Source organism: Nicotiana tabacum, chromosome 9 (genome assembly GCF_000715075.1).
Source record: "Nicotiana tabacum cultivar K326 chromosome 9, ASM71507v2, whole genome shotgun sequence".
NCBI classification, from domain to species: Eukaryota; Viridiplantae; Streptophyta; class Magnoliopsida; order Solanales; family Solanaceae; genus Nicotiana; species Nicotiana tabacum.
The window spans coordinates 10,218,030-10,290,118 of record NC_134088.1 but is presented as its reverse complement, the minus strand read 5'-3'; the positions used below and the strand labels follow the sequence as shown (position 1 = coordinate 10,290,118).

General features: G+C 38.2%; 1 pseudogene; it reads left to right on the top strand.

The window, feature by feature from the left end:
• Positions 1–20,985: 20,985 nt before the first annotated feature.
• Positions 20,986–56,893, top strand: LOC107775570 (class V chitinase-like; annotated as a pseudogene).
• Positions 56,894–72,089: the final 15,196 nt, after the last annotated feature.

Genomic DNA, 72,089 nt, shown 5'->3' with positions numbered 1-72,089 from the left:
TAGGAATTAATTAAACAATATTTGAATTTATAAGAATGAAAATCACAAAAAGAATGTACTTTGCATTTTTAATTTAATCTCTAATTGTGTGATTTTATTTTGGTTGGTATTTGATTGTGCATGATAATTGTTATTAGAAGATAATTAGTATTTTTTAATTTTGGTTGGTAATTTAATCTAAATTTTAGATAGGAAATAAGAAGAAAAAGAAGAAACAAATAAGAAAGATGGGAAATTCGGACCAGGCCCATACCAAAAATCAGCCCAATACCCGCCCCAATCCAGTCCGTCTCAGAGACAAACCAAACAACGTCGTTTAGTAACGCTCAATCTGGGCCGTTGATCTCAGCTGATCAACGGTCCAGATCAACTCCTCTGTCACCCGACCCATTCCCATCCAAGACCGATCCAGTCTCAAGGGTAAACGAAGCAATGTCGTTTTCGTTTATGAATGGATCCAAGCCATTGATCTCATCAGATCGAACGGCCTGGATTCATCCCACCCTTTCATATATATACTTCAAACCATACCCCACCCCCCAAACCAACCCCCCTCGCCCCATCGTCTCTCTCAGACCCTTCAGAGACGACCCCCTAAACCCTAGCCGCCCTCGTTCCCTTCGCCTGAAAACCCAGCGGCGCCAGCTCCGATGGCCGTGAAAATAACACCCCCGAACTACCCTTCCCCCCCTCTCCGATTCCACACTCCATTAACCTCGAATCATACTACAACTTCTCGAATCTTCGATTGAAGATCCCCGTCCCAAACCCTAGCCTGTCCACTTAACCCCAAAATCACACCCCAACTCCACCTGACCTCCCTCGTTCCCAAACCACCCCTACTTTGGCTCGAATCTTGCTAGAACTGGTCGAATTTTATATCAATTGAAGAACCCTAGAAGGACCAAACATGGAGTCGATCTGAGGGGAAAAAGAAATTGGGGTTTCAATCGACTTTAGTCAAGTGTTCTCAGTCGGAAACACTCGATTGAAGTTCGATTTTACCTCAAAATGTTCAAGTCGAAGGTCAAACTGATTGGAGTTCGGTCTATAGATTTTGAGGTATTTCCTTTCCATTTCTTTTTCATTTTTTTGTTGTTGTTGTTTGTTGTTTGTCTATTTAAAGTTTCATTGTAGTCCGATTTTGTCAATGATTTTCCTCCTCCTCTCTTCGGACCTTTTTCTTAGTTCAAATTTCTGTTGTTGATTATATGTTATAAATTGTTTAATCAATTGAATAAGTTTCGCCGATTAGTCCGGTAGGTTTGAGTGTTAGTTTAACACGATAGTAGTTTAATTTTGGTTTTGATTTCATAGTTCATTCCAATATGTTTCCCCTCATGCTTCGTTTATGTTCTAAATTTTGTGTTGAAATGAGCCTGTTGGTATATTTGAACTTAGAACTGAGCCTGTTGGTATATTCAGTTCATCACATTGAACTGAATTTATTGGTCATTTGTTATCCTGAATCTGTCAATCCCCTTAAAGCTCTTCTGGTTGTTTCTTCTTTTGTGTTCCAATCTAACTAAGTGTATGCTCGTCTAGTTGATTTCAGTTCATTTGATTCTGAGCTAAATATGATTGGTTCCCCAATATAGTTAGTTCAATATGTGATGCCCTGAACCCTTAGTCTTCATTTTTGATGCCATTTGATTTGATATGAGTTTCTATCTTGAATTACTGACTGATTTGACAAGTTGAATTGGTTATAACTATTGTAGTTTGTTGGTTAATTAGGATTCAGCTTAGTTAGTTAGTAGGTTTGAATAGGTTAGAGCTGAAAGGTTTAATACAGATTAAAAGGGATTGGGTAGGACAGTAATTTCAGGGACTTTAAGAGGGTATTTTGGGATTTAAAAGGTTTGAAAATGGTTTAAGTTGAATGGTCTGACAGTAGGGTACTAAAGTATCATTAAACTAATGAATTGTTTAGTAATAGTGGGGAACAAGGCTTAATGGCATGGGAAGTTGATTAAACAAGTTAAGCCACCCATAACCTTTGATTAAAACAAAAGAACAAGACATATTATGGTAGTGGGGGTTCAGGGAGTGTGGGCAGAATGTTTTCTGATTAGTTTAAGTGTTTCAAGGCAGATAAGGGCTGTAGTTTTGGTATAAATAGGGGTCTGGACAGAGTTAAAGGGGGGCTTTTGAAATTAGACTCAAAGGTGACACAAAAAGAATATCAGGAAATATAGAAAAAAAGAAAAGCAATTAGTCCGCTTAGGTTCTGCATTTGATCCTTCTTTAATCAGTAAAAAATAGCATTGCAAGCTTGAAGTAAAGTACCTGATTTTCAATTGTTGGGGTGCAGTTTCCAATTTCAAGTCTGTTTACTGGAGTGTTTGAGGTTCATTGGTTGGTTTTCTTGTTGAGTTTGAGGTCCAATTAGTTGCCCGGAGTTATTTGTTGTTGCTGTTTGGTTTCACAACTGATTATGAGATGTGGTCAAGTGTTTTTCTTATTTGAAACTGGGTTTGGAGCTATTTCTGAATTCCAATTTGTTGTCTGCTGGTGTTATTTGCTGTTGTTGTTGTTTGCTGTGTTGTACTGCTGCTGACTTCCTCTTTATTCTTCTGTTCATTCCAATCCAGGTACACAACTAAGCTCAATTTGATGTAGCCTTGAGATGTAAACATGAAATGGAAGTGCTCGGGCCCTTAATTATTTGATGTTGTATCTGTAGCTCAGTAGATATAGATGATAAGTAGTTGTATAGTCCAATTTGAGCTATAACTCAATGAAATGTAGACTGTGAAGTTTGTACCTAATTAGGACTGTTTAAACTGTTAATTCGTGTTCATTAGTTGTAGACTTAGTATAGTTTAGTATTGATTTCAGTTAACATTGAGTTAAAAATAGAATATCAGTATTGTTTGGACCTACAATTAATTCAGAAGTCAATATGTGGTGCTTATTCCGATTTCAGGTTAAACGCGCTTTTAAAACAGCCCAACATGTTAGTTATTGATGTCCTCTCCTTTGTTCGTTAAGCTCACTACTTCGACGTAGGAACAAGTAATTGCATGTTAATGGTTAATATCAATAGTCTACTTGAATTTGAATCAGTTAACTTATTCATGAATGTTAGCAGAATCAAATAACCAAGCCGTGTAGTTCAAAACTTGATCAAGCATATGGATTGGGTTCTTTGGACCTAAAGTTGAAATAGCATTTGGTCTACTAATTTTCAATTGATAGACTATAGGATTTGCTAATAATAACTAATTAGGGCCCCCTTTTTATTTATTTAGAGACAAATAAATAGAAGAATAATAGTCATTTTAGGATTAGCCTTTAAATAATAAATGAGACGAGCCTCGCCAAATAAAACGCATAAGTTGCGGGGCCCTCAGTAAATATTATGTTAAAATACTTTAGATTTCGGTACGGACCGTCTAATGAATTTCATGGCTTTCCTCAAAATAATAACGCGCTAGTCACTTTAGGCGCGCTTTTAATAAATTACTTTGTTAAACTCGGGTTCACATTTATGTGACCCAAATCCAAATCTCAACGGAGCCGAAATGTGTCAATAACCACGGGTGCATTGATGTGACATGGTTCGAGACGTGTTTTCACGACGTTGCAATTCTCTCTTAAAATAACAATAATAAAAGCGGGAAAGAGTTAAAATTTGCACACAGGTCCAACATGTATAAAGTCAGATAAATGAGCCGAATATGACAGTTGAGCGACCGTGCTAGAACCACAGAACTCAGGAATGCGTAACACCTTTTCCCGGGTTAACAGAATTCCTTATCCGGATTTCTAGTTCGCGGACTATAATACAGAGTCATTTCTTTTCCTCGATTCGGGATTCAACCGGTGACTTGGGACACCATAAATATCCCAAGTGGTGACTCTGAATTAAATAAATAAATCATGTTTCGATTGTCCTTTAAATGGAAAAACTCCTTTACGCCCTTACTGGTGTAGGTAAAAAAGAAGGTGTGACACCATGAATTATTTAGTGAGGGCTTTGCAGGCCATGAAATGATGTTCTCGGGACATGACAAATGGTGCCTCCTAACCATGACACCTTCGAATAATAATACGCAAATTTAAGGGATCCTCAGGCCATGGCATGATGTCTTTCGACTATGAGGATGATGCCTTTTGGACTATGATGCCTTTGGATAGATTGGCGATATTTCAGCCCATGATATGCGATAATATGATGGTAAAAAGACAAGGCTTAGTCTTGCAAAATGGAGGACAGAGCTTAGCCCCGACTAAATAGCAAATAAATAGTACTAGAAATAGAGCAATATTTGTGCGAAAAGGGACAGTGCTTAGTCCCATGCAGATAGGGAGGTAATGATTAGCCTCATGCAAATAGGGAGGCAGGGATTAGCCTCATGCAAATATGGAGGCAGGGATTAGCCTCGTGCAAATATAGAGGCAAGGATTAGCCTCATGAAAATAGGGAGGCAAGGATGAGCCTCATGCAAATGGGGAGGCAAGGATTAGCCTTATGCAAATATAGAGGCAGGGATTAGCCTCATGCAGATAGGGAGGCAGGTATTAGCCTCATGCAGATAGGGAGGCAGGGATTAGCCTCATGCCGATATGGAAGCAGGGATTAGGCTCATACAAATAAGGAAGCAAGGATTAGCCTCATGCAGATATGGAGGCAAGGATTAGCCTCATTCAGATAGGGAGGCAGGGATTAGCCTCATACAAATAGGGAGGCAAGGATTAGCCTCATGCAAATAGGGAGGCAGGGATTAGCCTCATGAAGATATGGAGGCAAGTATTAGCCTCATGCAGATATGAAGGCAAGGATTAGCCTCATGCAAATATGGAGGCAAGGATTAGCCTCATGCAAATACGGAGGCCAAGATTAACCTCATGCAAGTATGGAGGCAAGGATTAGCCTCATGCAAATACGGAGGCCAAGATTAACCTCATGCAAGTATGGAGGCAAGGATTAGCCTCCTGTAAGTAGGGAGGCAGGGATTAGCCTCATGCAGATATGGAGGCAAGGATTAGCCTCGTGCAAGTAGGGAGGCAGGGATTAGCCTCATGCAGATATAGAGGCAAGGATTAGCCTCGTGCAAATGGGGAGGAACGGATTAGCCTCATGCAAATATGGAGGCAAGGATTAGCCTCATGCAAGTATGAAGGCAAGGATTAACCTCATGCAAGTAGGGAGGCAGGGATTAGCCTCATGCAGATATGGAGGCAAGGATTAGCCTCATGCAAATATGGAGGCAAGGATTAGCCTCATGCAAGTAGGGAGGCAGGGATTAGCCTCATGCAGATACGGAGTCAAGGATTAGCCTCATGCAAAGAGCGAGTAGCAAATAGGAGTAGTGTATGTCTTAGCTGGAGATATATTCAGTGTCTAATGTCCAGATTGATAGTGAATTCTGCTTTGTGTATACATATCTGCGAATGCTATCGCTACGTCAAATATGCCTACGTTCAAAGAAAAATTGTAAGTTTGTGGGGGAAGGTTGGTTCGTGCCTCTATCGGCTGGCTTTGCTTTGCTCCGTTCTAAAAACCTTTTTTAGTTCTCCTGGGTGACGCTTGACTATTATGGAAATAGCGTTTTCAAAAATATGCAATTATTGATAAAAATAGAGTTATTTTTTGAAACGTATTGATATATCAATTAATTTTTGATGAACCAGTGACTGTAACACATCTCAAAGGCATTGCAACTCTCTTATGTCAGAATTTTGAGGGTCCTCCTCAAAATTCTGCCCCAGTTTAGTAGATGATCCTTCGGTTGTTTGCGGATAATAGGCCTTACTGAAACCTCTTCGGAATTTTGAGAATCCTTCTCAAAATTCTGCCCCAGTTTCTTAAGTGATTATTAACCGCCTGACACATGTTGGCGTTGGCTGGACTTGCTCTAGAATTTTGAGGACCCTCCTCAAAATTCTTGCCCAGTTTCTGATCTTGGGGGAAATGAAAATTTTATTATGATATGACCGAACCCAAAGGCTGCCTACGTATCCCCTCTTAAATGGGAATCAAGTCAAGCGTAGTTCAATTACATCAAATATAAATAATCTAGGCATAATATCTCTTGACTGCGTCTAAATTGATTGGTTTTGGCAAGCTTTCTCCATCCATTTATGCAAGTATGAGTGCTCCTCCTGTCAGCACCATGTGAACCATGTACGGACCTTTCCAGTTGGGAGAGAATTTCCCTTTGGCTTCATCTTGATGTGGGAAAATCCTCTTCAGCACCAGCTATCCTGGTGCAAAATTGTCTTGGTTTGACCCTTTTGTTGAAAGCTCTGGACATTCTGTTATGATAAAGTTGGCCATGACACACTACGTTCATCCTTTTTCCATCGATTAGGGCCAATTGTTCATAACAACTTCTTATCCACTCTACATCGCTGAGTTCAGCTTCCTGTATGACTCTCAAAGAAGGAATCTCTATTTCGGCTGGGACGACAACTTCAGTACCATAAACCAGCATGTAGGGAGCTACCCCGGTTGATGTGCGAACCGTAGTACGGTATCCCAATAAAGCAAAAGGTAGCTTCTCATTCTATTGTTTGTGGTTTTCTACCATCTTCCTTATTATCTTCTTGATGTTTTTATTGCCATCTTCTATGGCTCCATTCATCTAAGGTCTGCATGCTGTGGAGTTCTTGTGCTTGATTTTGAAAGTTTCACACATGGGTTTCATCAGATCACCGTTGAGGTTGGCAGCATTATCAATAACAATGGACTCGGGAACTTCGAATCGACAGATAATACGATCTTTAACAAAATTTGCGACGACTTTCTTGGTTACAGCTTTGTAAGATGCAGCCTCTACCCATTTTGTGAAGTAATCAATGGCTACCAGAATAAACCTATGTCCATTTGAAGCGGTGTGCTCAATCGGACCAATAATATCCATTCCCTAGGCTGTGACTGGCCAAGGTGAACTTGTTGCATTGAGCTCGTTTGGCAACACTTTTATCATATCAGCATGCACCTGTCATTGAAAGCACTTGCGGACATACTGGATGCAATCTGTCACCATGATCATCCAAAAGTAACCAGCCCTAAGTATCTTCTTAGCCAAGAGAAAACCATTCATGTGCGGGCCACATGTCTCTATATGTACATCCTCAAGTAGCTTAGAAGCTTCCCTTGCATCGACACATCTTTGTAAACCCAAATCGGGAGTTCTCCTGTACAAGTTTCCTCCGTTGTGGAAGATGTGATTGGACAATCTCCGGAGTGTGCGTTTCTGAGTGTGATTTGCATGCTCCGGATATTCTCCCTTTGACAAATACTCCTTGATGTCATGGAACCAAGACTTTCCATCTATTTCTTCCTCAACATGAGCATAATATGCCGACTGATTATGGGATTTCACCGGAATGGGATCAATATAATTCTTATCTGGATGTTGTATCATAGATGACAAGGTGGCCAATGCATCAACAAACTCATTCTGAATTCTGGGCACATATCAGAATTTTATCTTCGTGAACCTCTTTCTCAATTCCTGCACATGGTGCATACATGGAAATATCTTGGAATTCTTGGTGGCCCAATCTTCTTGTACCTGGTATACAAGCAAATCTGAATCACCGATTACCAACAGCTCCTGAATGTTCATGTCGATTGCCATGTGGAGCCCTAGTATTCAGGCTTCATACTTTGCCATGTTGTTGGTGCAGGTAAGTCTAAATTTAGCAGATACCGGATAATGTTGACCTATTTCTGATACCAATACTGTTCCAATGCCCACTCCTTTGAAATTTGCATCTCCATAAAAGAACATCTTCCAACCGTTGTATGCTTCGGTAATGTCTTCCCTTGCGAACAACACTTCTTTATCTGGAAAATATATTTTCAAAGGTTCGTATGCTCCTCCCACTGGATTTTCAGCTAGGTGATCTGCCAATGCTTGTCCTTTGACCGCGTTTTAGGTTACATAGACGATATCGAACTCATTTAATAGTATCTGCCATTTGGCCAACTTTCCAGCCGACATGGGTTTCTAGAATATGTACTTCAGGGCGTCCATCCTGGATATGAGGTATGTAGTGTAGGCACAAAAGTAATACCTCAATTTCTGATCCGTCCATGACAAAACACAGCAAGTGCGTTCCAACAGAGAGTACCGTGCTTCATAATGTGTGAACTTCTTACTCAAGTAATATATGGCTTACTCCTTTCTTCCTGTCTAGTTATGTTGTCTCAAAACACATCTGAAGGCTCCATCCAACACAGATACATAGAGTAACAATGGTCGTCCTGGTTCTAGCGGGACCAGAACTGGTGGTGTGGACAGGTATTCCTTGATCTTGTCAAAAGCTTTCTGACAATCCTCGGTCCAGCTTGTTTCGGCATCTTTCCTTAGCATTTTGAAGATGGATTCATATATGACTGTGGACTGTGCTATGAAGCAACTGATATAGTTGAGACGTTCTAGGAAGCTTATCACGTCCTTTTTGCTCTTAGATGGTGGTAACTCCTGAATAGCTTTGACTTTAGACGGATCCAGCTCGATCCCTCGACGACTGACGATGAATCCCAATAATTTTTCTGCGGGAACCCCGAATGCACATTTTCCTGGGTTTAGTTTCAAATTGTACCTCCTTAGACTGTTAAAGAACTTTCTCAAGTCCTCTATTTGATCTGCAGCCCTTTTGGATTTGATAATGATGTCGTCCATGTCGCGCCCTCTTTTTCTCGCGAAATCGGGATTTGACATTTGGGAAGACAACTCGTTCCCTTTTTGGGAATTAGGTTTGAATTGAAGAGTCGTCACCTAATGATTAAAGTGCATTAGGACACTAGGAAGGAATTGATATAGAAAACCAAAGATTGGGTAAGGGTTAGAAATTATCCCGAGGAGAAGGTGTTAGGCACCCCTCAGGATCTACTAGTGTGGTTCCCGACCATGCTACAATTGTGACTTTAAGTACAAGTAACAAGTAAGCAAATAAAGGTTTCAAATATGAGGGGTTGTCATATTATGGCTGCAAATAAATTAAAATTTGAAGAAACAAAGAAAGCTGAAATTTTGAGGAAATAGTTTGAAAATTTTGAAAAGTAATAAAATACACAAGTAAAGGGAAGGGAGTCCTAGGTTTACAAATAATATGGATCACATCAATGCAATGCCCGGTAATCACTCCTCAGAAGAGGGGTTACACGTGGTATTAGCGCACCGGTCATCATATCCATATCTACCCTTTCCCACCGCGTTAAGGTATTAAAATGCAGAATTGTTTCGTTACTTATTGCATGCTCTTACCCGTTCCAATCCTATCAGTCCCGGAGGCATTTGGGACTACTAGTCCTAAAGAGAAAGGAGATTGGGCTTTTACGGTTTAAAGAACAAAATCTAGGGTGACAAACAAAACACATAGAGCAGATATAGGAAAACACATAACATTTAAAGGCTCAAACAAGCCTCCTCAACTTAAAGACAGATTGTTTAGCATGTCTTGCATGTACTGGTATGGTCTGAATTAAACTTAAAAAATGTTAAAGCAGGATGATTTATCACATATTTTCAGATAAGAAGTCCAAATTAGGCCTACCCGCTGGTTGTAATTATCAAAGACTGGTATAGTTATAACCTTTACCCTAAAGCTTGCCTAGGTGAAACCTATAGGCATGATATCTATGCATAACAGAAATATACTGATTTTAGAGAAAAGGACTTATTAATTGTAGGAACATAAGTTCTGCAAATATTAAGCAACGTTACTACTTTTTTTTAGACTTATAAGCGAGATAGATGACTCAGATTCGGTTGATTACTCCTATAGGCATGCTTTCTAAGCGTTATTGATTTAAAAAAACGTTTATAGTCGAAATAAAAATGCAGGAGTCTTATAGCGCATGGTATATAAAATATTGTTTGTTATTAAAACTTGTGAACACGTTTGCCTAGTGATAAATGCATATGCAGAATTCAAGAAGTCCTATAGACAGGTTATCTATATGATATGCAGCGTTATGAAATGTAGAACCTATAGACATGTTTTCTAGATAATACAGAAATACAGAAAGTTATAGACATGGTTTCAATATGAAAATCCAGGACATGTAAACATGATTTCTATATGAAAATGCAGAACCTATAAACAGGATTTATATATGAAAATGCAGAACCTATAAACAGGATTTCTATATGAAAATACATAACCTATAAACATGATTTCTATATGAAAATGCAGAATTGAAAGCAAGACATGATTGCAGGAGTATAATAAATACCTATGAACATGATATCTACCCCTTTTGCATGCATGATTTACCCTCCCCTTTTGACTAAAACCCCATAAGTTATTACAAATTATTATAGCCCAGAATGAATAAGAAAGGCAAATTACATCAGAAATTAAAGTACAACCAAGGGGAGCCTAATTCAGACTCCAGGTTTGAAATATGAAATGAGCCAACTCCAAAGATCAAATATCCAAAGTCTTTCTCTTACTTGGGATGTGTCAGAGCTCCCTAAGAGTCTCAAATGGACTCCGGGCAGTGCTCAAACCCAAGTATATTGCAGAATATGAGTCATAGTGCAGTGTGGAAGGGTCAGCCCTCAAATGTCCAAGTTCAAAGGGAACTCAATGTCCCAAAGCAAGGCTCATAGGAGGGGGCAGAACTTAGAATCTAAGAGAGAGTGTAAGTGCATAGAGGGGATTTTGGGGAAAACCAAGACAAGCTAGTGGTCATACCTAGCAATTGGAGTGACGACACACCCCAACCAGCCTGTTAGCCACATTGTTTGGGAGTTAGGATCCCCTAAGGGATCAAGTCCATACATGAGCAACAACTTGGATGTTGCCATATTCTGAACTTCAACTCAAACACATAGAAGGGGATAAGGGTGCAGGGATTCACAGTAGAAACATATGCTAATTAACATTAAACATAGGCAGTAAAGCAGACAGGGGTGTAGAAGCTGTAAAATAGACACATTGGGATGAGGCTGAAAATCAAACTAGAACATACCAGTTTCAGGAAAACAAGAAAAGAAAGCAGTAGTCTTGTGAATCCAAAGTGCAAGCAAATAGTTAGAATGCTATAATTAGAGAAATATGATACTTGAGTAGTATAAAAGTGTTAAATTGAGAGTGTGTTAAAGTGCAGAAGGGTCATGCCCTTTTATAGTGTAGAAGGCAAGCAGAATAAGGTAGGAGAATGATTTGAAAATCAATTACAAAAATTTCCCTTTGATTAAGGGATTCTAATTTCAAATGTAAAAATAATTAAGGAAAGAGATTGATCAAAACCTTTTCCAAAGTAGTACAAAAAGGGTAAATACACAGAGATTTATTTAAGAAAAAAGTCTGATAGCACATGATTTGTGCAAGTAAGGAAAGGAAATCAGTTAACAGCCAAGAAATCAAAATTGAAGGCTTTGTACGAATGAACCAAGTCAGGAAAAGTGAGGAAAAGTTTAACTTAAGGAAAATCAGTAACAATCAATCAATCCTAAAAAAATATTTTGAATCAATCATAAGTTGGAAAGCCTTTTTGAAGAAAGATTCATCACATATAAAAGCATACAGACACGTTAAACATGAAAGAAACTTGTCATGCCTTTGTAAAATCAGTAGAAAGAAAAGGTTCAACATTGTATGAAAATAAATATATCCAAACTCATTCAGAGGTTTAAAACCAGTCTGAAAGAGCTAAGGGGTCTTTGAAATAAAGCCCTAGTTCGAACAAACCAGAAAACATAAAGGAGAGGGCAAACAAGTTAAGTCGAGACATGTGAAGAGGTTTCAGAAGAGAATTGAAGCTTCTAACATGCTTCTTTCAGAACTCATGAGAGAACAAGATAGTAAAGTAACATGCAAACATTAGCAGGATTCAGAGGATAGAATGGAAAATACTGATAAGAATAGCAAAGGAAACATGCTTAAGAGGCTCTTTTAGAAGAATTCAAACAAAGTTCAGTAGAAGAAAAGTAGTAAGCACACTTAAGAATGCGGTAGAAAAATACAGTAGAGAGATTAACAGAATATAATGGAAATACTGGTAGGAATAGTAGAAGAAACATGCTTAAGGAGTTTTCTAAAAGGAACTTAAACAGGGCTCAGTAGAAGGCAATCAAAGCACTTTAAGAACTTAGTAGGAAAATACAGTAGAAGAACACAAAAACATCAGAAAATTATAGCAGAAAAGCACATATAGAAGAACACAGTAAGATAGTCATACAAGAGCATGGTAAAAGGAAGAATACAAGAACACAGTAGGAGCCAACACACATAAAGGAAAAGGAAAGTCAGAAATCAATTAAACATTTCAGAAAAACCCTAGATCAGAAAAGAAAGACCTTAAAAAATAACTTTTGAAAGAAGAAATTGGGGAAATGGTTTGAAAACTCAAGTAGAGCATAGATATATAACAGATCTAAGCAAAATCGGAGAAAACCTCGAAGGGTTAGGGTTTCAGAAGAACTCTAGAATGAGAAAGGCTTTGAAAAGATGTCCGATCTGAGTCGGAGAAGTCAGAAACAAGCTCATAAGACCAGGATACGCTGGAGAAAAGCCGGAGATGGCCGTGAAACCTCGACCCGGCAAAGATTGAGTGAGAACCTTTGAGGTCAGACCCCGAATCTTCAAGTACCAAGTGTACAAGAGCAAAGGGAGGTGAGTTTAAGACTCCCATGGCCTGAGAAGCCATGGATTCCGGTGAGTTTAAGGTGGAAGACGGTGAGAGGGGGCTAGGGTTAGGGAAGGTTCGAGAGTGTTTGAGAGTTCAGAGGCGGCGGTTGGTGAGAAATAAAGTAGGGTTGGGGGGTATTTATGAATTAAAAAGGAAAAGGGAAATCGTGGCCGTTGATCAAAATGATCAACCGCCTGTATCAAAAGGGAAGGTCGGGCGGGTTAAATTAGTTGGGTCAGGGGTAGGTTAAATTGAAATTGGGCCGGTAAATTGGGGATTCGAAATTGGGTTAATTGGGGGGGGTTGATTTGGGCTATAATTGGAAATGAAATAGGGCTAGTGTTTAAATAGCCGATTTTCCTCTTTTTATTTTATAAAAATAAGTAAAATGATTTCTGGAACAAATTAAAGGTACTAAATTAATTAATAATGTATAAATATTAAAGTAAAATATGGAAATCAATTTTTGTAATTATAAACGCAATCAAATCTTAAAGTAGGCTAAAATTGCAAGTATATGCAATTTAGCTTTAAAATGCTAAATAAATTTATAAAAATGTGCAAAAATTTATCTTAGCTATATTTTGGTATAAGTGTGAGAATAAGATTAATTATTCACCAAAATGATGATTTCGGGAATAATTATTAGTTTTTGTACTGCTAAAATGGGCAATAAATTAATTTAAAAAATCTTTTAAAAATTAGGAAAAAATACTAAAACACTTGGGCATACTTATATATGCATATTTATGCTATTTTGAAAGTATTTGCATGTAAAAATACATAGGAAAAAATTGGGTATCAACAGTCCACATACACCTCTATCTTCTTGTGTATCATATCATGGTAGATGGTTGTCATGGCTCTCATGTAAGTAGCCCCAGCATTCTTCAGACCAAATGGCGTCATCTTGTAGCAATATATCCCCCAAGGTGTGATAAAAGTTATTTTCTTTGCATCTTCTTCATCCATCTAGATCTGGTGATAACCTGCGAAGCAATCCACAAAGGATTGGAGTTCATGCTTGGCGCAATTGTGAATCAAAATGTGTATGTTTGGTAGTGGGAACTCGTCCTTGGAACTTGATCTATTTAAATCCTGATAGTCAACACATACTCTGATCTTCCCATCCTTCTTCGGAACTGGCACAATGTTAGCTAACCAAGTTGGGTATTCAACCACCCTAAGAACTTTGGCTTTGATCTACTTGGTAACTTCCTCCTTGATTTTATAACTCATGTCTGGTTTGAACTTTCTGAGTTTCAGCTTCACTGGCGGACACTTGGGATTAGTAGGCAACTTGTAAGCCACTATGGACGTGCTCAAACCGGTCATATCATACGACCATGTGAAAATATCATCATACTCTTTTAGGAAATGAATGTGCTCTTCCTTCTCAGTTGGTGACAAGTGAATGCTAATGCGATTCTCCTTGACGGTCTCGGCGTCTCCCAAATTTACTGCTTCGGTTTCGTCCAGATTGGACTTAGACTTATTCTCAAAATTTTCAACCTCCTTGACAATTTCCTTGGGTATCTCATCTTCTTCATCTGAATCACTATTCTCATGTTGCGTTGCCTCATTACATGTCACAGTCACTAATTCATCGGAAAAAGTAATAATGATGCTGTAGAAAGAAAAAGTGTAAAAATAGTAATGAATAATAAAGAGAAAATGCATTTGATTAAGACTGAAAAATCATCCAGACAAGTACGACTCAATGAATCGGGCATTTATTTTGAAACAAGTAAATCTTAAAACAAAATTACTGGAAATCTTAAATACCTAGAATGGCTATAGAAGTAAATTCTGCCAAGCTACCCAGCGACTCGGCAGGCTCGGGATGGTGTAGCGGTCCAATTCCTGAGAACAACTCCCTTTTTACAGTCTAAATGGTGAGGCCTTCTTCCTCCTCCTCCACAATTATGGCACCGCACTCCTTGTCCTCATCCTCCAAGAACAAATTCTTCAACCCAGCTAGTGTTTCCTCTTCTGCAGTCCCCCATATCGTATCAGCTTGGTGGAAAGCTTGTTCCAAGCGTGGAACTGGTTGCTCGCAGAGAGTAGTACGGTCCACGCCGTGAAGGCGACCAATTTCTATACTCTTGCCATATGTACGGGTATCCTAGCTCAAAGGGGGTACCATAATTTTTCAGCTGTACCGGTTTAGAGATACCTTGGAGGTTCTTTCCCAACCCTTTGCCGGGTTCATATCTAGACCAGGACAATATGCTTTCTATTTTACTGCTCTACCATTTATCCTTCTTGACGGCATTGACCCGTTTAATGTGATGATAGGTTTCCCCTCCTAGCCTTCTTCTATATCTAATAGCTGGGATGGTTTGACTAGTGTAAATGGGGTTACTCCCATCATTGTGAATGATCACCTCCTGACAATTCCATTTGAACTTCACGGCTTGATATAGTGTGAAAGGCATGGCTCTAGCGGCATGGATCCATGGTCAGCCCAACAGAAGATTATATGAAGATGGTATGTCAAGCACCTGAAACTCGACGTCGAACCAAGTTGTCCCCATCTACAAGCAAAGGTTGATTTCCCCAATTGTGGCCCTTTGGGACACATTGAAAGCTTTCACGTTCATGCTTCCTACCCGTATTTCATAAAAACCTTTGTCCAACCTTTTCAGAGTGTCCAACAGACAAATATTGAGGCTTGAACCTCCATTAACCAAGACCCTGGCAATGAATTTGTCTTCAAATTGCACTGTAATATGCAATGCTCAGTTGTGATTTAACCCCTCAGGTGGTAGCTCATCTTCGTGGAAGATAATCTTATGACTTTCTAATACTTGCCCTACCATATTGGCCATTTCTCCACCTGTGATGTTATTGGGTACATAAGCTTTGCTCAGCACTTTCATTAAAGCATTCTTATGCGCCTCTGAATTGTTCAACAATGACAGGATAGATATCTGAGTTGGCATTTTGTTCAGATGGTCACCATTCGGTGGTGCTTGGTATGTGGGTGGAGGCGTTTGATAGATAAGTAGAGATTTTGGGCCCTGGGCCACCATTACTACCCCCAACATCTCTCTTCTTTGATATGCCACCTAATTGTATTGCCTTATTTGTGGCCTGTAGTGCCTCAAAATTCGTTACCATCACGCTCTTGATTACTTCTTTGATTCTTTCTCCAAGTTTGATGATATCAGAGAATTTATGATTTTCAATAACTATGAACCTTTCATCATATTGCGGATCATGTGCTCTGACAAAGAACTTGTTCATTTTTTCCTCATCCAAAGATGGCCTGACCTTGGCCGTTTTCGACCTCCAACGAGTAGCATATCCATGGGAAGTCTCAGTAGGTTTCTTCTTAAGATTCTAAATGTAGAAAACATCCGGTGTGTTCTCTATACTGAACCTGAACCGGTCCATCAAATTCGACACCATACTTACCCAATTGGACCATTTCTTGGGATCATGGTTGATGTACTAGGACAAAGCATCCCCAGTAAGACTCCTCATAAAGAGTTTCATTTGGATCTTTTCGTCTTTCCCGACCCCGACGAGTTTGTCGCAATAGGTCCTCAGATGGACTCTGGGATCACCTGTGCCGTCAAACATCTCAAATTTGGGAGGTTTGTATCCCTCTGGCAGTTCTACGTCTGGCTGTATGCATAGGTATTCTTAGTTCAACCCTTCTATTCCTTTACCGCCTTGAACGCAGCTTGTCAATTTCTTGAGTTCCTCAGCCATGTTTTGAATGAGTAAGTCCTTCTCGTAGGATTCTGGTGTATAGGAGATTGGTTGGATAGATTGAGGTACAGTTTCCACATATATAGGGTTGCTTTGATGGGTGCCAGGGACTTGGGTGTAATGATGGTCATTGTTGGAGTTTTGGGGATCGGGAATGGGTTGTGGTGTGTTTTGGGGAGTGTGGTAAGCGGTGGCTGGTGGGTACTAAATTGGTTGATGAGCATGTTATGGCGGAGTTGGTATTGGCAGTGGATTGAGATTTTGGGGTGGAGTTGCGTATTCATTCGGCGCGGGAGGATTTTGTGGATGTTGGTTTTGTGTGTTTTGGGGAGATGCTAGGTTCTTTGTGTTTTGTTGGTGGATGTCGGGGACATTTAGGGCGAGTGACAAGTTTGCCAAGTTGCGAACCTGCTCAAGTTCTCCTTGCAGTTCCAGTATTTTTTGTTCCAGTCACATGACTAGATCATTTGGGGCCGGAGTACTACGACCATCTGAGGTTTCTGTGTTCTCAATATTCTCCTTTTGGATACCACTTAAGTCGTCCATTTTTTCTTTTCCTCTACCTTTTGTGTTGCTTGGAGGAGGAGGAGGTGGAGGGCCTCAAGATATGGTATGATACACTGATGAGGCCAGTATGAGTGCACCAACCTAAAGGGATGGGAATAATCAAAATAAGGAAAAACAAAAAAAGTAACAAGCTAGTGAGGATTCTGAAATGTTTGCAGTATTTAAACACATATTGCAGAAATGTAAATTCGTGTCCTAATTTGGGAGCCTCATTGTGCCCGAGGTAGGCCTAGTGACAAATAGATTTGGAGAACTTTAGATGCCAATAAATGCTTCATTTCATAATGTAAAAATAGACGAATGCTAAACGACACTGAGATAATAGAAAAATAAGTCACTACTGGCACTTGGCCTTATTACATTTTAGGAAAGCAAATAAATCTAATCTATTTGGTCTCGGAAGGACCTTCCTCGGGCTGAATGCTCTTGTCGATCAAATTCTCTAGTTCGCGTAGGTTCATCAGTAAGAACGCCTTTGCCAAATGTCCTCCTTCGTTTCCCTCAGCGTTCTTGCAGTCGGTGACTCTTTTCCTCACTTTTTCTTCCAATTCCAGCAGAATGTATTCCAGATATTCCAGCTTTTCGCTAGATTTGACGGCCTTCTCTTTCCATTCATTGATTTGGTCACTTGATGGAAGATTCCTCCACCAGTCTAACAAGAGTGAGGGTGTTCTAACCATACCGAAGCTGGGGACCTCATTCCTTATTTTTTGTAAAACAAAGAGAGTTAGGCCCTTCTCCCTACCAGACTCGACTATTTATACATTTATGATTAGCATATTGACATTTAGTTCTCCAAATTATTTCATAGAATGTGGTTGTATCCGTTGGGATTATGGAAACCCTGGTGGACTTTGGATAAGGCTCATCTTAAAGAATCATTATGTGGACAACATAATTGATCCGACTAGGTTTGACCATGATACATACACAATTTTGATCATAGTAAGGTTACTATGAGGGTTTAGACTGGTACCCTCAAGCGGACAACTTGAGGGGGAAAGGCACGGAACCGTCGACTGCATCGCTGATCGACTGGTTTTACCGCAAATAAGCCTTTCCAAATTTAAGGGTAACAAATAGGAAGAGCGCAACCACTCATCAAGCATTGTTATAGGATTTAATACGCACGAGTGGAATATGATGTGGAACATGATTTATGCAGCAATAAATAGCATGTAGTCAAGTATTTGCACGTAGGAAAAAATAAATACAGTATTTAAATAACTGAAAGACAGTTACGGAAAAAGAAAACAAAGAGACAAGTCAGTTTCAGGAATAAAAGAGTCATAAATGCTTAAAAGAAAATAGACAGTTAGATCCAAATAAGGGGAAAAGGTATGGGATAAAACATGCTTGGACTAATTCACAAAAGATAAGTTCATTATGGTAAGAGCCTAAAGGTATCCCCAGTAGAGTCGCCATGCTGTCGCGCCCCCTTTTTTCCTCCGCGGAGAAAGTCCGGGTTCCGACGTTCATGGGGGTAATAACTCATTTCCTTTTGGGATTTGGATATTTGAAGAGTCGCGACCTAACGGATTATGGTAAGTTAGGGCACCTAGAGTGATTAATTCTTAGACTAGTTTGCATTACCAGAGATATAGGGTAAGGGCTCAAAATAACCTTGAGGGGAAGGTTTTAGGCACCCCTCTCGGTCCACAACGGTGGGTCCTGGCCGAACTTATACTTATGAAGTAGTCCTTTAACAAATAAGTAGTTGAAACACATAACTGCAAATAAAAGCATGTTGGACATTGTATGACTCAAAGAATTTGAACAAGTTGCATATAAAGAGTAAGGTTTAAACATCGGGAATCGGGAAAGAGGGGTCCTAGGTTGGTTAGCCCATAGGATCACCCCATACAATGCCTGGTAAACACTCCTCAATGAGGGGCTACACGTGACATTAGCACATAGTCATCATATCCTTTTCTACCCAATTCCCTCCCATTGGTCATAGCCTAAAGCGTTCTAGCAACCTTGAAAATGTCCTATGCGTGCAGTACCCGTCCCTTTCTTATGGTCCTGGAGGTATTTTAGGGCCTATACTTTTGGAAAGTTCTAGACCTTTCTAAGGTTTTAAAGGATAAAAGTCTAGGCGTCAATCAAGAACAAGTAGGATTGCATTTAAAGATAATAGATTATAGGCTCACAGTCACCTCTACAAATAGAACAAGTAAATGCACGTCTTCAAACAACAGTCAGGTATTTAGGAGAAAAATCCTAGAACATGATATCTAGGTGAGCAAGGATTATGCAGTATTGACTTAGGACAAAGTGTAAAAGATACTATTTTGCTTGCCTACTGATTTACACCTATTGAATCTGGACAGTTTTAAATAACCAAAGCATAGTTTCAGAGTTGCAGAATTTAAATCGCCCTATAGGCTTGCCTAAACACAGAATAGTGAGGTCCTAAGAGCATGATATCTACATTGATGCAATAAAATAGTGTAGAATTTTAAACGTGCACTTGAGATACGATAGGCATGCTTTCTAGTGGTAGTAAATTAAGGCAGTATTTGAAAACTTATTTAAAGAAGCGGACAGTTGATTAAACCAGTTCAAAAGGAACTAACATGGATTAAACAGATTTGTTTAACTAAATTGATTTTAAGCTCTATAGGCAGGATTTCTAATTTTAATTCCTATAGGCATGGTATCTAATTGTTAAGAGCTGGTTTGCAAACTTATAGGCATGATTTCTAGTGAGACGAATGTAAATACATGCAGTAGCAGAAATTGAACTAAATCCTTTTACACTCTATAGGCATGATATCTAATTATAAAGCCATTTAGATCCTATAGGCATGATTTCTAATTATAAAGCCATTTAAATCCTATAGGTATGATTTCTAATTATAAAGTCATTTAAATCCTATAGACATGATTTCTAATATTGTGAAAACATAGAAAGTGCATTAACACAATCCTATAGGCATGTATTCTACCTGAATTACCCAACAGATATAACTACCCACCCCTTTTCACTAATCACCCTAATGTTGTTTGCAAATAATTATTACAGTCCGGCTAAATAAATTACATAAACAAGTAAAGGAAAAGAAGAAGTTAACTATAAGGAGCCTGAAGCAGTCCCAAATGATTTCCCAAGCCTCCAATAGCCTCAAATGCCAAAGTTCCATAGACAATGTCATGTCTAGATATGTCAGAGTTCCCTAAGGACCTCAAGGATCCTGGGCAGTGCTCACACCTAGACCTTTTCTCAACAATAACTAATTTAAGTACAGTGTGGAAGGGCCAGCTCTGACATGCCAGAGTTCAGAGAGATCTCAAGGATCTCAAGGCAGTACACATGCCACAGGGGCAGAACCTAATACTCTAGGAGTAATGTGAGAGTACTTGACCTACTTTTGAAATGGTTTTGATATGAAATGAAAGTGTTGAAAAGGGCTTAATTAAGTAAAGAAGTTTTATAAAAATAGGAATTGATTAGTAATAAGACAGTTTTGAAAGAAACAGTGAACTTATGAGAAATCAGCAAACGATTTAAACAACACCATTCAGACACAAATTTCACTCAGGGAGTATGGGAATTGGGGACACATAGAACATATTAATGTAACAGCAAGAGCTCATAAGTTTCCTTTTCAGAGTTCTTTATAAGATTTAGGAGTCAATTACACAGTCATAGAACAAACAGTGAGAACATAGTTATACTATGCAGAATTAAACATAGTGTCAGAAATACTTAGGGAGTAGTAAGTAACCTAGCAAAGTAGATTACTATCAGGAATTGGGTAAACCAACAGACAGACAATCATACATAGAGTAGAGTCAAATTGAGACATGCTAGAGAAAGCAATAGACAAGTCATCAGACATGTTAATCATAAGTTGAATAGGTAGTACTTATATATGCTAATTGTAACCAGGATTTAAGCATGCTAGTTACATGTCAAAAAGCCAAGTGATAGACATGAATTAGTAAACTAATGCAGTACGAGGGCACATAGAGTTTTGAACTTGTAATTAAATCAGAACATACCAGTTAAGGAGAGAAGACACAAAGTATAGAGCAGTGTAGTGCAATAACTAGCTTTGGCTTACAGCCGGCTAGTTCAATAGAAGCAAATGGAAAGTAATTAAGAGAAGTAGTTTAATGAATCTTATACATAATCTAAATATATCTTAGACAAATATAATCTCTCTCTTTTTATATATATATATATATATATATATATATATATATATATATATATATATATATATATATATATATATATATATATATATATATATATATATATAAAACTGTTGAAGAGTACACTTTTATTTACTTAATTATATCTCAATCAAACAGGTACTCTCTTAAACGAGTGGCGCACCGCTATCAACATGGAGGCGAGAAATTCCGGCAAGGCGACACTACTTCTCACGGCGACGGTTTCCTACTCACCTCGAATGATTGAACTACCCAGTTGAATCAGTGGCTAGAAACTTAGACTGGATTAACGTTATGGCCTATGATTTATATGGACCAAATTGGTCACCATCACAAATCAATTCACATGCATAATTATATGATCCTGTGAACCATGTTAGTGGAAGTGATGGAATTGTTAGTAAACTATATTTATAAAATAATTCTGGAGAAAATAAAATAACATAAACAGAAATATAAATGAAACAAAAGTTAATCCGAGCCAACTGAATTCACAGTGTTTCCTTAAAGAATTTAATCCCCTCCTAGTACCCAAGGTTATGCATCATTTCCTCCAAGGATAGAATGAATTACACACTGGTGTAGTGGTACTTCAAACCCCAGTGTTTCAGCGAACATAAAGTTCGGTAGCAAATCACACTTACTGTTATTTTCTTTGAAGTTAAAACAATGCAGAAGAAGGATGAGAAACTCAGAAAATCGTATGGAAAATCTGAGAGAATGGACTTGTATTTATAGTCAATGTTGGGATGAAATCTGAAGAGGTGCAACTCTTCAGAATGGTTGTTTATGCAAAACGGACACAACATAAATGTCATAACATAAATGACTATTTATTTAACAATAAAGAGGGAAAATAAATAGAGAAAATTGAAAAGGGTAGTTAATTTTCTGTTACCAAAACAGAAAACGAAAAAATGGAACAGTTGGATTTTAATATTAATATTCTTGGATTTAATATTAATATTAATATTAATATTTTTTCATTAAAACGGATATTTAATAATATTTCTGTTAATATTTACTATTAGCAAACAAACTTGGTCCAAACAATTAATCAATTAATCGATCATTTGACCGAATCCGAAGCCGAAGCCGAGCGAGCGAGCGGGCGACGACGGTGCGAGGCTTTCCTTCTTCTCGACTCTTTAAGAGCTAGAAGAAGAGCAATTATTTATATACCCATTAAAAACCTCTTCGTCTTCCAATATGGGACAATGTTCCTTTATCAAGGAAGGAATCTCAAATGAAACTCCAATATTTCATTTTTCCTCCAATTCCCATTCATCCTCTTTTAAGCATTAATATACTTAAAACCCCAACAATCCCCCACATGAATGGGGAATGGCTATATCACAGAAATATGCATGAAAAATTGTGTGATTCGCAAGCAAGGATTAATTGCATCTGGATAAGTAGGTCTCCCTTTGAACTTTTTGTAGTGAACTTATGTCGGATATACTCGGTCAATCAGTAGATTTGATATCTTTGAACCATCGAACTTTGGTGTATACCTAGACAACCATAAGTCACACAACCAACCCTTAACCATATTTGGTTCTTATTTTGTGTTTGTTTCAGCCATGAACACCACCTGGTGTCATAAGTACATAGAGAACTGGCCTTACAAATTCTCCTTGAAGCGGCTAATACTCCACACTTATATAGATGATTCTTAAATGTGTTATCCAGTAGATACACTATTTGATATACCCCGTATCAAATTTAGAAATTATTAAAAAACCTTAATGCTTTATCCTTGGTAATGAACATTGTCTCATCACGAGAATGGATCAAAATTTTAGTTGATAATGTTAAACCGTCATTTATGACTTTATTTGATCTCCTTGAACCTAGATCTTGGGATCCCCAGTGTTTTAGATAGAGCTACCGCCACAATGACGTGTTCTCGGCCATAATCTTATTCCCCTTGATAATTTCTCAACTACCTCTCTAGTTAGGCCTTTTGTAAGTGGATCGGACACATTATCATTTGACTTTACATAGTCAATCGTGATAATTCCTCTAGAAAGCAATTACCTAACGGTTTTATGTCTTCGTCGTATATGACGAGATTTACCGTTATACATAATGCTCCCAACCCTTCCAATTGCTGCTTGACTATCACAATGTATGCATATTGGTGCCAACGGTTTGGGCCAAAATGAAATGTCTTCCAAGAAATTCCGGAGCCATTCAGCTTCTTCACCGGCTTTATCTAAGGCTATGAATTCAGCCTCCATTGTAGAGTGGGCAATACTAGTTTGTTTGGACGACTTCCAGGATACCGTTCCTCCACCAATAGTGAATACTTATCCACTTGTGGACTTAGAATCAGTTGAACCGGTGATTCGATTTACATCACAGTATCCCTCAATCACCGCAAGATATTTACTGTAGTGCAAAGCAAAGCCCTGAGTATGTTCTAAATATCCCAAAACTCGTTTAATTGACATCCAATGAGATTGACCTGGATTGCTCGTGTATCGACTCAATTTACTTATAGCACAAGCTATATCTGGTCTTGTATAATTCATGATGTACATTAAGCATCCCAACACACGAGCATAATCCAATTGTGATATGCTTTGGCCTTTGTTTGTTAATGCAAGATTCATGTCAATTGGAATCTTTGCAACTTTAAACCCTAAGTGCTTGAATTTTTTAAGTACTGCCTTAATATAATGAGATTATGACAATGCCAGACCTTGAAGAGTCTTATAGATCTTAATCCCCAGCATTAAATCAGCAACTCCCAAGTCCTTCATATCAAGCTTGCTAGTTAACATACGCTTAGTAGCATTTATGTTGGCAATGTCATTACTCATTATCAGCATATCGTCCACATATAAGCAAACAATGATTATGTGATTTGGAACATTTTCAATGTACACATATTTATCACATTCATTTATCTTAAAACCATTTGACAATATTGTTTGGTCAAGTTTCATATGCCATTGTTTAGGTGCTTATTTTAGTCCGTAAAGGGACTTAACAAGTCTGCAGACCTTCTTTTATTTACCTGGAACCACAAACCCTTCAGGTTGTTCCATGTAGATTTCTTCCTCCAAATCTCCATTCAAGAAGGTCGTCTTAACGTCCATTTGATGAATTTCAAGACCATACACTGCAACTAATGCTACTAACATCCGTATGGACGTAATTCTTTTAACTGGAGAATATGTATCAAAACAGTCGAGTGTCACGACCCCAATTCGCCCTCTGTGAACCATCATGATGGCACCTAGTCCTATACGACTAGGTAAGCCTAAATTGCGGAAGATAACCAAAATGCGGAATAAAACAAATTAAAGTAGAATGAAGAGTGATAAAATAGTGTTTAAAAGTGGCGCTCGACATATACAACACAACATTCTTAGAACACTATCCCCAAAACCCGGAAACTCACGGAACCACAAGCCTTTGGATATCTACAATGCCTAACTCCAGGATATCTAACAAGGGAAAGAAATACAGAAGGGCAAATGTTTAAAAGCTAGAATAGAAAGGGACTCCTCGGTCTGCGGATGCGGCAGATGCACCTCAAAGTCTCTAGAGCAGTCGCCTCGCCTCGCCTCAGGGGTGACAGGACTGAGTTGCAGTACCTGGATCTGCACATGAAAAACATGTGCAAAAGGGACATGAGTACACCACAGTGGTACTCAGTAAGTACCAAGCCTAACATCGGTCGGGTAGTGACGAGGAAGGTCAAGGCCCTACTGAGGTTAAATAAAATATAAAGATCAATAGTATAGAACAGAACAATATAAATAAGTACAACAGTAAAATAATACAGGATGTACAAGACATCAACAACTATACAGAAGCAAGGTAAACACGGAAAGAAAATACAGCTCAGCACAAATAATAATAATCGGGGATCTCCCAGGATATCGTCCTATAGTCCCATATGTACATATCCAATGGATCTCTCGGGATCCCGTCCCATAATCCAACTTATAGTGCGCGGCAATCTACTGGAATATCGTTCTATAGTCCCAAATGTAAATACTCAGTATTGGGGGAATCTACCGGGTGCATTCCCGTAGTTCCATATAACTGTGTAGGGGGATCTACCGAAATCCCACATCCTTAGTCCCAAAATAAACAAATAAGGGGGAGCTACCGGAATCCCACATCCGTAGTCCCAAAATAAATACACAACAGCAACAGGAAAATATACAGAAATGGAAAAAGTTCATATTAAGGCAACAAGTGATTCTAGTCTAGCATGCTACATAGATTTCAGGCAAGGCAGGTTGAGCAAATAAAGCAATTAAGTCACTTAGACATGCTTTCCTACGCTAACAATAGGCTTAATAGTGCAAGTAATAGAAACAAGAAAGGAAACAAACTAGTAATTACTTAAAGAAAACCAGATTTCTAACAATTAGCACAAGTACGCACTTGTCACCTCACGTACTAGGTATTTCAATTACCAAATATACCAATCCTAAGGGGAAGGTCCCCCACACAAGGTACAAGCCACTTACCTCAAACCGGCTCAAAATCAACCTGAAACCACGCTCTTGCCGCGAGTACTCGACTCCAAATGACCCAAATCTATTCAACTCAATTGCATAATGTAAATAACACTTCAAGTAATTAATTATACAAAGAAATTCTAAGCTAATACACGAAATTAGGTAAAATGACCAAAACGCCCCTCGGGCCCACGTCTCGGAATCGGGTAAAAATTATATTTTCTGAATCCTCACATCTCCTGAGTTCATGCATACCAAACTTATCCAAATCTAAGGTCAAATTCCTAATCAAAAGTCGAATGCTAGCCTAAGAACTTTCTTCCAACGTTTCCCCAATTTTCATCTCCAATCCGAAATTAAATGATGAATTCATATTTGGATTAATGGGTTACAAGTAAAAAGGAGTTAAGAATTGTTACCCAATCGATATCTCTGGAAATTCCTCAAAGTCTCGCTCAAATCCGAGTTTCCAAGCTTAAGTTTTGATAAAAATGGCTAAACCCTCGATTTTGAACTTAAACATTCTGCCTAAGAATTCCAAAAACTCTAAAAATACGCTTTCGATCAAAAAGTCTATCAAAACTTGTCCGAATGACCTGAAATTTTGCACACACGTCACTTTCAACACTACGGAGCTACTCCAACTTCCAGAATTCCATTCCGACCCTCGGATCAAAATTTTTCTATTGGATCAGAAACTTCAAAAATTCAACTTTCGGCATTTCAAGCCTAAATTAGCTACGAACCTCCAAAACACAATTCGAACACGCCCCTAAACCCAAAATTACCCAACGGAGCTAACGAAACCATCAGATTTCCATTCCGAGACTGTCTTAATACTGTTCCGACTATGGTCAACTTTCCAACACTTAAGCTCTCATTTAGGGACTAAGTGTCCCAAAACTCTCCGAAACTCAAAACCGAACATCCTGGCAAACCAAAATAGCAGAAATAAACTTGGGGAAAGCAGTTAATAGGGGATCGGGGCATAAATTCTTATGACAACCAGCCGGGTCGTCACATCCTCCTACACTTCAACATTCATTCGTCCTCGAACGAGCATAAAGATATACATGAAGTAGTGAAAAGATAAGGGTAATGACTGCGTATATCCTACTCGATCTCCCAGGTCGCCTCCTCAACCGGCTAGTCTCGCCACTGAACCTTTACTGATGCAATATTCTTTGACATCAGCTTCCTAATCTGCCTGTCCAATATTGCCACTAGCTCCTCAACATAGGATAGATCCTTGTCCAACTAGACTGAACTAAAATCCAACACGTGCGAAGGATCACCGTGATACCTCCAGAGCATCGAAACATGAAATACCGGATGAACTCCGGCCAAGCTAGGAGGTAAGGCAAGCTCATAAGCAACCTCCCCAACACGCCTCAATATCTCAAAAGGGACAATAAATCTCGGACTCAACTTTCCTTTCTTCCTGAATCTCATAACGCCCTTCATAGGTGAAACCCAAAGCAAAACCTGCTCTCCAACCATATAGGAAACATCATGAAACTTCCGTGTTGAATCACCTTAACCTTCTCCAAAGCATCCTGAACCAGGTCTGTGCCCAACAATCTAGCCTCACCCAGCTCAAACCAACCCACTGGGGATCTACACCGTCTCCCATACTCATACGGTGCCATCTAAATGCTGGACTGATAGCTGTTGTTGTAAGTAAACTCTGCCAATGGCAAAAACTGATCCCAAGATCCTCCAAACTCAATCACACACGAACGGAGCATATCCTCAAGAATCTGAATAGTGTGCTTGGACTGTCCATCCTTCTGAGGGTGAAATGCTATACTAACTCCACTCGAGTACCCAACTCATGCTGAACGGCTCTCCAGAACTGTGATGTGAACTGAGTACCTCTATCTGAAATGATGGAAACCGGAATACCATGCAGTCGAACAATCTCCCGGATATAGATCTCCGCCAACCGCTCCGAGGAATAAGTAGTACACACAGGAATGAAATGAGCGGACTTGGTCAGCCGATCCACAATCACCCAAATAGCATCGAACTTTCTCAAAGTCCGTGGGAGCCTAAATACAAAGTCCATGGTGATCCTCTCTCACTTTCACTCCGGAATCTCTATCTGCTGAAGTAACCCACCCGGTTTCTGGTGCTCATACTTCACCTGCTGACAGTTGAGACACCGAGCTACGAATCCAACTATATCTTTCTTCATCCATCTCTACCAGTGGTGTTGCCTCAAATCCTGATACATCTTCGCGTCACTCGGATGAATGGAATACCGCAATCTATGGGACTCCTCTAGAATCAATTCGCGAAGTCCATCAACATTGGGTACATAAATCCGACCCTGCATCCTCAATACCCCATCATCACCAATAGTCACATCTCTGGCATCACCATAATGAACCTTGTCATTGAGGACAAGCAAATGAGGGTCATCATACTGCCGCTACCTGATACGATCAAATAAGGAAGACCGAGAAACCACGCAAGCTAGAACCCGACTAGGCTCCGAAAGATCCAATCTCAAAAACTGGCTGGCTAATGCCTGAATATCCATCGCCATAAGCCTCTCCGATGCTGGTAAATAAGCCAAACTCCCCAAACTCTCTACCCGGTGACTCAAACCATTGGCCACCACATTGGCCTTGCCTGGGTGATACGAAACAGTGATGTCATAGTCCTTCAACAACTCTAACCACCTCCTCTGGCGCAAATTTAGATATTTTTGCTTGAACAAGTACTGCAAGCTCCGATGGTCAGTATAAATCTCACAGGGAACCCCGTATAAATAATGGCGCCAAATCTTCAGGGTGTGAACAATGGCAGCTAACTCAAGGTCGTGAACATGGTAGTTCTTCTCATATATATTCAACTGTCTGGACGCGTAGGCAATCGCCCTACCGTCCTGCATCAACATCGCTCTGAGGCCAATCCTCAAAGCATCACAATAGACCATATAAGACCCCGAACCTGTAGGAAATATCAAAATTGGGGCTGTAGTCAAAGTTGTCTTGAGCTTCTAAAAGCTCGCCTCACACTCCTCCGTCCACTAAAACGGAGCACCCTTCTAGGTTAACCTGGTCATAGGGGTTGCAATCGATGAAAACCCCTCCACAAAACGACGATAGTAACCCACCAAGCCAAGGAAACTGCAGATCTCGGTAGCTGAGGATGGTCTGGGCCAACTCTGCACGGCCTTTATCTTCTTCGGATCCACCTAAATACCCTCACTCGATACCACGTGGCCAAAGAATGCCACTAAATCCAACCAAAACTCACATTTCGAGAACTTAGCATATAACTTCTTTTCTCTAAAGGTCTGAAGCACCGTCCTCAGGTGTTGCTCATGATCTTCACGACTCTGGGAATACACCAGAATATCATCAATAAAGATAATGACGAATGAGTCGAGATATGGCCGAAATACACTATGCATCAAATGCATAAAGGCTGTCGGGTCATTGGTCAGCCCAAATGACATGACAAGGAACTCGTAATGACCATACCGAGTCCTAAAAGCAGTCTTCGGGATATCTGGCTCCCGAATCTTCAACTCATGGTAACCTGAGCGCAAAGCAATCTTAGAAAACACCCGTGCGCCCTGAAGCTGGTCAAATAGATCATCAAGATGAGGCAAAGGATAACGGTTCTTAACTGTCACTTTGTTCAACTAGCAATAATCAATACACATACGCATAGAGCCATCCTCATTCTTCACAAACAAGACTGGAGCACCCCAAGGTAATACACTAGACCGAACAAAACCCTTGTCAAGCAATTCCTGTAACTGATCCTTCAACTCCTTCAACTCAGAAGGAGTCATACAATACGGAGGAATAGAAATAGGTTGAGTGCCCGACAACGCATCAATGGAAAAATCAATATCTCTATCAGAAGGCTTGCTTGGAAGATCAGCTGGAAACACATCGGGAAAATCCCATACTACTGGAACTGAATCAACTGAAGGGGTATCAATATTAACATCTCTCACATAAGCTAAATATGCGCCATACCCCTTCTCAACCATACGCTGAGCTTTAAGAAAAGAAATAACTCTACTAAGAGTATGGCCTAAAGTACCCCTCCACTCAACACGCGGTACACCTGGCATAGCCAGCGTCATGGTTTTTGGCGTGACAATCAAGAATAGCATAATGGGGCGATAACCAGTCCATGCCCAAGATCATATCAAAATCTACCATGCTGAGCAACAATAAATTGGCTCTGGTCTCAAAACCACTAAGAGTAACCAAACACGACTGATAGATACGGTCTACAACAAGAGAATCTCCCACAGGAGTAGAAACATAAATATTAGAACTCAAAGAATCCCAAGATATACCCAAATGTGGAGCAAAATAAGAAGACACATAAGAGTAAGTGGAGCTTAGATCGAATAGAACTGATGCATCTCTGTGACAAACTAATATAATACTTGTGATGATAGAATCAGAGGCAACAACCTCGGTACAGGCAGGAAGGGCATAGTATCTGGCCTGGCCTCCCCCTCTAGGGCAACCTATACCTCCCCGACCTCCACCTCTAGCTGGCTGAGCAGGTGGGGTAGCAACTGGAGCCGTAACCATAGCGTGAGAACTTTGCGGGGCACGATGTGGCTGAGAAGTCTATGGAGGTGCACCCCTCCCAAGTCTAGGGCAATCCCTCACCATATGACATGTGTCACCACACTCAAAACAAGCTCTGGGAGGACGTGGTGGCTGTGGCTGGCTCGGGCCAGGTCTGCTGGACTGACCTATGAAAGCACCCCGCACAGGAGGCGCGCTAGATACCAGTGGTGCATAATAAGGCTCCTGAGGCCTAGAAGAAGCTGGGATACCACTGGCTGCTAGAAGAGCTGAATGAATAGGGCGACTTATATAATCTCTACCATGACAACCTGCTGCTGGGGCACGGGCACCAGAGAAATGGCTCGACTCTCGAGACATCTTGGCCTCCCTCTCCTCTCTCTCCCTAGAATGCATACCCTCAATCCTCCTAGCAATGCTCACCACCTGCTGATAAGAAATATCCATCTCCAACTCACGAGCCATGCTAGACCCGATGCTGGGAATAAGGCCCTCAATAAACCGGTGAACCCTCTCGCGAACAGTGAAAACCAAGGCTGGTGCATGCTTAGCCAAACTAGTATAACAGACAGCATACTCTGAGACAGTCATAGCACCCTGGCGCAAATGCTCAAACTCTGCGCGTCATGCGTCCTTGAGGCTTTGAGGAATATACTCTCTTAGGAACAGATCTGAAAACTGAGTCCAAGTCAGTGAAGCAGCCTCATTCAGACTATCTAACTCATAGGTGCGCCACCACTCAAAGGCGGCTCCTCGAAGCTGGAAAGTAGTGAAGGAAACTGTGCTCGATCCTAATATACCCATGGTCAGAGAATGCGGTAACTCTCATCTAGAAATCGCAGAGCATCCTCCAATGCTAGACCGTTGAATATAGGAGGCTTGTACCTCTTGAACCTCTTAAGCCTCAGTTGCTCCTCCTCGGAAGCTGTTGCCCTGTCCTCGGACTGAATTGGCACTGTATGCGGTACAAGAATAATCTCAGGGACCTGCTCAACAAGCAATCACTACTCAGGAGTGCGGGCGGAGGGAGTCTATGCTCCTCCCCTAGCCTAAGATGTAGCTTCAACAAGGGGAAGCAACCCTGCCTGAGCCAGAGTGGTGTACATGCTCACGAACTGTGCCAAAGTCTCCTGAAGAGCTGGAGTAGTGGTAGCAGTAGGCATGTCAGGTGACTGAACTCCGGCTGAAACTGCTGGTGGTACCTTGGCGACAGCTCGCGTAGGTGCTCTGGCTGCACCACGTGTGCGTCCTCGGCCTCTACCTAGGCCCCAACCTCTAACGGCAGCAGTAGAGGGCGCGGGTGCCTGATCATCTCGGGTAGCACGTGTCCTCACCATCTGTGAGAGAATAGAAGACAGAAGTTTAGAATTGTGATGTCAAAATATTGCACGACAAGGAAATCAAATAAAGTGGAATTTTCCTAATAGTTACATAGCCTCTCGTAGATAAGTACAGATGTCTCCATACCGATCAACGAGACTCTAATAAACCGGCTTGTGATCCGTGACTCTTATGAACCTAAAGCTCTAATACCAACTTGTCATGACCCCGGTATGCCTTCCGTGAACCATCGTGATGGTACCTAGTACTCTACGACTAGGTAAGCCTAAATTGCGGAAGATAACCAAAATGCAGAATAAAATAAATTAAAGCAGAATGAAGAGTGATAAAATAATATTTAAAAGTGCCACTCGGCATATACAACACAACATTCTCAGAATCAAGTACACTATCCCAAAACCCGGAAACTCACGGAACCACAAGCCTTTGGATATCGACAATGTCTAACTCCAGGATATCTAACAAGGGAAAGAAATACAGAAGGGCAAATGTTTAAAAGCTAGAATAGAAAGGGACTCCTCGATCTGTGGATGCGGCAGATATACCTCGAAATCTCTAGAGCAGTCGCCTCGCCTCACGGGTGATAGGACTGAGTCGTAGTACCTGGATCTGCACATGAAAAATATGCGCAGAAGAGGCATGCGTACACCACAACGGTACTCAGTAAGTGCCAAGTCTAACCTCGGTCGGGTAGTGACGAGGAAGGTCAGGGCCCTACTGAGGTTAAATAAAATATATAGATCAACAGTATAGAACAAAACAGTATAAATAAGTATAGCAGTAAAATAACACAGGATGTACAGGACAACAACAACTATACAGAAGCAAGGTAAACACAGAAAGGAAATACAGCTCAGCACAAATAATAACAATCGGGGATCTCCCAGGATACCATCCTGTAGTCTCATATGTACATATCCAATGGATCTCCCGGGATCCTGTCCCGTAGTCCAACTCATAGTGCGTGGGGATCTACCGAAATCCCATTCTATAGTCCCAATGTAAATACCAGTACTGGGGTAATCTATCAGGTGCATTCCCGTAGTCCTATATAACTGTGCAGGGGGATCTACTGGAATCCCACATCCGTAGTCCCAAAATAAACAAACAAGGGGGAGATACCGGAATCCCACATCTGTAGTCCCAAAATAAATATACAACAACAACAGGAAAATATACAGAAATGGCAAAAAGTCATATTAAGGCAACAAGTGATTCTAGCCTAGCATGCTGCACAGAATTCAGGTAAGGTAAGTTGAGCAAATAAAGCAATTAAGTTACTTAGACATGGTTTCATGCGCTAACAACAAGCTTAATAGTGCAAGTAATAGAAACAGGAAAGGAAACATACTAGTAATTAGTTAAAGAAAACCGGATTTCCAACAATTAGCACAAGTACGCATTCGTCACCTTACGTACAAGGCATTTCAATTAGCAAATATACCAATCCTAAGGGGAAGGTCCCCCACACAAGGTTAGACAAGCCATTTATACCTCGAACCGGCTCAAAATCAGCCCGAAACCACCCTCTTGCCACAATTACTCAACTCCAAATGGCTCAAATCTATTCAATTCAATTGCATAATGTAAATAACACTTCAAGTAACTTATTCTATAAAGAAATTCGAAGCTAATACGCGAAATTAGGTAAAATGAACGCCCCTCGGGCTCACGTCTCGAAATCGGGTAAAATTTATATTTTCAGAATCCTCACATGCTCCCGAGTTCATGCATACCAAAATTATCCAAATCTAAGGTCAAATGCTTAATCAAAAGTCGAACTCTAGGCCTAAGAACTTTCTTCCAACCTTTCCCCAATTTTCATCTCCATCGGAAATTAAATGATGAATTCATGTTTGGATTAATTTATTACAAGCAAAAAGGAGTTAATAATCGTTACCCAATCGATATCTCTGAAAATCCCTCAAAATCTCGCTCAAATTCGAGCTCCCAAGCTTAAGTTTTGATAAAAATGGCTAAGCCCTCGATTTTGAACTTAAACATTCTGCCCAGGCACGTTCTTCTTTGTGAATGCGAGGCTAAGGTCGCGAACGCAATGCACTAAAGTTCCACTAGCCAGTCTCCCTCTTCGCGAACGCGACGCCTGAGCTGCAAACGCGATGATCATTTCTCTTCTCCTACGCGAACGCGAGACTGCCTTCGCGAACGCGTAGGCACAAAGTCCCACAGCCTCGCGAACATGTAAGCTCCTTGATGAATGTGAAGCGATAATTCCTCACCATCCCCAGCTACTCTTAGCGAACGCGAAGAAGAAAACCAGAACTGACTGCTGCACCATTTTTTTGCAATTCTCTAAGTCCAAAAATGACTCGTTGAGCATCCGAAACACACTCGAGGCCCCCAGGACATCAGCCAAACATGCCAACCAATCCTAAAACATCATTCAAACTTGTTCCAATCTTCAGAACAGTCAAAACAACATCAAAACACCTATTTTTCATCGGATTCAAGCCTAAGAATTCCAAAAACTCTAAAAATATGCTTTTGATCAAAAAGTCTATCAAACCTCGTCCGAATGACCTGAAATTTTGCAAACATGTCACATTCAACACTATGGAGCTACTCTAACTTCCGGAATTCCATTCCGACCCTCGCATCAAAATCTCACTATCAGATCGGAAACTTCAAAAATTCAACTTTCGGCATTTTAAGCCTAAATTAGCTATGGACCTCTAAAACACAATTCGAACACGCCCCTAAGCCCAAAATCACCCAACGGAGCTAACAGAACCATCGAATTTCCATTCCAAGGATGTCTTCACACTGTTCCGACTAGGGTCAATTTTCCAAAACTTAAGCTCTCATTTAGGGACTAAATGTCCCAAAACTCTCTGAAACTCAAAACCGAACATCCCAGCAAACCAAAATAGCAGAAATAAACTTGGGGAAAGCAGTTAATGGGGGATTGGGGTGTAAATTCTTAAGACGACCAGCTGGGTCGTCATATCAAGACCTTCTCGTTGTCTATACCATTTGACTACAAGTCTTGCCTTAAATTTATCAATAGTGCCATCATCTTTCATTTTTCTCTTAAAAATCCATTTAGAATCCAAAGGTTTATTTCCAGGAGGAAGATCAACCAATTCCCATGTATGGTTGTTCAATATGGATTCTCTTCACTATTGACTGCCTCTTTCCAAAACAATGATTCCAACGAAGACATGACTTCTTTAAATGTTTGAGGCTTATTTTCCAATAAGAAAGTCACAAAATCTGGTCCAAATGAAGTAGACATTCTTTGACATTTACTACATTTGGATCTGCCTGATTAAATATACTTTTTTTTTGTTTTTTCCCGAGGTCGTTTAGATCCTTCACCAATCGACTCACAATTCCTTTTTATACGGATATATATTTTCAAAGAACTCAGCATTATCTGATTCTATAACCGTTTTATTATGACTGTCGGGATTTTCTAATTTATGAACCAGAAATCGATATGCTTTACTATTGGTCGCATATCCTATGAAAACACAATCAACAGTTTTCGGTCCTATTTTTACCCTTTTGGGTTTAGGAACTTGCACTTTTGCCAAACACCCCCACACTTTAAAATAATTCAAGTTGGGCTTCCTTCCTTTCCATTTTTCGTATGGAATGGATTGTGTTTTACTATGGGGTACTTGATTTAGTATCCGGTTAGCCGTAAGAACAGCTTGCCCCTACAAGTTCTGTGGCAAACTAGAACTTATCAACAATGCGTTCATCATCTCCTTTAATGAACGGTTCTTTATTTCCGCAATTCCATTGGATTGGGGTGCGTAAGGGGTCGTTATTTGATGAATAATTTCATTTTCTAAATATATTTGTTCGAAAGAAGATTTATATTCACCACCCCTATCACTTGTTGTCATTTTGATTTTCTTGTTAAGTTGCGTTTCAACTTCATTTTTGTATTACTTGAATGCGTCTATTGTTTCATCTTTACTATTAAGTAAGTAAACATAGCAATATCGAGTACTATCGTCAATAAAAGTTATGAAATACTTCTTTCCACCGCGAGATGGTTATTGACTTTATGTCGCAAATATCTGTGTGAATTAAGTCTAAAGGACTTGAATTCCTTTCAACTGACTTATAAGGATGTTTAACATACTTTGATTCTACACATATTTGACATTTTGATTTGTCTCATTCAAATTTAGGCAATAATTCCAAGTTAATCATTTTTCCGCAAGGTTTTATAATTGACATGACCCAAACGTATATGCCATAATTCATTTGACTTAAGTAAGTAAGAAGAAGCTGAAATTTTATTATTATTCTCAACAACCATTACATTCAACTTGAAAAGTCCCTCAGTGAGGTAACGTTTTCCTACAAATATTTCGTTCTTACTAATTACAACCTTATTGGAAACAAAACCACACTTAAAACCATTCTTAACAAGAAGTCCAGCAAAGACTAAATTCTTCCTAATCTCGGGAACATGAAGGACATTGTTCAAAGTCACCACCTTGCCAGAAGTCATCTTCAGAAAGATCTTCCCACATCCTTCAATCTTGGCGGTTGCAACATTTCCCATAGAAAGAGTCTCTTCGGGTCCAACAGGAGCATATGTTGCAAAGGCTTCCCTAACTGCACAAACATGGCGAATGGCTCCAGAATCAATCCATCACTCCTTAGGATTTCCCACCAGGTTGCATTCAGAAAGCATAGCACACAAGTCATCAACATCTTCATGGTTTTCAACCATGTTTGCTTGACCCTTCTTCTTGTCTTTCTTCGGAGCACGACACTTCGTAGATTTGTGCCCAGCTTTCCCCAGTTGTAGCAATTTCCGTTGAACCGCTTCTTGCTTGGGTTGTTTTGCAGTCCAAAAGTCTGCTTCCTTTTTCTCATATTTTGAGAAGTATCCTCAATAATGTTTGCGCCCATTATTGTTGAGGTTCCACGACCTCTCTTTTCATCATCTTTCTTGTCCTCTTCGATTCTCAACCGAACAATGAGATCTTTAAGGGACATCTCCTTGCGTTTGTGTTTCAAGTAGCTTTTGAAGTCCTTCTAGAAAGGAGGCAACTTCTCAATCATCGCTGCTACTTGGAATGCTTCATTGATGAAAAGGCCTTCAATGAAAATTCTGTTAGTAAAAATACTAAAATTACTACTTTCAACATCAGTATTAATTCGATTTATACCTTCAGCAAGGAGATCGTGAATAATCACTTGCAATTCCTGGACTTGGGTAATAACAGACTTGCTATCTACCATTTTGTAATCCAAAAACTTAGCGGCAATGAATTTTTTCAACCCGACATCTTCAGTTTTGTATTTCTTTTCAAGCTCAGTCCACAATTCTTTTGACATCTCCATGCCACTGTAAACATTATACAAACCGTCCTCTAGTCCACTAAGAACATAATTCTTGCACAAAAAATCAGAATGCTTCAACACCTTAATCACAAGAAAGCGTTCATTCTCTGGAGTTTCATCAAGCAGAACATGAACATCTTCCTTGATGAACTTCTGCAGACTTAAAGTAGTTAAGTAGAAGAACATATTCTACTGCCACAGCTTGAAATCTAACCCAAAAATTTTTTCGGGTTTCTCCGCCGGTGCCAGTGCCGATGTTCGGCTTATCGACGCATTGGTAGTCACCATCAGAACAGTTTAGTTTCCGTTATCATTAGTCATTTCTGTAAAAGAATGACACAAACAAACGTTAAAATCATGTAGAATTTAATCTCCAACAGAGTAAAAAAATCACAAAGGTTTTAATCTCCAGAACAGTGAATATAATACAAATACAAAAAAATATTAAATTCCTTAAGCTTGTTAGTAAACTTTATTTATAAAATAGTTCTGGAGAAAATAAAATAACAAAAACAGAAATATAAATGAAACAGAAGTTAATCCGAGCCCATTGAATTCACAGTGTTTCCTTAAGGAATTTAATCCTCTCCTAGTACCCAAGGTTATGGATTATTTCCTCCCAGGATTGAACGAATTACACACCGGTGTAGTGGTACTTCAACCCAGTGTTTCAGCGAACACAAAGTTCGGTAGCAAATCACACTTACTATTGTTTTCTTTGAAGTTAAAATAATGCAGAAGAAGGAGGAGAAATTCAGAAATTCGTATGAAAATTCTTAGAGAATGGACTTGTATTTATAGCCAATGTTGGGCTGAAATCTGAAGAGGTGCAACTCTTTAGAATGACTGTTTATGCAAAACGGCCATAGCATAAATGCCATAACATAAATGGTTATTTACTCAATAATAAAGAGGAAATTGAAGAGGGTAGTTAATTTTCTGTTACAAAAATAGAAAACGAAAAATTGGAAATGGTTGGATTTTTAATATTAATATTCTTTGATTTAATATTAATAGTTTGTTATTAAAATGGATATTTAATAATATTTCTGTTAATATTTACTATTAACAAGTAAATTTGGTCCAAAAAATTAATCAATCAATCATTTGACCGAAGCCGAAGCCGAACGACGACGGCGCGAGGCTTGCCTTCTTCTCAACTCTTTAAGAGCTAGAAGAAGAGCAATTGTGTGATAACCTCTTTAAATTAAATTCCGTGTTCTGAGGCCTTGAGAAACCTCATTTAAAATTACCTCGATTTGCGAGCGCAGTCTGGGCGCGTAACCGGAAAGTTTAAATATGAAATTCTGTGAAAAATAATAAAATTTGATTATAAAATGAGTTAATTTGACTTCGGTCAACGTTTTGGGTAAACGGACCCGGACCTGTGATTCTACGATCCCGAAGGGTCCGTAGGAAAATATGGGACTTGGGCGTATGCCCGGAATCGAATTCCAAGAAATTTTTAAAAGAAATTTTTTTCTGAAATTGTTTAAGGAAAATTGAAATGAAATTTGCTTAGAACAAGATGGTATCAGGCCCGTATTTTGGTTCCAGCCCCCGGTACAGGTCTTATATAAGGTTTAAGTCATTTCTGTAAAGTTTGGTCGAAAACGGACGTCGTTCGACGTGATTCGGACCTAAATTTCTAAATTTGATACTTGATAAGTTTGAGAAAAAGTTCTTGATTTTGAGGTTTGATTCATTGTTATTGAGGTTATTTTGGCGATTTGATCGCACGAATAAGTTTGTATGATGTTGTTGAGTTAGTACGTGTGTTTGGTTTGGAGTTCCGAGGGCTCGAGTGAGTTTCGGGTAGGTTTCAGATGTTTTAGGCTTAAAACCAGAAGTTGCAGGTCTCTGAACCCCACCAGTGCGGTCCGCGATCGATCTTATGTGGTGCGCGGTGAAGGCAGTGCAGCCACGATCGGCTTTGTGCGACCCGCACAGGGCGCTGCAGTGCGGTCCGCGGTCGGTTTCGTGCAAAGCGCGGTAGAGACTTGTGCGGCCGCGGTCCATTTTGTGTGGTCCGCACATGGGGTCTGAGAAGGGTATAAATAGATGGGATTTTCAGTCATTTTCCATTTTTCAAAACCCCAAAAACATAAGAGGTGATTTTTCAAACAACATTCCTTCTCCAAATCAATTGTAAGTCGTTTTTAACTAGTTTTCTTCAATCATTAACATCTTTTAACATGATTTCAACTTAAATCAATGATTTTCATGGGGGAAATTGGGTGTTTTGAGTAGAACTTAGGTTTTTCAAAAATTGGGGATTCGGACCTCGATTTGAGGTCCGACTTCAAAACAAATCATATATTTGGGTTTTGTGGGGGAATGGGTAATCGGTTTTTGGTTCGAACCTCGGGTTTTGACCATGTGGGCCCGGGGCTGATTTTTTACTTTTGGGTAAAACTTTGGAAAGCTCACTTTCATGCATTGGGGTTGATTCATTTAGCGTTTATTGATGTAATTAAGTAATTTGTGTCTAGATACGAGCGAATTGGCGGTGGAATCAAGGGGTAAAGCTATAATTGAAGCTTGAGTTGTGTTCGAGGCATCGAGGTAAGTGTTTGGTCTAACCTTAACTTGAGGAATTAGGAGTTGTGTCCTATTTGTTATTTGTTTCTTGTTGAGTACGACGTATAGGCATGGTGACGAGTATCTATGTGTTGGTGTCAAGTATGACCGTGAGTCTTATCTTGTGATTTCCATTATCTCGTTGTATTATTCATGCCTTGGTGAAGATTTCTATTTGTTTTGTAAAGTTGTGGAAAGAGAGTTGTGACCTATGAATATTGAGGAGCGTTGGCTCCAGTTGTATAGCGAATTGTGAAAGTATAAGTGATAATCGAAACTCTAGAGCATTGGCTCGAGTTGTGAAGTGAATTGTGAAGTAAAAGTGAGAAAGAGAACAGATCATTGTGTTTCCCCCTTACCGGGCTATTGTTGAGTTGAGATTCCCTTGCATTTTGTTCTTAATTGATACTGTAGACGCTTAGGTTGATGATTCTTCGTGTTAGGTGTTGTAACAAGTTTGGTTATAGTTGGGTAGTTAGGTGTTGTAACAAGTTTAGTTATAGCTGAGGTAGTTAGCTGAGGTGTTGGAACAAGCTTGGTTATGGCCGTTTCTCCCTTGCCGGGACAGTTAACTATGATTATTGATGACTGTATATTTGGAACGGGTTGCGTGCCGCAACATATATTATATTAGGTTCGGTTATATGCCGCAACAGATATTATATTGGATCGGGTTGTACACCGCAACAGTTATATATGTGGATCGGGTTGCGCACCGCGACATATATTATATTGGATCGGGTTGCACGACGCAACAGTTATATATGTGGATCGGGTTGCACGCCACAAAAATGTTAAATGATAAGGGGTCGGGTTGCGCGCCGCAACTTAAATACTCTTAATAGTCTGTGGATGTTGTGACACCAGGTTCTGGGTAGAGGCATGTATTGACTTTCAAAACATTCTGGTTTTATATTTATATAAGATTTCCGCTAAATTTCATATTCCGTTGTTATTTAATTGTTTAGTTCCTTGTTAATCTAATTGGTAAGAAGTTTTAAAATAAAGGAGTTAATGATTTCTAAGTTCATGGCTTGCCTAGCTTCTACGAGTAGGCACTATCACGACTCCCGAAGGTGGGAAATCTGGGTCGTGACAAGATGGTATCAGAGCTCTAGGTTACATAGGTCTTAAAATTGACGGACAAGCTCAGTAGAGTCTGAGGGATCGGTACAGAGACGTATGTATTTATCCCCCAAAGGCTGTAGAGTTAGGAAAAAATTCACATTTGTTCTTTCTCATCGTGTGGTTTTGTTTCTCAATGCTAATTGAACTTCTACTTTGTTCTTTCGCAGATGGCGAGAACACGCGCTTCCTCATCTACCGCTCAGTAGCCCAAGCCCCCAGCAGTAGCTCCCACGAGGGGTATAGGGCGAGGCTGAGGCCGTGCCAGAGGCCGAGTAGGGGTAGAGCTCAGCCCCGAGCAGCAGCCCCAGTAGCGGAGCCTCAGGTTGACTTTGACGATGAGGTTCCGGCCCCAGCAGCTCTGGTGGGCCCAGCTCAGGTCCTAGAGGGGTTTATTGCTACCTAGTCCTTCAAGATGCTCTTGTCTGATTAGTGGGCCTCATGGAGAGTGTCACCTGAGCAGGTTTGCTTCCTGTAGCACCAACCGTCTCTCAAACTGGAGGAGGGGAACAAACTGCTGCTACTCGTACTCCGGAGCAGGTAGCTCCTCAAATTCAGACTCTAGCGGTTCAGCCAGTTGGAGTAGTACACCGGGGTATGGTAGCTCAGACCGGTAATGGAGCGGCTATGTCCACCTATGCTTTGTGGAGATTGGATAGGTTTACCAAGCTCTTAACTTCTACTTTTAGCGATGCATCTACTGAGGATCCCCAGGATTATCTAGACAGCTGCCACGAGGTTCTCAGGAACATGGGCATTGTTGAGACCAATGGGGTCGATTCTGCTACATTTTGCTTATTCGGATCCTCCAAGACTTGGTGGAGGGATTAGTGCTTAGCGAGACCAGTCGGATTGCCAGCCTTGACTTGGGAGCAGTTCACACAACTATTTCTGGAGAAGTTTCTCCCCATTACTCAGCGAGAGGCTTATCGGAGGCAGTTTGAGCGCCTCCAGCAGGGTTCCATGATTGTTACCCAGTATGAGACCAGGTTCATGGAATTAGCTCGCCATGCTCTTGCCATACTTCCTATCGAGAGAGAGAGGGTGAGGAGGTTTATTGATGGTCTTATTCAGCCGATTCACCTTCAGATGGCTAGGGAGGCTGGGAGTGAGATCACTTTTCAGGAGGTAGCCAATATGGCCCGTAGAGTGGAGATGGTCCTGTCGCAAGGAGGTGGTCATGGGTCGGATAAGAGGCCCTATCATTCAGGTAGATTTTGTGGTGCCTCGTTTGGAGGCAGAGATTCACATGGTAGAGGCTATCCTCCTAGGCCCTTTCAGTCAGCTCTTCAGGTCTCTCATGGTGCTTCAGGTAGTCGTGGTTCGTAGATGCAGTATTCCGATTAGCAGTCCTACAGTGCACCACCAGCTCCTATCAGTGCACCGCCGCTCCAGAGTTTTCGGGGTGGTCATTCGAAGTCAGTCTCAGTTTCCTCAGCCACAGCACTCAGGTGGATGTTTTGATTGTGGTGAGTATGGTTATATCAGGAGGACTTGCCCGAGGTTGGTGGGTACTCAGTCGCAGCAGCAGGGTTCTCATGCTATGGTCCAGGCACTAGGTGCTCCACAGACCGCCCAGCCAGCTAGAGGTGGGGGTAGATGTGCTAGAGGTGGAGGTAGAGGATTTAAAGGTAGATCCCAGACCGCTAGAGGTGGAGGCTAGCCAGCTGCAGGCCATCCCAGATATAGAGCCCAGGGTGGTAGGACCACCCCTTATGTTATGCTCTTCTAACAAGGCCCGAGGCTGTGGCTTCAGATGCGGTTATCACAGGTACTATTCTGGTTTGTGATAGAGATGCTTCAGTGTTATTTGATCCAGGGTCTACCTACTCGTATGTGTCATCTTATTTTGCATCATATCTGGTTATGCCTAGTGATTCATTGAGCATTCTCGTTTATATGTCTACACCGGTAGGTGATTCTATTGTAGTTGATTGAGTCTATCGTTCTTGTATTGTGGTGATTGGGGGTCTTGAGACTCGTGTGGATTTGTTGCGTTTAGACATGGTCGATTTCGATGTTATATTGGGGATGGACTGGTTATCACCTTACCACGCTATCTTGGACTATCATGCCAAGACTGTGACCTTATCTTTAACGGGTATGCCTCGTTTAGAGTGGAGAGGGACTCCTAGTCATTCTACCCATAGTGTTATCTCTCATGTGAAGGGTCGGCGTATGATCGAGAAGGGGTATTTGGTCTATTTGTCATATGTTCATGATTCTAGTGCCGATGTTCCCTCTATTGATTTTGTGCCCATTGTTCGACAGTTTCTTGATGTTTTCCCTTCAGACTTGCCGGGTATACCACCCAACAGGGATATTAATTTTTGCATTGATTAGGCTCCGGGCACTCAGCCCATTTCTATCCCGCCGTATCGTATGGCCCCGCTTGAGTTGAAAGAGTTGAAGGAGCAATTTCAAGACTTGCTTGAGAAGGGTTTCATTAGGCCGAGTATTTCGCCTTGGGGTGCACCGGTGTTGTTTGTTAAGAAGAAGGACGGATCGATGAGAATGTGTATTGATTACCGGCAGTTGAACAAGGTTACAATCAAGAATAAGTATCCATTGCTGAGGATCGATGATTTGTTTGATCAGCTTCAAGGTTCCAAGGTGTTTTCAAAGATTGATTTGAGACCTGGCTACCATCAGTTGAGGATTAAGGCATCCGATGTCACTAAGACAGCTTTCCGCACTCGGTACGGACATTATGAGTTCTTGGTCATGTCATTTGGGTTGACCAATGCCCCAACAACTTTTATGGAGTTGATGAACCGAGTGTTCAGGCCTTATTTAGACTCCTTCGTGATAGTCTTCATTGATAATATTTTGATATATTCCCGCAGCCAGGAGGAGCACGAGCAACATATTAGAATGGTTCTTCAGACCTTAAGGGATAGTCAGTTATATGATAAGTTCTCGAAGTGTGAGTTTTGGTTGAGTTCAGTTGCATTTCTGGGTCATGTTGTAGTGGCAGAGGGTATTCAGGTTGATCCAAAGAAGATTGAGGCAGTCAAGAACTGTCCTAGACCATTGTCAGCTACAGAGATTCGGAGTTTTTTGGGATTGGCAGGCTACTACCATCAGTTTGTGGAGGGGTTCTCATCTATCGCAACCCCGATGACCAGGCTGACACAGAAGGGTGCCCAGTTTAGATGGTCAGATGAGTGTGAGGCAAGCTTCCAGAAGCTCAAGACAGCTCTGACTACAGAACCGGTGTTGGTTTTGCCCACAGGTTCAGGGCCTTATACAGTTTATTGTGATGCATCTCGTATTGGGCTTGGTGCGGTGTTGATGTAGGATGGCAAGGTCATTGCCTATGCTTCACGACAGTTGAAGATTCATGAGAAGAACTATCCGGTTAACGATTTGGAGTTGGCAGCCATTGTTCACGCATTGAAGATTTGGAGGCATTATCTATATGGCGTGGCATGTGAGGTGTTCACGGATCACAAGAGTCTCCAATATTTGTTCAAGCAAAAGGAGTTGAATTTGAGATAGGGGAGGTGGTTGGAGTTGTTGAAATATTATGATATCACTATCTTATATCATCGGGGAAAGGCCAATATGGTGGCCGATGCGTTGAGTAGGAAGTCAGCCAGTATGGACAGTCTTGTTTATATTCTGGTTGGTGAGAGACCGCTTGCTTTGGACGTTCAGGCTTTGGACAATCAGTTCATGAGGTTAAATATTTCTGAGCCTAATCGTGTATTGGCCTGCACGGTCGCTCGTTCTTCTTTATTGGAGCGTATCCATGATCGGCATATGATACCCATTTGTGTGTCCTTAGAGACACGGTGCACCTCGGAGGTTCCAAGCAGGTTACCCTAGATGATGATTGAGTTTTGAGATTGCAGGGTCGAGTTTGTGTGCCTAATGTGGATGGCCTCCGAGAGTTGATTTTAGAGGAGGCCCATAGCTCCCGATACTCTATTCATCCGGGCGCCGCGAAGATGTATCAGGATTTGCGGTAGCATTACTGGTGGCGGAGAATGAAGAAGGATATCATTGCACATGTAGCTCGGTGTTTGAATTGTCAGCAGGTTAAGTACGAGCATCAGAGGCCTGGTGGTTTATTTCAGAGGATAGAGCTTCCCGAGTGGAAGTGGGAGCGAATCACTATGAATTTTGTTGTTGAACTTCCGTAGACTCGGAGGAAGTTCGACGCAGTGTGGGTCATTGTTGATAGGCTGACCAAGTCAGCACATTTCATTCCTGTGGCAGTCTCCTATTCATCCAAGAGGTTAGCTGAGATCTATATTCGGGAGATTGTTCGCCTTCATGGTGTGCCTGCATCTATCATTTCGGACCGAGGTACACAGTTTACCTCACGTTTCTGGAGAGTATTTCAGCGAGAGTTGGGCACCCATGTTGAGTTGAGTATAGCATTTCATCCTCAGACGGACGGGCAGTCCGAGCGGACTATTCAGATTTTGGAGGATATGCTCCGAGCTTGTGTTATTGACTTTGGAGGTTCATGGGATCAGTTCTTGCCTTTGGCAGAGTTTGCCTACAACAACAGCTACTAGTCGAGTATCCAGATGGCTCCTTATGAGGCTTTATATGGTAGGCGATGTCGATCTCCGGTTGGATGGTTTGGGCCGGGAGAGGCTCGATTGTTGGTTACGGATCTGGTTCAGGAGGCTTTGGACAAGGTCAGGATTATTCAGGATAGGCTTTGTGCAGCTCAGTCCAGGCAACAGAGTTATGCAAACCGAAAGGTTCGAGATGTGGCTGTTACGGTGAAAGAGCGGGTATTGCTCTGAGTGTTGCCTATGAAGGGCGTAATGAGATTTGGGAAGAAGGGTGAGCTTAGCCCTAGGTTCATTGGCCCGTTTGAGATTCTTGATCGAGTAAGAGAGGTGGCTTATTGACTTGCATTGCCACCGAGCTTATCAGTCGTGCATCCAGTGTTTCATGTGTCCATGCTTCGAAAGTATCACAGCGATCCATCCCAAGTGTTAGATTTCAGCACTGTCCAGTTGGACAAGGACTTGTCTTATGAGGAAGAGCCGGTAGCTATTCTAGACCGGCAGGTTCGTCAGTTGAGGTCGAAGAGTTTTCCTTCTGTTCGTGTTCAGTGAAGAGGTCAGCCTCCTGAGGCATCGACTTGGGAGTCCGAGTTCGACATGTGAAGCCGTTATCCCTACCTTTTCCCCGACTCAGGTACTTCCTTTTTCTGTTCATTCGAGGACGGACAATTATTTTAGAGGTGGAAAATGTGATGACCTTGCTTTAAATTAAATTCCATGTTTTGAGGCCTTGAAAAACCTCATTTAAAATTACCTCGATTTGCGAGCGCAGTCCGGACGCGTAGCCGGAAAGTTTAAATATGAAATTCTGTGAAAAAAATAAAATTTAATTATAAAATGAATTAATTTGACTTCGGTCAATGTTTTGGGTAAACTGACCCAGACCCGTGATTTGACGGTCCCGGAGGGTCCGTAGGAAAATATGGGACTTGACGTATGCCCGGAATTGAATTCCGAGGTCCCAAGCCCGAGAAATGAATTTCTAAAAGAAATTGTTTTCTGAAACTGTTTAAGGAAAATTGAAATGAAATTTGGTTAGAACATAATGGTATCGGGCCCGTATTTTGGTTCCAGCCCCCGGTACAGGTCTTATATAAGGTTTAAGTCATTTCTGTAAAGTTTGGTTGAAAAAGTCATTATTGAGGTTATTTTGGCGATTTGATCGCACGGATAAGTTCGTATGATGTTGTTAACCAGAAGTTGCAGGTCTCTGAACCCCACCAGTGCGGTCCGCGATCGACCTTATGTGGTGCGCGGTGAAGGCAGTGCGGCCACGATCGGCTTTGTGCGACCCGCACAGGGCGCTGCAGTGCGGTCCGCGGTCGGTTTCGTACGGAGCGCGATAGAGACCTATGTGGTCGCGGTCCATTTTGTGCGGTCCGCACAGGGGGTCTGAGAAGGGTATAAATAGACGGTATTTTCAGTCATTTTCCATTTTTCAAAACCCCAAAAACATAAGAGGCGATTTTTCAAACAACCTTCCTTCTCCAAATCAATTGTAAGTCGTTTTTAACTAGTTTTCTTCAATCATTAACATCTTTTAACATGATTTCAACTTCAAATCAATGATTTTCATGGGAAAAATTGGGTGTTTTGGGTAGAACCTAGGTTTTTCAAAAATTGGGGATTCGGACCTCGATTTGAGGTCCGATTTAAAAACAAATCATATATTTGGGTTCGTGGAGGAATGGGTAATCGGGTTTTGGTTCGAACCTCGGGTTTTAACCATGTGGGATCGAAGGCGATTTTTGACTTTTGAGTAAAACTTTGGAAAGCTCATTTTCATGCATTGGGGTTGATTCATTTAGCATTTATTGATGTAATTAAGTAATTTGTGTCTAGATACGTGCGAATTGGCAGTGGAATCAAGGGGTAAAGCTATAATTGAAGCTTGAGTTGTGTTCGAGGCATCGAGGTAAGTGTTTGGTCTAACCTTAACTTTAGGGATTAAGAGTTGTGTCCTATTTGTTATTTGTTTCTTGTTGAGTACGACGTATAGGCATGGTGATGAGTATTTATGCGTTGGTGTCAAGCATGACCGTGAGTCTTATCTTGTGATTTCCATGATCTCGTTGTATTATTCATGCCTTGGTGAAGATTTCTATTTGTTATGTAAAGTTGTGGAAAGAGAGTTGTGACCTATGAAAATTGAGGAGCGTTGGCTCCAGTTGTATAGCGAATTGTGAAAGTATAAGTGATAATCGAAACTCTAGAGCATTGGCTCGAGTTGTGAAGTGAATTGTGAAGTAAAAGTGAGAAAGAGAAGAGATCATTGTGTTGCCCCCTTACCGGGCTATTGTTGAGTTGAGATTTCCTTACATTGTGTTCTTAATTGATACTACAGACGCTTAGGTTGATGATTCTTCGTGTTAGGTGTGTAGCAAGTTTGGTTATAGCTGGGTAGTTAGGTGTTGTACCAAGTTTAGTTATAGCTGAGGTAGTTAGCTGAGGTGTTGGAACAAGCTTGGTTATGGCCGTTTCTCCCTTGCCGGGACAGTTAACTATGATTATTGATGACTGTATATTTGGAACGGGTTGCGTGCCGCAACATATATTATATTGGATTGGGTTGCAAGCTGCAACAGATATTATATTGGATCGGGTTGCACGCCGCAATAGTTATATATATGGATCGGGTTGCACGCCACAACAGTTATATATGTGGATCGGGTTAGACGCCGCAACAATGTTAAATTATAAGGGGTCGGGTTGCGCACCGCAACAGTATTGTCATTGTATTGATTGTAGACATCGAGCGTTCTTTCATACTTTATTAAGTTTCTAATAGAATTGATATGTTTCCCTGAAGCATGTTTCCCCCTCCCCTTTAAATTGTTATTACCTGTTTATATTTCCGTTGTATATTATATAACTGCACAGGTTTATCTGGGGTCTGGTTCTAGCCTCGTCACTACCTCGCCGGGGTTAGGCCAGACATTTACCAGCACATGAGGTCGGTTGTGCTGATACTACATTCCGCACTCTGTGCAGATACCAGAGCGGCACTTGATCAGCAGCAGTAGGGGAGCCAGCCTTCAGTCTACCGAAACACCGAGGTGGTCTTGCAGACGTCCGCAGGCCTAGCGTCTCCTCTATCTTATTTATATTCTGTTATCTCAAGTATTCGAGACAAACAGTGTTATATTTCTTTCAAACGGTTGTATTTAGTACTCTTAGTAGTTCGTGGATGTTGTGACACCAGGTTCTGGGTAGAGGCATGTATTGACTTTCGAAACATTCTGGTTTTATATTTATATAAGATTTCCGCTAAATTTCATATTTCGCTATTATTTAATTGTTTAGTTCCTTGTTAATCTAATTGGTAAGAAGTTTAAAAATAAAGGAGTTAATGATTTCTAAGTTTATGGTTTGCCTAGCTTCTACGAGTAGGCGTCATCACGGCTCCCGAAAGTGGGAAATTCGGGTCGTGACAAATTGCTTATATACCCATTAAAAACCTCTTCCTCTTTCAATGTGGGAAAATATTCCTTCATCAAGGAGGGAATCTCAAATATTTCATTTTCCCTCCATTTCTCATTCACCCTCTTTTAAACATTAATATATTTAAAAAAACCAACAGGAATTAATGCATGGATTCAAGCTCGTATTCCAATACAAAAATTGGTTCTTGGAATTCCATTTTATGGCTATGCGTGGTGATTGGTTAACGCGAATATTCACGGTCTCGAGGCGCCTATTATCGGAAAATTAAATATTGGTGCAGTCGATGATGGGTCGATACTTATAACCGAATTAAGAATTATATAATGCAGAATCGCTCCACAACTGTGTATAATGCCACCATTGTTGGAGATTATTGTTACTGTGGAAATAATTGGATTAGCTATGATGCTACACAAAGTGTTAGAAATAAGGTTACATATATTAAAGGTAGAGGATTGCTTGGTTATTTTGCATGGCAGGTTGCAGGGGATCAAAATTGGGTACTTTCTCGTACAAGTTATTTTTTTTAAAATTTATTTTTATATGGATAACACGTAATTTTGTCGAATTTCCTTGGTTTTATTAAAAAATGGTAAATAGGAGATTTTATTTATTACTAAGTAGTACCGTAAAATAAATTAAATGTTCTATTGGGATCATCATTAATAAAACTAAAATAGTTATTTGCAACATACCACGATATTTAAGTGCTTTTGAGTAACAGGAAAAAAATTCAAACTTTATTTTCTTTATTTTCTTTAGCATTTTTGTAGTTAATTGTCAAAATACGTCATTTTTATTAGTGAATATTTTCTCATTAAATTCCTAGGAATGCATGACTATTCTATTTGGACGATAGTTTTGTTAAATTTGATACATTATCAATGTTTTTAAAGTACTATAGTTCATGTATTGTATAGACTTATCGAGTATAGAATAAAGAGACCAACAAGGGTTATGGTGGAGTGGTAAGTACTCCTTCATCCTTAACCAGAGTTCTCGAGTTCTAGCCCCTGGGTATGAAGTCGCCTTTATTAGGGAGTGCTTTAACTCCAATGTGGGACTTCTCAGCGCGAATCCGGATTTAGTCGGGCCCCAATGTGGTAAGTACTCCTCCACTCTTAACCAGAGGTCTCGAGTTCGAGCCCCTAGGTATGGAGTCGCCTTTATTAGGGAGCGCTTTACCCCCAATGTGGGACTTCTCGGCGCGAATCCGAATTTAGTCGGGCCCCAATATGGATACCGGACACCGAATGGGAAACAAAAAAAGAGAGTATAGAATAAAGTTACTTATTTTTCTTATGAATAAAATAGCTCTATTTTCGAAAATAATCGACTGGACTAGAGGGATCCATACGATAATCATATTATAGCATTTTCCTATGCTAACCTAACTAGTATTGTTACCCGCGCGATGCGCGAACACAAATTATGTCAAATTGTAATCTAGGTTGTTTGAATCATGTGCAAATAACCTTCAAAATATAAACCTTTCATATAAAAATTATATAACATTAGATATTAATTTTGAAGCAAGATATGAAATTATTATTCAAATCTCGTAGTAGACAACTTTTATTTTATTTGTAGCAACCTAATCCCTTGATTTTAGTACTTGTATTTTGTTTCGGTGTCAATATTAAAAAATACTAAATATGTCATGTTGTGATTTGTGTTGTTTGAGCACATTATATCATATTATTTTAAGAAAATTTTTACGATCACTTTGTTTTTGACTGAAAGTCAAATATGTGCAAATTCTTTTTTATTTTTGTTGTTTTCTTATAGTTATTGTATTATTTATTATTTAATATTATTATACTGTCATATAATTTTTTATTAGCTTAATAACTTAATTAATATCTTGCTTATTATCTTTTTAATAGTCTTTAATAAATATAAATATTTTATTCTTGAAATTTGATATATTTTTATGCTTGTATCCTCTTATTCGAAATTTTTTAATCATTTAAATTTATCAGTAATATTTTTAAATATAATTTAATTATTTGATTTATTTATTTTTCAATTAATTTAAATTATAAATCACACTACCTTTTATTTTTTTATACATCTCTTCCCTACTATATTTTAAATAGTTTTTATATTAATATTTTACCTATAACCAAAATGATATCATATTTTTATTTTAAATTGTAACTTTGAATTAGTCTAAAATATTAATACATAAGTTATTTGATTATTACGTTCTAAATATATTGAGTTCTCTTATAATTATTTTTGAATTAGATGCAGTTAAATTTTCTTTTCTTTTTAGCTTTACGATAAAAATTTAATTTTTAATTATAATTAGTAAAATTACCTATATTAGAAACTAATTTATATTTTTAAAATTTTAATTTAATCATAGAAAAATATTTCTTAATTGTTTGAACACATTATATCTAAATATTATAGTAATATTTTTACTATTTTATTTCTTTACATGATATTTTCAAAAATTTAAAAACTTATGAAATAAAAAAAATATCATCTTAAATTTAAATAATTCTTATCATTCTATGTTGTATATTGGACCTCATTTTCAAAATATTATGTTATGCTTTCAAACTTAAACTAATTGCACTCAATTCAGATATTAATCATAGGAAAATATTTTCTTAATTGTATGAACACATTATATCTAAATGTTGTAGTAATATTTTCACTGTACATTTTATTTCTTTACATAAATTTTTCTTTTTTAGTTTTAAGATTCAAATTTAATTTCTAATTTTCATTAGCAACTATATTATGTATTTTTAAATATGTATTTGTTTTTTTATTTTTCATAAATAAGACTTCAATTTTGTGGTATTCTCCATAGTTTGAGCATTCTCATCATAGTTTTAAGAACTTTCTAATCTCAAATTCAAATAGTCTTTCCCTTTCTTTCTAATAGTAAATTTTTAATAATTTAATATAATTTTGCTATTTTTTAATCTAATATATAGTTTTATTACGTTTTATGTGTCTTTTCATTAATTTGTAACTTTATTTAATATCATTATCACTACTATTCTTTATATAATATAGATAAATATATATAAATTTTTGTAATCATAAAATAAATATTTATTTTGTTTTAAAAATATTTCTCGAAAATTTAAAAAAAATTAAGTTTTGATAATATTTTTAAGTATTGTATATTTACATTTATTTTATTTTCTAAACTTATGATTTACAAATTTCCTCACATTATCTCTAATTTATTTTTATTATTCAATATTTTAGTTTTTGATTTTATCTATTAGACTTGAGTTATGTGGACTTATCCATATTATGATTTTTCTTATCATAATATAAAAAACTTTCTCATCTCAAATTTAAATAAGTTTTACCCTTTTCTCTATAATAAAAAATCTGAATTTTTATATTTTATTAAATTTTTTGTAATCATAAAATAAATATTTATTTTGTTTTAAAAATATTTCTCGAAAATTTTAATTTTTTTTAAGTTTTAATAATATTAATAAGTATTGTATATTTACATTTATTTTATTCTCTATACTTATGATTTACAAATTTTCTCACTTTATCTCTAATTTATTTTAATTATTCAATATTTTAATTTTTGATTTTATCTATTAGACTTGAGTTATGTGGACTTATCCATATTATGACTTTTCTTATCATAATATAAAAAACATTCTCATCTCAAATTTAAATAAGTTTTACCCTTTTCGCTATGATAAAAAATCTGAATTTTAATTTTTCCTCTATTTATTCTTTATTTTTAATATTATATTATTCAATAAATAATATTATTACATTGTCATGTGAATTTTTAATAGCTTATTTGACTTTAATATCTATTTCTACCACACTCATTCAAATATAATATTGATAAAAATTTAAAAACTTTCTCATCTCAAATTCAAATAATTTTTATCATTCTATTTTTTAATTTGGACCGCATTTTAAAAAAGTATGTTATGCTTTCAAATTTAAACAAACTGCACTCAATTCAAATATTAATCATAGAAAAATATTTTCTTAATTATTTAAACACATTATATCTAAATGTTGCAGTAATATTTACGTATAAAATATTCGTTTGCATGATTTATCAATATTAATATGACTTTGTTACTCTTGCAATTAAAATATTTTTTCTTGATCATTTAATTTTTTTACCTTATAAATAATTTGTATACTTTAGGTAAGATCTTAATTTGCTGCTTGAATTTATTTAAGTTTTAAACTCAATAAACTTTTAACATCATAAGTAAATTTAAGTTTTATTTTATAGCTCCAAAGTACAAATAGTCATAGCTTATCTCAATTTATGTCTTTCTATATTTTTTATTTTTTTATTCTAATTTTTTAATTAATTTTTTACCTCCATATTTCTAGCTAATATAGAAGAAAATCTATGAGTGAATCAATATATATATATACACACACAAATATACATATAAATATAAATATAGACATATAAATATAAATATAGATATAAAGATTGGATTTGTCTAAGATCTATTTGGATTATGTATAAGATTTATTAAACTACTTTCATTAATTATGTTTCCATTTATAATTTTTAATTATTAATGTTGTCCTAAAATTGCTAAGTGGCTTCATTTTAGCTTGTCACTTGGCTTAACCACAATGCATATTACTCTTCTTTTAATATAATATCGATTATTAATACCCACGCGATGCACGGACAAATCATTTCAAATTGTAATGTATGTTGTTTGAATCATGTACAAATAACCTTAAAATATATATCTCTCAGATAAAAATTATATAACATGAGAATTTAATTGTGAACCAGGATATGAAATTATTTATCAAATCTCGTAGTAGACAACCAATCTTTTTAACTTATATTTGTAGCAACCTAACCCTTTGATTTTAGTACTTACATTTCGTTACGTTGTCGATATAAAAGAATACTAAACATGTCATATTGTGATTTGTCTTGTTCGAGCACATTAGATCATATTATTTTAATAAAATTCTTACAATCACTTTATTTTTATCAGGAAGTCAAATATGTCTTATTCATCACATCATTTTTACGTAAATTCCTTTTTTTTTGTTCTTTTCTTATAGTTATTATATTATTTAATATTTCATATTATTATACCATCATATAAATTTTTGTTAGCTTATAATTAAATTAATGTCTTGCTTATTATCCTTTTAATAGTATGTGATAAAAATAAATGTTTTATTCTCGAAATTTGATATACTTTATGCTTTTATCCTCTTATTCATAATATTTTAATCATTTAAATTTGTCAGTAATATTTTGAAATATAATTAATTATTTTATTTTATCTATATTAAAATTAATTTAAAGTATAAGTATCCTCACACTACCTCTATTTTCTTTTTAATATACATTCTCTTTCCTACTATAAATGTTAATTTGTTTTATATTAATATTTTACCTATAACCAAAATAATGTCATATTTTGTTTTAAATTGTAACTTTTAATTAGTCTAAAATATTAATACATAAGTTATTTGATTATCATGTTCCAAATGTATTGAGTTCTCTTATTATTAATTTTGTATTAGATGCAGTTAAATTTTCTTTATTTTTTAGCTATAAGATAAAATTTAATTTTAATTTTAATTTTCATTATTAAGATTACCAATATTAGAAATTTATTTTATATTTTTAAAAATTTATTTAATCATAGAAAAAAATTCTTAATTTTATGAACACATTATTTCTAAATATTGTAATAATATTTTTACTATCATTTTAATTCTTTACGTAATATTTTTTTTTAAAAAAAAAAACAATTCCTCTCAAACTCAAATAATTCTTATCATTTTATTTTCTAAATTGCGCCACATTTTCAAAAATTTATGCTATGCATTCAAACTCAAACTAACTGCACTCGATTCAGATATTAATCATAAGTCTAAAATATTAATACATAAGTTATTTGATTATCATGTTCCATATGTATTGAGTTCTCTTATAATTAATTTTGTATTAGATGCAGTTATTTGTTCTTTTTTAGCTATAAGATAAAATTTAATTAATTTTCATTATTAATATTACCAATATTATAAATTTATTTTGTATTTTTAAAAATTTATTTAATCATAGAAAAAAATATTCTTAATTTTTTGATCACATTATTTCTAAATATTATAATAATATTTTTACTATCATTTTAATTCTTTACGTAATATTTTCAAAAACAAAATCTCATCTCAAACTCAAATAATTCTTATCATTTTATTTTCTAAACTGGACCACATTTTCAAATAATTATGCTATGCATTCAAACTCAAACTAACTGCACTCGATTCAGATATTAAACACAGAAAAATATTTTCTTAATTGTTTGAACATATTATATCTAAATGTTGTAGTAATATTTTAACTGTCATTTTACTTCTTTACATAAATTTTTTTCTTTTTTAGTTTGAAGATACAAATTTAATTTTTGTAAAATTACCTATATTAGAAATTGATTTTATAATTTAAAATTTTATTATTTATTATTATTTTATTTTTCTTAAATAAGACTTCAATTTCATGGTATTATTCATAATTTGAGCATTCGCATCGTAGTTTTAAGAACATTCTAATCTTAAATTCAAATATTCTTTTCTTTTCATTTCTAATAGTAAATTTCTAATAAGTTAACATAATTTTCCTATTTTTTAATCTAATTTATAGTCTTATTATGTTTTATGGATTTTCATTAACTCGTAACTTTATTTAATATCATTCTCAACTACTTTCTTTAATAACATATAAGATAAATATATAATTTTCTAAAAATATTTATTTTGTTTCAAAAATATTACTCGAAAAGTTTAAATTATTTAAAATTTAATAAATTTTTTAATTATTGTATATTTACTTTATTTTATTTTCTAAACTTATGATTTATAAATGTCCTTACATTATCTCTAATTTATTTTTACTGTTCAATATTTTTAGTTTTTTTATTTTACTATTAGACTTGGGTTATATGGACTTATATTATGACTTTTCTTATCATAATATAAAAAACTTTCTCATCTCAAATTTAAATAAGTTTTACACTTTTTCCTATGATAAACAATCTTAGTTTTTTCTATTTATTCCTTATTATTGATTTTATATTATTCAATACCTAATATTATTACATTGTCATGTGAATTTTTATTAGCCTGTTTAAATTTAATATCTATTTTTACCACACTTATTCTAATATAATATAGATAAAAATTAAAATACTTTCTCATCTCAAATTCAAATAATTTTTATCATTATATTTTCTTAACTGGACCATACTTTCAAAAAATTATGGTATGCTTTCAAACTTAAATTAACTAAACTCAATTCAAATATTAATCATAGAAAAATATTTTCTTAATTGTTTGAACATATTATATCTAAATGTTGTAGTAATATTTACGTATAAAATATTCTTTTGCACGATTTATCAATATTAATATGAATTTATTTTTCTTGTTATTAAAATATCTTTTGCTGATTATTTAATTTTTCTCTTACCTTATAATTAATTTGTATACTTTATGTAAGATCTTATTTCGCCGCTTGAATTTATTTACTTTTAAACTCAATAAATCTTTAATATCTTAAGTAATTTTTAGTTTTATTTTATATTTAACTTACTCCAAGGTATAAATAGTCATAGGTATCTCAACTTACGTCTTTATATATATATATATATATATATATATATATATATATATATATATATATATATATATATATATATATATATATATATATATATATTCTATTATAGTTTTTAATTAATTTTTCACCTCCATATTTCTAGCTAACATAGAAGAAAATCTATGAGTGGATCAATATATAGATATAAATATAGATATAGATATTGATACAAATATACATATAAATTTATATATATATATATATTAGATTTGTCTAGATCTATTTAGATTATGTATAAGATTCATTAAACTACATCCATTAATTATGTTTCTATATAATTTCTAATTATTAGTGTTGTCCTAAAATTGCCAAGTGACTTCATTTTAGCTTGCCACTTGGCTTAACCACAATGCATACTATTCTCCTTTTAATATAATATAGATAGATGCATACTACTCTCCTTTTAATATAATATAGATTAGCTTTTAGAGATTTTCACTTAGGTTTATATCGATCTTTTGTAAATAAAAAATATATGATATTCAAAAAGTATATGAAAATAAGGAAAGTTACTAATATTTGGTTTCCTAAAAACCTTTATGAAAATTTCTTTCTTTTGTTTGGATGAAATTGCAGGAGTAAATAACAATATTATTGTTTTGGAATTATTAGATAATTGACTTCTCAATTAATTTCAATTGCTTTATGTTCTTTGTTTTTATATTTACCCCACATTTTTTTTTTTTGCAGCTTCACAAACTTGGGGAATGACATTTCAAGAGATGAAGTGATGGCTTACGTAATTGTGCTTGTAAAGTATCCTACTTATAATATGGTGACAGATATATGACATAAATAAAATAAATAATAAATTGTGTTCTCCAATTTTATTTTCTACTAATAATATATTTCTTCGTCCCAAAATAGTTGATGTTTTTTGTTTTTCGATATTATTTCCCCATTTTCGCATGAGAAAATAATATTATAATTTTGTTATTTTCCGCCAATGTATGTAATTTAAAACATTTTTTTACAAAAAAGAAATCTAAATTAAATCTTTACACACAGTTGGCCTTTTAATCAAATATAAAACTTATTTATCTAAATTAGTTGCATAACCAAATTTAAACGAGATATGCCCATAATAATATATCAAAGCAACTGCACCATCATCAATGGAAAGTTTAATAATTGAAAAATAAGTTGAGGTAAAAAGAACATATTTGAAAAAGACTTAATATTTAAATCACAAATTTGTCACATTAGTTGTCAATTAATTGGAAAAGATTTTACTTACCTTTCCAGAATTGTTCAAATAATATAATTTACTTTAGTCAAGTCCTTGTATTGACTTAGCATAGCATGCACTGCGGCAGCTAAACTTTGACTAAAGCAGCCATTAATGGAAAATAAAGAAACGCGAGCGACATATTTCGCCATTTTCTACGTGAAAGTCTTTCCGCATCTGAGACTCGAACACCAAACTTCTTACAACTCTTAATGATATGAGAATCGCACGTGAAAATCTAATCGACATATAAGTAGAACAATTTTGATCATGTAAAGGCAATATATAAATAGAGGGTTTGGATAGAAGATCTTCGCGAGACAGTCGGAAATAAGGCGGACATAGTGAACGCACTCCTAGAATGAGTCTTTTGGCGACTCTCTCTCAACACAAAGAAAGAAGAGATGAAAGCCATAAGACCTTCTCCCTCTTGGAAACAGGCTAACCAAAAGGGGGCACTTTTTCCATTTTACTTTTTTGAAATTTTCCGCTTTCTTGCCTTATTAACCACTCGCTTGATTAGGGCGATGGCTCCCCTTTCCCTTCAATTTTTTGATTCCCACGAAAGAAACAATGTATACACAAGTTTAACTTTTATAAGTTGAAAATAATTTTACACTATGATATCACTTAATACCTATGTTAAGATTAGAGTTGCATTGTAATTATTTAACTAGTAACCGCATTTGTTAATTGTTAGAATTGGCTATGGCTATTATTGTAATTATTTAGTTAGGATGTTAGTTGATGTCAGGGTATTAGTGATTGGTAGTTTAGGCGGTTAATGGGAGATGACAACTGTACAAATACAGTGTCTTGTATATAGACTCACTAACTTTCTGATTTCTAGCTAATGGAAAATGTTTCCCAATCTGAAATTCTCTCGAAGCTTCTTCTTCTCCTCTGAACTTCATAGCTCTCAGCCATGGCGATTGAGCTTCAGCTCAAGCTTCTCTCTATTAGCTCTCAATTTTCACATGGTATCAGAGCATAGAAGACATCTATTGGGGTAATTCATAGTTCCTTACTTCGCCTTCTCTCCAATTTTGAATTGAAAATCTAGGTTTTCTTCGAGATCGTTAATCGTTTTGAAATTATATTCGAAACTGTAATTTTCATTGTGATCTCGTCTGATAGCGACAATTCTTAGTACTTTTAGCCTCTGGTCTTCTCGAAGTGTGGTTATTTGTGTTGTCTCTGTTGAATTTTTATTTCTTGCTTTCGATTCACGGCTAAATCAGTTGAGATCTGTGATATGAGTAATCGCTGGAGACAAGGAAAGCGTTGTAGGTAAGGACACCTTAGATACCTTGAGTCCCTTATACATGCATCAATCGGAGAGTGCAGGTTCAATATTGGTACCTGTAGCTTTTGATGGCACATGATACAGATCTTGGAGGAGAGGTATACTTAGAGCCCTCTCAGTGAATAATAAGGTTGGTTTCATAACAGGAAAGTGTTAGAAACCAGCAATTGGACATGCAACTTTTGATCAGTGGGAGCAATGTGATGATATGGTGACTTCATGAATTCTAAATTCCCTTTCAAACGATCTAGCAGATAGTTTGCAATATGTGAATGATGCAAAGGAGTTATGGCAGGAGTTGGAAGATAGGTATGATCAGACCAACAGAGCAAAACTCTACCAACTTCAGGAGGAAATTAATGATCTGAGTTAGGGAACCCTTGACATAACAGGCTATTATACAAAAATGAAGAATCTATGGGAGGAGCTAAACACACTGAATGCACATGCACAATGCAGTCAGTGCACCTGTGGAGCTAAAGCTAATATGCACAAGACTGAGCAAGACAGAAGACTGATACAATTTTTGATGGGTTTAAATGAGGTGTATACTGTTGTAAGAGGGAGCATACTGACGAAGAACCCCCTTCCAAGCATTGCACAATCATTTTCTATTCTCATACAAGAAGAGAAGCAAAGGGAAGTTAAGCCACAAAATCAGCAACTAGTAATTGAGTCCACATTATTGAATGTTAATGGTCCAGGAAACAACACCTTTAGGACAAACTACAACTAACACATAAATGCTATTGGGAACAACAACTATGGAAGATGTTATATGGGAAATAGACCTAGACCATTCTGTGATTTCTACAAGAGGCTAGGGCACAGTAAGGATAAATTCTATAAACTACACTGATGTCCTCAGAACTTGAAGTACAACAATGGCAACAAGGGAAAGAAAGTAGCAGCAAATGTGTTTAAAACAACAAGTGATGGAATACACATGCCAGATGAAGGAGGAAACCTTCAAGAGCAAGATCGAACGATGCAACAATTGAGCAAAGAGCAATATGGACAACTGCTAAGCATATTGGAGACCTTTAAGAATGGAAACAATGAAGACAATTCAGGAAACATAAACATGATTGGTGGTGCTGTTAACTTTGCAGGTATGACTGCTTGTACCTCTTTTATTGAGTCTAGTAAACAATCTTATGAAAGTTTCATAGAAAATGTTGATCCCTGGATTCTTAACTCAGGAGCCACTAAGCATATGACCTATAACAAAGCCTCATTAAGTAATATCAAAACTCTAGTTTGCCCTTTTTTGGTCTCTTTGCCAAATGGATATAAAGTAAATGTGACAATAATTGGAGATGTCATTCTCAATCCTCATTTCACTCTAAAAAGAGTCATATATATACTCCGTTTCAAATTCAATCTAATTTACACTCATTGACAGTCCAACTTGATTGCATTATCATATTCCCCAAATTCTTATGTATTCTTCTACAGGGTCTTTCACTGAGGAGGCCTCTGGAGATTGGTAAAAACAAAGGCAGTTTCTACCTTCACTATTCAAGTTCAGGAAAGAACAATTCTTCTACTGTAAATAGAGTCTCCACCACATCACTCACACACAGTTCTGCACCTAGTGCACCCATATCAGGTAGTCATAGTATCAATAATGTACATTGTCAACACCCTTGTAATTCAACACCTAGTGCATCCATTTCTTCTCATGTTTGTGATAATAAAAGTGTACAAGTCTTCTTGAATTCCAATAAAAGTTCTTCTAACAGAACAGACTTAATGTGCAATGCATATACCTCTAATGAAAGTCTCGTGGATCTCTAGTGGCATAATAGGCCGGGTCATGTGCCTTTTATCAAGATGAAAGGTATCAATTCCATATCAATAACCTTTGCAAATAAACAACCCTTTCTATGTTCCATATACCCTATGGCCAGACAAACTAGATCTCCTTTCCCAGAGAGAACTACTTCCACAACCAAAATATTTGAGATCTTACATGTGGAAATGTGGGGTTCTTATCATGCACCAACTCATGACAATCACAAGTACTTCATTACCCTGGTTAATGACTATAGTAGATGTACCTGAACACATCTACTAACTAGCTAAAGCAATGACATGCATGTTATAAAGGCCTTTTATGCAATGGTCCAAAACCAGTTCAATACCTCAATAAAGACCATCAGAACTGATAATGGTTTAGAATTTGTGAATACTGAAACAACTATGTTCTTCCAAGACAAGGGAATCACACACCAGAAAACTTGTCCATACACTCCACAACAGAATGTCATAGTCGAAAGAAAATAAAAATACTTTCTTGAAACTGCAAGAGCACTGTTATATCAGTCCAAATTGCCCATAAGGTGTTGGGGAGAGTGCATTCTAACTTCTACCTACCTGATCAATAGATTGCCATCTACATCCCTTAAAGAGAAATGCCCATTTGAAATTTTATATAACAAGAAACCAAGTTACTCACATCTTAGGAGTTTTGGTTGTCTATGTTTCCCTGCAAATCTGAAACCTCACAAAGATAAATTTGAGCCAAAGATTAACACCCCATGTTTTTGTAGGACAACCCTTTGGATCAAAAGGATACAAAGTTCTCAGCCTAACCACAAGTGTTTCAAGAGATGTGACCTTTCATGAAACAATTTTTCCCTTTGCATTGCCAGGAAAGCACACTGATCTGGTATCTAAATGTGAGCATCTATCTCTTCCTTTTCCTCATATAGGACCTATCATAAGTCATGTTGACACTGTCAGTCCTAATGCTAACAGTAATAGTGATAATCCACATCAACAATTAATGTCACCTGAACTCTCATTTGGCAATAACAGTAATGATAACATTTGTGAATCTATTTCACCATCTCAACCAGACTGCCAAAGCTCCTCCAACTCAAATAGAACCTCTAACACATCACCTGAACCTTGTTTCCACTCCCAGAACCAGGAACAATCCTTTCTGAATGATTCACCAAACTCTGCATATTCGGAGCAGACTGTAACCCTAACTCATAATAGACCTCAAAGAACACTTAAACCTCCTAGTTATTTGAAGGATTACATATGCAATGATTACATATGCAATGCACCTACTCTTAACACTAATGGTGGGAAGCAAGTTGCAGATGATGCTCACAGTTTACCCTCATTTTCTTTTCACACACACGTTCCCCATTTACAACATATATCCCTTAATGCACTGAGTAATGATAGTCAACATTTACTTGAATCTCTTTCTACTGACTGTGAACCTGAGTCATATGAAGAGGCAGTAGCCATACCTTCTTAGCAATAGGCCATGAACCAGGAATTTGATGCACTTTACTCTAATCATACCTTGGATCTTGTTCCACTACCTGCAGAGAAGAAGGCAATAGGTTGTAAGTGGGTATACAAAATTAAGCATAAGGCACATGAGAGTGTTGAAAGATTTAAAGCTAGGCTAGTTGTTAAGGGCTATACTCAGCAAGCAGGAATAGATTATACTGAGACTTTCTTACCAGTTGTGAAGATGACTATTGTCAGAGCATTGGTTAGCATAACAACAAAGAAGAACTGGGAGATCTTTCAGCTTGATGTAAATAATGCCTTTCTACATGGAGAGCTAAACGAAGAAGTATATATGCAAGTGCCACCAGGGTTATCAGTAGGAAAATAGAATTTGGTGTGCAAGCTAAATAAATCATTGTATGGGTTGAAGCAGGCAAGCAGTCAGTGGTATGCCAAGTTAACTGAGGCCCTATGTTCCAGGGGATATGTGCACTCCATGCTAGATTATTCTTTGTTTTACAAAGGGGTAGGCAACTCAGTGATCTTTGTAGCAATTTATGTGGATGATGTTCTCTTGACAGGAAATTTGGAAGAAATTAAGGCATTGAAGACTTTCTATATGAGACTTTTAAGATAAAGGACATGAGGAGATTACATTACTTTCTAGGCTTGGAGATACTGTACAAACATGATGGAGTAGTAATCACACAAAGAAAGTTTACAAGGGATCTAATAAAGGAGTTTGAATGTTCACACTATACTCCAATGTCCTCTCCATTTGATCCTTTAACAAAGTTAAAGGCAAATGAGGGGAATTTTCCCACATATCCCACTCAATACAGGAAATTAGTGGGAAAGCTAAACTTTCTCATCAACACACGACTTGATATTGCTTATAGTGTTCAATATCTCAGTCAATATATACAGAGTCCTCGAGATTCTCATCTCAAAGCTGCTATACATGTTCTCAGGTACTTGAAAGGTGATCTTAGTATGGGGATTTTCTTATCAAAGAGTGTAGATTATAGACTGAGAGCATTTTGCGACTCAGTATTTGATGGCTACGAATGCCACTATTTTAATGCAAACTGACCACTAGTGAAGAAGATTAAATTAGGGTATACATTCAGACGATTCGATCCGTTTTGGATTACTTCATTTCGATTCAGTTCGATTTATTTTGAATCTATTCAATCCTATTTAAAAGATTTTTATGCATAAACGAATATGTGATACACGCCTTCAATCTATATGTAGTTAATTATTATTATATTATGTTTTTGATGCATCATTGTAAAAAAAACGTGTAATTAATAAAATGACAATAGATGGATAAAAAGAGAAAATGATTAAATTACATTCAAACAAAATACAAAAAATCCAGAAAAAGATAGAAGCACATATACAATATAAATAAATAATTAAACATAGAATTTTACAAGAAAAGTAAATAACAAAGCTGAAAAATAAGAGAAATTAACAAAATAACCATAAATAAAAGAAAGGAAAGCTGGAGAAAAGTAAATAATAAAGATGAAGAAAATAAGAGTAATTAACAAAAGGAACATAAAGAAAAGAAAGAGAAAGGGAAAAAGGCGCCAGAGGAACACCAGGACTCCTAGAGGTACTCGATCCTGGGTGCTGCATGTGGGATTACAACACTTCAACCATGGCACCTTCAGTCATTTTGTGACTTGGGGTGCCACTTGTTTATTACATAGTGTATTCTATGAAAAATACTAGTATTCATATACAATTTTATTCGAGCGTCTGGGTGGCGTACTGTGACGACCCGGCCAGTCGTCTCATGAGTTACCGCTCCGTTTTCCCTATTTATGCTTTTTATTACTTTGTCTATCGGTTCTATGAGTGATCAGGTTGGTTGGTTTGGGTTTGGAAAGGTTTTGAGAAGGTTTGAGACACTTAGTCTCTTTTGAGGAAGCTTAATTTAGAAAAGTCAACCGGATGTTGACTTATGTGTTAGAGGGCTCAGATGTGAGTTCTGATAGTTCGTTTAGCTTTGAGAGGTAATTTGGGACTTAAGAGCATGATCGGAATGAGTTTTGGAGGTTCGAGGTAGATTTAGGCTTAAATTGGTGAAGTTGAGATTTTGGCGATTTCCGGTTGGTGGGCGAAATTTTAATATAGGGGTCAGAATGGAATTCCGAGAGTTGCAGTAGTTCCGTGGTGTCATTTGGGATGTGTGTGCAAAATTTCAGGTCATTCGGAGGTGGTTTGGTTGGGTTTTTATCAAAAGCGTAATTAAGAAGAATTTGGAATTCTTAGGCTTGAATCCGATGCGAATTTGGTGTTTTGATGTTGTTTTGAGCATTCCAAAGGTTGAAACAAGTTTGAATGAGGTTATGAAATATGTTTGTATGTTTGGTTGAGGTCACGGGGGCCTCGGGTGAAGTTTCGGGTGGTCAATCGGACCATTTAATGCTTTGGAAGTTGCAGATTTTGGAGCTTCAGCTGTTGCAGAGTTTTCCTCTTCGCGATCGCGTAGGGGGTCTCGCGATCGCGTAGAGATTTTGAGGGGGCAGCCCAGTTTGTGATATGTGTTCACAAAGGTTGAGTTGCAATCGCATAAGGTGGAGAAGTTGTTGATCGCGAACGCGTAGTGAAGGTCATGTTCGCGTAGAGTTAAATGGACCAGGGGTTTGACTGGGAGTTTGTTCTTTGCGAACGCGATCCCCTGTCCACGATCGCGTAGTGTTGTAAGCCTGAGCATTGCGTTCTTGTGAGTGTTTATGCATTCGCATAGAGTAAAAGTTAGGTCCTGAGAAAATGTGCTTCGCGATCGTGAAGGAAGTCCCGGATCGCGATGAAGGAATTCAAGGCTGGATAGAATGTTTAAATAGTCATCTTGTCCACGATTTTAGGGTTTATTTCTTCCATTATTGGTCATTTTTGGAGCTTTTTGAAGGGGATTGAAGAGGGATTCAAGGGAAATCACTTGGAGGTAAGATTCATGGACTTAAAACTCGATTCTTATGTGAATTCCACCTAAATAATCATGGAAATTAACCCAAAAATTGAAGAATTAGGGCTTGGAAACTTAGACCTTTGAATGAGTATTTGAAGGATCATTTAAGGTCGAATTTCAGAACTTTTGATATGTATGAACTCGTAGGGAGATAAGAAATCTATTGATATAAAAATTATCGAATTCCGAGATGTGGGCCCAGGGTCGGGTTTAATTTCGGAATTTGTGTCGTATATTGATTATTTTTGCTTGGGCTTTGTTCCCTTAGCATATTTTGATGCCGTAATTCTGATTTTGAATAGATTCGATGCGAGTAGAGGCCGATTCGAGGGGCAAAGGCGTCGCGAGCTAGAGATTTGACCGGTTTGAGGTGAGTAATGATTGTAAATGATGTTTTGAGGGTATGAAACCCCGAATTGCACGTCGTTGTACTATATTGAAGTGACGCACACGCTTGATGACGAGCATGGGATGGTGCACTGATAGGAATTGTGACTTAGTCTGTCCCGAATGATTATTTTACCGTGTATTTGACTGAAATCTATTTACTATCATCATTATTTGGGTTGCATGGCATATTTGGGCCTCGTGCCAACTATTTGAACCCTTCAAGGATTTTTATTGATATTTCCTCACTATTTTGACTTTATTCTTAAACTTATTCATGACATATTTCACTGTTTTTTTTATACTCAGTCATGTTTACTATGTTTTTAACACTTATATGATCTTTTAAATGATAATTGGGGTGAAAAATCCTGTTTTACTACTGCCGAGTGGCTTGTGAGGATTTTTGACTGAGTAAGGCCGAGGGCCTATGTTGTGAGGAAACACTGATTGTGATTTGAGACCAAGGGCCTGAGATATGTACGCCACGAGGTGGCTTGATTGATATGAGGCCGAGAGCCTAGTGATGATGCCACGAGATGGCTTGATATTGCGCTTGGGCCGTAAGGGGACCCTCCAGGAGTCTGCACACCCCCAGTGAGCGCGGGTGCCCATTGTGATGTAAGATGTAGCCCGAGGGGCTGGTATTGTTATGAGATGTTGCCTGAGGGGAGAATTTGTTGATACTGTGCCCGAGGGGCAAACCTTTATGTGTTTATTTTCCTTAATTGCCTGTCCTTTACCTGTTTAATTGTTCAAAAAGGTTTTCATGAAGTTTTATTGCGCTAAATGACTTTCATATATCTTTTACTGATTTTACTGCTTCATTATAGTTTGCAAATGTGCTTTACGTGATTTCCTGCTTTCAGTCTTTATTTATGGTTATTACTCACTGAGTTGGAGTACTCACTTTACTCCGTGCACCCCGTGTGCAGATTCAGGCGCATCTGAGGAGTCTCTAGCTAGCTGTCGGCGTTCGCAGCCCGGAGCTTCTCCCTATCTTATTTCTCCATGTTTTTAGTTACTATATTAAACTCTGTAGTTTTCTATGAGTATTCCGGATTGTTTAGATGCTCATGACTAGTGACACCCCAGTATCGGGCTGCGTTGGGTTGTATTCCACATATTATGCTATTATCTGCTTAAACTTTGGATTAATTTATCATGCTTTAGACTGTTACTTACTGTTATAACTGTTAAATATTGAAATGGGAAGTGTTGGCTAGCCTTGTCTTCACGAGAGGCGCCATCATGACCGGGTCCGGGTTTAGGGTCATGACAAGTTGGTATTAGAGCCTAGGTTACATAGGTCTCACGAGTCATGAGCAGGTTTAGTAGAGTCTCGCAGATCGGTACAGAGACATCTGTATTTATCCTCGAGAGGCTGCATAACCTTTAGAAAAAACTTCATATTCTTGAAATTCTTGTCATGCGAATCTGTTGATCCGAGTACTAAACTTCTATTATTCTATTCTCTTACAGATGGTGAGGACACGCGCTACTGGTCAGGATGGACGACTGCCAGAACCACCAGTTGTGGCCACTAGAGGCCGAGGACGCGGTCGTGGTCGAGGTAGGGGTAGAGGTGTGGCCTGCACAGCAGCTAGGGCAGCACCTGCAGATCCACCAGCCGCCCCAGTTCAGGATCAGGTCCCAGTTATGGATGCTCCAGCAGCACCAGCTCAGGCACCAGCTGTGCCCATTGTGATTTTGGGTCTTCAGGAGGCCTTGGCTTAGATCTTATCAGTTTGCACTGCCATAGCTCAGGCGGTTTCAGCCACTATAGCCGCAGCTACTTCTTAGGCCAGGGGAGGCAATCAGACTCCCGCCGCTCGCACACCTGAGCAGGTCGTGTAGGGACTTCAGATACCGGGGGCACATCCAGCCCAGCCGGTTGCAGCTGCTCAGGACTATGTAGTTCCTGCCATGCCAGAGAACGAGCAGCGTAGGTTGGAGACGTTTGGTAGACTTCAACCTCCGACTTTCAGCGGTGTAGAGGGCGAGGATGCCCAGAGTTTCTTGGATAAGTGTCAGAGGATGCTTCGTACAACAGGTATTCTGGAGTCTAGTGGAGTCTCTTTCACTACTTATTAGTTTTCTGGAGTCGCCTTCACTTGGTGGGAGGCTTTTGAAAGGCGTAGGCCTGTTGGTGCCGCCTTCACTTAGTGGATATTGCCCGTGAGATTGAGTCTATTCGTCGCTAGGAGTGAGAGGAGAGGGAGGCCAAGAGGCCTCAAGTATCTGGCAGTTATAGTGGTACTCCTTCGAGAGGTCAGTTCTAGCAGGGTAGAGGCCGTCCATACATGCATGCTCAGCCAACTCTCCCAGATTATTGTGGGGCATCATCAGGTCATAGTTCTCACAGTTCTCATCAAGGCCAGTCATCACTTAGTGCCCTTCCAGCTCAGAGTTCGTCCCGTGCTCCATCAGTTCAGGGCTCTTCTATGTTAGGTGCATCTACTAGTCACTCCGGTGCGAGGGGTTCCCTCCAGTCCCCTTCTCCAGCACTTGGGAGTTGTTATGAGTGTGGAGAGATGGTTCATATGTGTAGGCAGTGCCCTCGTCATCTTGCGAGTTCATCTCAGCAGAGGGGTTAATCATTGGCTTCAACGCCAGTTACTTCATCACCACCCGCCTAACTAGCTAGGGGTGGAGATTAGTCAGCTAGGGGTCGCCCCAGAGGGGGAGGTCGATTAGGTGGCGGGCAGGCTTATTTCTATGCACTTCCAGGCAGACCCGATGTTATTGCTTCAGATGCTGTTATTATAGGTATTATTTTAGTCTGCCATAGAGATGCCTCTGTATTATTTGATCCCGGTTCCACCTTTTATTATGTGTCATCATACTTTTCTCGTTATTTGGGTACGCCCCATGAGTCTCTTGCTTCCTGTTCATGTATCTACCCCGGTGGGCGATACTGTTGTTGTAGACCGTGTGTACTGGTCGTGTGTGGTGACTATTAGGGGTCTGGAGACCCGTGTGGATCTTTCATTATTGTGTATGGTGGATTTCGATGTCATTTTGGGCATGGATTGGCTATCTCCATGTCGTGCTATTCTGGACTGTCATGCGAAGATAGTCACATTGGCTATATTAGGTGTGCCACGGATTGAGTGGCAAGGTGTGATTGATTATGTTCCTAGTAGAGTGATCTCATTCTTAAAAGTCCAGCATATGGTTGGGAAGGGTTGTCTTTCGTATCTAGCCTTTGTGAGGGATGTCAGTGCTGAGACTCCTAGTATTGATTTTGTTCCGGTTGTAAGGGATTTTCCCGATATGTTTCCTGCAGACCTGCTGGGCATGCCACCAGATAGGGATATTGATTTTGGTATTGACCTGGTGCCTGGAACTCATCCCATTTCTATTCCGCCGTATCGTATGGCACCAGCGGAGTTGAAGGAACAACTTTAGGAACTCCTTGATAAGGGGTTCATTCGGCCTAGTGTGTCACCTTGGGGTGCGCCGATTCTATTTGTGAAGAAGAAGGATGGCACTATGAGGATATGCATTGATTATAGGCAATTGAACAAAGTAACAGTTAAGAACAAGTATCCTTTGCCTCACATTGATGATTTATTCGACCAACTTCAAGGAGTGAGAGTGTTCTCCAAGATTGATCTGCGTTCGAGTTATCACCAGTTAAAGATCAGGGACTCGGATATTCTTAAGACAGCCTTCAGGACCCGATATGGTCATTATGAGTTCTTGGTGATGTCTTTTGAGCTGACCAATGCCCCAACAACGTTCATGCATTTGGTGAATAATGTGTTCCGGCCTTATCAATGATATTATGGTGTATTCGCGTAGTCAGGAGGAGCACGCAGAGCATTTGAGAGTTGTGTTGCAGAGATTGAGGGAGGAGAAGCTTTATGAAAAATTCTCCAAGTGTGAGTTTTGGCTCAGTTCAATGGATTTCTTGGGGCACGTGGTGTCCAGCAAAGGTATTCAGGTTGATCCGAAGAAGATAGAGGTAGTTCAGAGTTGGCCCAGACCGTCCTCAACCACAGAGATTCACAGCTTTCTTGGTTTGGCGGGTTATTATCGCCTTTTTGTTCAGGGATTCTCATCTATCGCATCGCCCTTGACCAAGTTGACTCAGAAGGGTGTTTCATTTGTATGGTTGGATGAGTGTGAGGAGAGCTTTCAGAAGCTCAAGATAGCTTTGACCACAACTCGAGTGTTAGTTTTACCATCAGCTTCAGGTTCATATACTGTGTATTGTGATGCTTCAAGAGTTGTTATTGGTTGTGTATTTATGTAGGAGGGTAGAATTATTGTTTATGCTTCTCGTCAGTTGAAGCCCCATGAGAAGAACTACCCCGTTCATGATTTGGAGTTGGCTGTCATAGTTCACGCATTGAAGATTTGTAGGCATTACTTGTATGGTGTGTCTTGTGAGGTGTTTACTGATTATCATAGTCTCCAGCACTTGTTCAAGTAGAAGGATATTAATTTGAGGTAGCGGAGATGGTTGGAGTTGCTAAAGGATTATGATATTGCTATATTGTACCATCCAGGAAAGGCCAATATGGTGGCCGATGCTTTAAGCTGAAAGGCAGTGAGTATAGGGAGTTTGGCATATATTCCAGTTGGGGAGAGACCTCTTGCAGTTGATGTTCAGGCCTTGGCCAATCGGTTCGTGAGGTTAGATATTTCGGAGCCTAGTCGAGTATTGGCTTGTGTGGTTTCTCGGTCTTCCTTATATGATCGCATCAGAGAGCACCAGTATGAGGATCCACATTTACTTGTCCTGAAGGACAGATTTCAGCATGATGATGCAAGCGATGTGACCATTGGTGATTGTAAGCACGTGATTTTTGCCCTATATGAGAATTACTCCCAAAAAATTCAAAATAAAATGATTTTCCTTGGTGTGCAATTTTGAGAATTTTTGTGACATTTTTGGATAATTATTTGTATTTGTCTGTGCATGTTTATTTGTTAAATTAATAAAAAATACAAAAATATGTCGCATTTTGCATGTAGGATTTAATTCTACAATTGTTAGTAATTAAGTTTGTTTTACAAAAATTGAAAATTACAAAAATAGGCATCTTTTGCATTTTTAGCATTTAATGTCCAATTGTACAATTTTATGCTTAATTATTACTTAATTGTGCGTTAATTGTTATTGGGAGTTAATTTGCGCTTTTATAACTTAATTTTATAACTTAATAATAATTTAAGGATTTTTAGAATTTAGTTTTAAAAAAATAAAAGAAGAAAAGAGAGCAAAAATACATAAAAAATCGGAATTGGGCCTCTTCTTCAAACTCAAGCTACAGGCCCAAAAAATGGCCCAACCTTCCCCATGACCCAGTCCATTTCAAACCGGGTCGACCTGGTCCATAACCTCAAAGACCCACACCCCATATCTTGCATTTCAAAAAACAAAACAAAACAAAAAACCCTAAAAAAAAGCCTAAAGAGATCCGCCCCCCCCTCTTTTCTCTCCATCTTCTCCAAGCTTGACCTTGCATCATCTTCTTCGACACAAACACACACACACAGAGAGCTCCAAACCAAAAGCCAAGCAGGCTGCTTTCTTCTTCGTCGTCGAGCTCGAGCTCCCATGGCGGCCTTCTTCGTCGAGCTCCATGTTTGTCGACCACCATGAACGATCCCTCTGTTTCATCTTCTTCATCATCGTCTCTATCGTCGCTTTCAGAAAAAAAACGAGAAAACCTGCCATGGCTTCATCCTAGCGCAAAACAAACAACCATTTCACCTTCTTCTACAAGAAAAGAAGCAGCCATGAAACCTGCCTGAAACCTCCGTGAAACAGTTCGGAAAGCACCATCCAAACGCGCTGCTGCTTCATTGTTTCGTCGTTGCCCGTGTTTCTTCTTCTTCAAGATGGTTGCAATGCGTTTCTACTGTCCGCCATGGTTGCTGTCGCGGCTGCTTCTTCCAGCTTTGTCGACGCTGCTGTCGCGGCTGCTTCTTCCAGCTTCATCGACGCTGCTGCTTCTCTTCTTTCTACCATGGCTGCGTCAAGCTCGTCGAGCATTTGCTCCGCGTCCAGCTCCCTCGTCTTCGTGCTGCTGCTGCTTCTTGTCCTCCATTGTTGCTGTTGTCCGCTGCTTCTTTCTTCAAGTTCTTCTTTTGTTCGTTTGTGATCGTCTTCGGCGTCAAATGGTTTTGGTGCGATATTTGTTTCCGGGCAGATTTGTTTTCGTTCGAGTTCATCATCGTTCCAATCCGGTTAGTTGGTTTTTGAGTTTCACTTTTGTCCGTATTTTGTTTTGATATTCTCAAATATAAAATCGGGAAATTTTTGTTTTGTTCATGTTCATTGTTTTGTTAATTTTTCAGTTTGTTCATGTGAAATTGTTAGTTTAATGTTTGTTAGATTCAAATTGAAATTTAATTAATTATTTCTTCAATTTGTTTCATGTGTTTTATGTATTTTTCAGAAATTGTTAATGTTGTTAGATTCAAGTTTAAATTCATAATTTTTTCTTCTTCGGTTTTGTTTTTATTTTTCTAAAAGAATTTAGTTGTAATAGGGAAATATGTTGGTTTAATCATATTGAATCCGTCATGTTTGTTATTTAATATGGATTTAATGCATGTTTATTCTTTGTTTGAAGTTCATCCAGTAATTTAATTTAAGTTTGTTTTGGTTTTTGATTTGTTGATTTAGTTTGAATCATGTATTGTGTTGTTAATATTGTTGTTTCCTTGCTCATACATCTTTGGTCTAAGTTAACCAGGATTGGTTCCCAATATGGTTAATTTATTTCCATTAATTTGAAG